The sequence below is a fragment of the Lottia gigantea genome, assembly GCF_000327385.1.
Source record: "Lottia gigantea unplaced genomic scaffold LOTGIsca_22, whole genome shotgun sequence".
Lineage (NCBI taxonomy): Eukaryota > Metazoa > Mollusca > Gastropoda > Lottiidae > Lottia > Lottia gigantea.
Window position 1 is genome coordinate 3020613 of NW_008708555.1, and position 72089 is coordinate 3092701.

Consider the following 72089-nt stretch of genomic DNA (forward strand, 5'->3'; position numbering starts at 1 on the left):
ATGGAAATTCCCCATGGCATTGACAATTCATTTTCTCCCCAAAACAAATAAAGAAGGATATAATCAAGGTTGAATATTTTATAATGCGACTGAAACAGCTCTTAAAGGCTTGAGGCGATAGTGTAGGAATTTTTTTAGACATAGTTTTGCTCGACTACTTTATCATAAAATACAATGGCACGCTATTGGGAAATCGCTAAGAGGTTTGGCTTATGTAAGCAGTTGGTGGTAATAATATGTTCACCAAGTGCAAGGATACTACCATGTTATCAGAATGCAGGGAAACATGGCTTCTTCCTGACGGTTATTTCTATACTTTTCGTTTCTTTTTTTGGTTTTACTATTTTATTTTTATAAAAACATAATTGTGCTTTAATATTATTTGAAATGTTTATGTGAGGATTCTCATGGTATCCGTACATTAATGAAGGGTTATACTTCTTTAAGGACGTTGATTTTGAATTTTAATGATTGTTTCATTGCTCTTTCGCTTAATTTGACGTGAGAGGTGTACATTATTACATGATTTTCATATTATATCGAACATGTGTTTCATAGTTATCTACCTCACAGTAATGTAAAAATTATCCGTCATTGAAAGAGGATACCACATGTAAGCAATGCACTGCCTTTTATTGCAAACGATTTTTTAGTATTTGTTCTTGGGGTGTATTTTGATTGAAATCGTACCAAGGTAGCTAAGTAAAAGTGATATGTGTATTATAGAAGGTGTATAAAGGTTAAATCAATATATGTAATCAACACTATATAGTTTGTATTTATATGATGGTATTTATTTAATATATCATATACAGTGTTATTGACACTTTCATGATTTATACAACACCCTGTTGGTCTGTTGGTATACTGCTCGGGGACGCGTCCGAAACTTTTTAACAGAAACTCTTGTGTACTTCATGAACCTTTTTTCTTTTGGTAATTTCTTGTGTCAGCTCCCCATGGAAATACTCTTCACCCTTATCACGATTTTTTTTCAATTTTCTGATCTTAAACTCAAAATATAAAAATGAAGGCCAATGTCGCAATCCTGTAAATTTTCCCATGGGAATTGCGTTGGACTCTCAGTCGACATTTATAAAGTTTCCATTTGAAATCAACGATCAATTTTTATTTTGGTTGGAATTATTGTATTAAGTTACTTTTGTTGATAATTTTGTTAAAGTAATTTTAGATACCCGCGACTTACATGTGCCGACAATATGAACCGTTTGAATGCAGACAATGTCCTTTTAATGCTTATGGAAGACAATTTGTTTGTATTATTTACATAATGAGAGTCATGCACAATTATACCGTACTTACCTACCATTTTTCAATCGAAATATTGTTTGTTTTTTAAATGAAAACATACCATATGATAAGACAGCTTCTGACAGTACCTTGCACCGATATCTTAAGGAAACTCAATCAGTTTGGTGAAATCGCGTAGAATTCATGTTAATTTTGTCTTATCAATTTTTGTATTCATTTTGACATATTTTACTAAAATACAACTTCGACTTCAAACCCATAAAACTAATGTCATGTATTATGGTCTATGGACATTCAAAGTGGTCAAGGATACAGGTCCACGATCTTAACTGTTACCGTATACTGTAATCACTTGCTCCACCATGACAGGCGGCAGTTAGATTTCCATGTATTTGAACTGCAGGGTGAAGAACTCCTTTAATGAATCATGTATACCACATCTATTTGATCGAACTTTTCATTTGGGTTTCCTTGAAAGAGCATATTTATTTTTAACAGCAGTGATATCTGGTGCCAACGTTTTTCCGTTTTACAAAAAATACTCAAGGTCAAATCTATCGGAAGTCTAGAAAATTACACGAAGGAATCATACTCGTGATCAGGGGGAAGGGGTTGGCAGAGGGTTTGACCTTCGATGACTTGGTTAGATAACTGAAGAGGGGGCTATTAAATCATATATTAAAATTGTAATGAAAATAATGATTGATATGAGGTATGGTTTATGAGATAATAAAGTTGTCAAATTATTCTGAGGACGTGTGAAGAGCGGTACTATAGTTATATGGCATACCTTATATTGACTTTATTTTAGAAATTACATATTTGGGTGAATTTCCAAGGACAAAAAAACCAGAATAGGCCTGGTTTGAATGTCATTCTAAATGAACTAAATATGACATGAAATAGTTATCTCATCGTACGATCAAAGAAACTTAGTCATGTATTTCTACAGTTGGTTAATAATTCCATATGTTCCTAGATCTTCAGAACAGTGATTCCATATCACGTGAAAACATGTTGGTTTTACTAAACATGAACGTGAAAAGCGTCTTTGCGTGCAAAAAGCAATTTTCATATTTTTGCCACAAGATATATTAAAACATTCGACGAAACTCGCAGGTTAAGTACTTATACTTATTTAAATAAACATTTGGTCCCTTTTAAAAGTTTTGCTTGAGATATAATATTAACATCATTAAAAATTCCTAAATTCGCTAAAAAAATTAATAATCGCGCCATATTCGGATGAGATCTTACACGAACTTACGTAGAGGATTTACCTTAAGCATGATTAAAAAGGTATACTTGACTACAATAGGGAAAAATACGTTTCATTTGTTTCGCAGTACATATTTAATTGTTGTTCACGGTCAATGTGCTACTGCTCTGTCTGCCTGATTGGATTTTTAAGCTTCATAAGCATTCAGAAGAATGATTCTTTGGTTTTTCTGATATTAATGTGTAATTGGCCAAATATTGAATAAAGACTTATGTGAAGTCTAGTCCCCTTTTTGCTTTGAAAACTCTACACAGATAATTAATTGACTAAGACAAGTTTGAGGCACGTGCATGCAAACAACCACTCTTTGGGGGCTTATATGAGGTAACTGAACTGTACTTGATTATACCATGTTATGCCACGGTTTTAATAATTTTCCAAAGGCAATGAACAATTTTAATCTTTAGTTTAGAATTATGTGTATAGCAGATTTTATGACATTTTTTTATTCATATTACCTTGTTCACTGTACCTAATAATTCCCTTGTATTCAATGACCTATTTCTTTAAAACCCATTTTACCGTCTAATGTGGGTTTATGTAAGTTTTTATGGGGGATTATGAAATTATTAATTTAACTACGTATGTACTTTGTGAATGCAGCTACTGTGGGGCATGCCTTTTCAATATAATTTTATGGATATTCACATTTCAAGAAGGCCCACAAGCATTTTTATTATACTTAATAGAACACATTAAATATTTAAACATGCTATTCGACTGAGGTTATGCAGAAATGGTGTGATTTCGATTTTGCTTTGCTCTTTAATATAAAGAATCTCTACCAGGCCATAATTGTATCACTTCACTTACATCACAATTTTATGCTTTGTTCATCAAGGAAGACAATTTAGCGCACTCCCATAAACTCCTCACCACGGACCATAAATCACATTTTGTCTGTTGCATCCGACTTCGGTCATTTGTTAACCGATAGGACTAAGTTATAAGCTTTCAATAGTTCAGAAAAGTAACCATACCGACCATAACGTGGTCAATATGGAGATACGGTTGACGATTGTAGCGTCATCGTGTCGCCCTCATTAACCTTATCTAAATTAATATCGACGACAATCAATGGTTTAAAACAATACAGCAGACTACTGACAATTCCTTACCTTGGTAACCATTAGTAACCAGAACTAAAAGAATAGAATAAGACTGTGCTGATCAATTAAATAATGTTTGTCTTTAATTCCTGGAAGTTATAGTGGTCTAATTATACAAACAAGATATTTAAAACTGAACATCAGTTTGCCAACCGGGCTAAGCGTGGACATTATTTAACGTCCAAAGGGCGTTAGAAAGGCTGGTGCCTTCTGTGACTGTCGCGGCCTATAATATTTAGACCACATACAGTGGATCAACCATAGGAACGGGTTAAACTAAGTCCATCTGTACCAGCCCTAAGTGTGCCCCCACTCTCAAAAGAAAAATACAAAATTAAAATATTTCAAAAATGAGTGAAATAGCATTAACCGTAGACTGACAATCTTTAAATATTTCATGAACTGCCATTAAATTGAATTGGAACACAGGGGCAGAGCGGTCTCAGAGTACAGGAGAGCATGTTTTATAAAAAAAAAAAATTACAAGGGGACGGGCCCCTCTAATCTATTTGAACCACTTACCACATTCTTTCAAGGAAACCAGGATAGTGTGACAAAATGAGACGATATGGCAATTCAGACACTCTACCAGCGTGGTAATGAAACATGACAGTATGGCAATAGGGAATATTTACCAGCGTTACATTAAGAAGATGATGGAAGATGACAATATACCATGACGAATAACTGGACCATAATAAAATGTTATAATTTTTACATGCTGGGGTCTGGTGAAGTTAGATGCTCATTGAAGCGATGGAACGATAATTTTGGGATCTCGAAGATAATACGTGTCCCTTTGAAAATGGTACATGTAGTGTAATGAACGTACAGCAACACGATTACCACATAGCGACAAAAGCGTGACAAACGCACAAATCCATCAAAGCATCACATTACCACCAACAGCAAAATATGTGAATAGGGACACTCTGACATTACAACTAATTTACGGGGATTCACAAAAGATTTATGTAGATATCAGAATCTGAATATCTCACGCAATACATGATCATTAAGATTGACATAATATCTTATCTAACACAAAGGTGTTACGAGATAACATATCTTATGTTATTTAATAAACCTTTCAACACCCTCTCATATCAGACCTCATGTAAGGTCATATTACTGCTATATTTCATGGTGTGCACTATTTGTCCGGGAAATAGTTGACAGTTGAAATTTCTCGTTAACTATATGTGTTTAAAAGCACAACATAACAAAAAAAAGTTCTTTATAGTTGCTTTAACGGAAACGAAACCTACTTCATCTTACAATATATACAACACAGGAAATACACATAAATGTTACAAATGCAATCCATTTGAAATATCGTGAAATCGTGAAATGGGCTATAGAAATTATTTGTAACAATAGTGCTGCGTGCATGCTTTCAGAAATTGCTGTATTTTGACTCTTGTTTTTTCATACTCGAAAGGTGGAATTAATGGTCATTTGGATTATCGTTTCATGCTATTTGAAACTTACAAACCCGGAAATATCGATCCATTTAAATCATCAGACTTACAAGGTGAGGTAAAGTAAAGAAAATAACTATATCAAATTCACACCCAATAAATTTTCGATGTCTTCAACAGCGCATATTGGCAACCTTGAGAACAATGTAAATAGAGTCTGATAAGGATATCATTTTTTATTTTTTATCTTGTCAACATAGTGGCTTGTTCAGGGATTTGTAATCGTTTTGAAGTCTTTATACTTGTTGTCGAGTTGCACTGTGCATAATGACTTTTAAAGGAGAGAGCAGTCATATTTAAAGTAAGTTTTCAATTAATTTTGTGGAAATAATCGGTTCTACTTTATATATTTAGCAACCTTGGGGATGCAATACTGTCTGATTAAGATATCATTTTCTAATCTCTTTGTCTTTGTTTTTAATGTCTTTCATCTTGTGGAGTACTTTACGCGTACTAGTGATTCTCACAACATATTTAATAACTTTGAAGATGCAGATATGGCCTTTTAATGATATCATTTTCTGTCAACTTTATCATGTCAGGCTGCTGGAGACTTTATAATCTTTATTACATCTTCAAAATCGCGGTTTGCGTTGTGCATCATGGCTTACAAAAGTACACTGACATTTCAAGGTAGCTTCTGTTATTAATTTTTCAATCTTTAATTGTGTTTTTAGTTATTTATTTATATGTCTAGAGGTAAACACGATTTTTTTTCAGCTGTTGAAGTTGATGTCAGACCTTCATTATTGTGTAAACGTTTGAGTAGGGGCACGTTTTCTTAAAAGGTACATTTTGTTAACTCTAATAACGCTTGGTTATGCCCCATTTTTCTGCTCCCGATAACTTTACGTAACGTACACTGAGGATAATTGGTATTATATCTTTTTTCGATGTTCAAATGTCGAGCAATCTGCCTGTTGTATCATTGTCTCAAAACTGTATAATTGACAAGCCAGGTTGAAAACCGGAATACTGTCTTGACAAATGTATAAGGATTTATAAGGGATATGTTGACGGTGTACTCGATAAGATGTTAATAGTTAGGCGTTGAAACTTTATTACAAATTATAGATAGATTATGTTATGTATCTTCTCAATGTACAACCTATCGGACATCAGCAACAATCAAGTCTCCATTGGCCAAGTCACGTTCAGAACAGTAGACTGTAAATAATGTAGGTTGTGGTCAAGTTATATACGAGTTAAGTAATACATGTATGGTGAAATTGGATTTATTAGTATTTAGTTTGGACATATTAAGATAAAGGACGTCTATCAGTAGCCTTGAAATATAATAATCTAATATGCAATATTTGTTATAGAACGTTAAACGAAAGACAATTAACATGTGACACCTCTCATTTCCTTCACGTGGGGTCCCGACAACTCACGTCTATAATTGTCGTTAGTAGTTTGTACATTGGCCGTGACCTACACGCTTGTCTGGAGTCAGAAAACGTGACAGAATTTGATCATTCATGGGCGGCCAATTCACATTGTTAGCTCTAGCCAGTAAGGGTATAGGGGGCATCTGTCCCTCCAATATGGTTTTCATTCCCATGTGTACCCCACTTTATTTTAAGCAAATTTAAAAATAAGTTTTTGCCACTAAATATGTGTCAGAATGCACCAAATCAATTCAATTTTTTGAAACCCTTCTAAGGCGCCCAATGAGCGGCTTGTGACTGTGTCGTATATGAATATACAAATATACAAAGCCCTACTAATAACCACCAATGTCGCTGAGGAATCAGCATTGATCTGAACTCGGAAGCTGAAATACGAGTATGAGGAATAATGTTTGTTAGAAGTGACAGTTACAAGGAATTATCATATTATTTTATAATAAAATTGATATACATCTAGGATTACAATAGATTAGTTAGGGTACACGTGGCTTAAAGGGATCGAGTCACCTATTAGTGTCATTTCCGAATACATTGTAGTAATGTTCCGTTGAAATACAATATTATAATATTTGCTAGTAAACGACGCGAGTAATATTCTAAACACTCATTTTAGTCATCATATGTGACTACTGTAATTATATGATTACGATACATTTGCTTGAAAGAGACACATCATGAAATTATCGAAACGTCATTAAATTGTATCCAAGTATGTTGATGGCGATTTGTTACAATATAATATGTATATAATTATGTATATAAAAGTTTAGATAATTTGTTCTATTAATTAACGTATATCGTGTGATCATGATACATTGGCCCTATAATGTAAACTTTTGTCGCAACATGTATTTGGTACTAGAGTTATATTACACTTTAATTAGATACAGAACATTGAGATATAAATTTAATTCATTGATCCACATGTATCACCAGGTATGAAAAAGTATGACTCCAAATCCCACTTCAAAGCGATGATGTACAACGAAGTACGACAAAGAGCTCCTTTTTTAACTTAATGTTAATTCATAAATTTTAAATCAAATTTGCTTATAATATATGAAGATTGTAAATTTTGTAAATTATATATTTATCTTCGATGAGGTCAAGTAAAGTACAAAACATAAGGATGTAAAACTCAGTCGTAGACCTCCAGTTCATTTCATGTCTTCGTGCCACTTTAAAGACGTGTATGATAAGTCTATTATAATATTAAAGACGTCGACTTATGTCATATCACCTTATGATTATGTTTATTCTCAGCGTAGGTAACATACTTTAAATATAAGGATTACTTCATGGATAACACAGGTAGGATATTATACGTTTAAATTTCCATTTTTTGTTTGAGATAATCTTGTATTATTTTGATGCGCAAAAGCGTAATATGAAAGACGAGATAATAGTATTGCTGGTATCGAGCAGTACAGTATTGATATCGGATGGATTTTGCTGTCGTGATTTAGACAAAGATAAGTTATGCCTTGCTGAAATTCCAAATATTTGATGTGCTGTGTGAGATATGGTCAAGATTGGCGCAATTCGGAAGTCTCAAGTTAATCTCTCGGTTAGAAACATCTGATATATTCCAATTCGACTACTCCGAATGAAGCACGATATAACCCAGTCATCACGATTAAAAGGTAAGATCAACATCTGACACCGACTGAATAATATACAGTGAAAATGGTTAAAACTTGTTCTTGGTTTTCGTAATTATATCGCAATTTAAATAAGTTGATTTATGATCAAGGATAACACCAGTCGTATGTGTTTCTAGATGGATTTTGTCTCTTTGATGGAGCAATGAACAGTTTCACAATTCAAAAAGAAAAAATACCGTCAGCGATTCAGCGAGTGAAATGGAGCAAAGACATGTATCCCTTGGTGCGTACTGTATGACTTGATTGAAGATTCTTCACGTGAATTGTAATGCGAAAATGAAAGAGAATTGTATATTTTGGATTATCGTAGTTGCCTGAATTGGTCATATTGAAACAAAAACCCAGACAATTTGTTTTCACGTTTCTTAGGTCTCATCACGATTCCATCTTCCTCTATAATATATGAAGTGATATGGGATTCTCTCTCATCCGTAGCCTGTTCCGGCGGGAGGAAGGAGGGGGGGGGGGCATCTTTTCGGCATAGTCACCGCCCTCTTGTCCCTCTGTTGCTAGGGGCCTGTTTATCATTTTTATCCAACCCTTATAGACTTAGGCATAGTTTACTTTTTCAATATCACGTACGCAATCGTTAAAATTTTTTCTAAATTTAGAATTACGCTGTTGTTTAAGTACAGATTTTGTTTTTTTCCTATCTTCAAAATGCAGGATAGCTATGGTAATATTTTATATTTTGAATTATGAATAAATGAATATTTATCGGGTGCTTACCGGCACGTTGTCCGAATCACCGGGATATCAATTTTTGGATAATCTTACCATATATTAACTTACAAATTATATGATAGAAAATCACCAAAGATTTAATTTATTTTATGGACGATCTGCCATTGTTATAAGATATAAGCTGGTTTATTTGGGGATATTCTATTATTAATAATCCTATCTTATTTCGGGAAATAATTAGTGTTAAGGGATAGGTCAGTAATGTGGCGAGTAACTGAGCTATAGATAAGATTACAACTTTACGATTTTGACGAAGATCTCTACACTTTAAGGTGTTTTTAGATAGATTTCAAAAATGTGAAACACATTAAATGACAGTAACGAGACATTTCTAGATTGTAGTCTACTTGGAATACACCCAATTCCTTAAAATTTATTTTCTTGATAACTATGAATGAGTTTTAGGTGGAAAGCTTTACGACACGGGATTTCTGACTGTGGATGAGTTTGATTATATTATTTTGGTGGCCACGAATGTATCAATAATGAGGTATATCTTAATGAATTATTATACTAAACGAGTAGATTATTTAACCTTGATAATATTGACGTAGTAGGTTGATTAATATTGTTAGTGATTGTATAACCAGTGTCTTATTCTGTATTCTTAGATAGTTGGGGTCAAAGTCAAGTATTATTTAACGTGTGAATTTATCCAGTATCTATTATTTATGATATAGTTTGCGTAGAAACCACGTTTAGAACGATTCAAATATACCGACAATTCTAGTAGAATAAACAATGAGTACATTACAATTCATCATCAAAATGAATTATTTCAAGTTCACTCATACTATGCAGAAATGCAAGCGGTATTATAACTGAATCAAATAAATCAAATGTCATTCAATTTTGTCTCATACAGTTTCATTTAAAAAGCTAAACATTAACATAACCTTATGAGTGCATTGCATTATTTTGTCCCCATATAAAATTTGTATAAAGGTTTTATGCCTAGTTTGAGTGCAATATGAACCATGGCCATAATATACGTATTGTTTATTAATCCGATATTGTTATGTAATGGAATAGATTTAATGATTAATATAAGGTCTATTTTTATCAATTTGTGCTATTTATAACATGTTTTGTTGGTACTTCGTATAACAAGATTAAGTGCAAGAACTCTGAAAACAATGGATAACCGACATATTTGTTATTGTTGCGACACTCCTTCATTTGTCCTATACAAAGAATAACATAATAAAACCAACGTAACTGAATCAATGTTATAGATGTAGTATTCTGCATTTTGTACATTCTGCAATCCTGTTAAATTATTCTGATAAAGAATTTTCAAAGAAATTTGTTTCCTCAAAATTTTTCACAACGACTTAATTGTCGTGAAATTGGAAAGTGATAGGTCATTAAAGCAAAAACCTGCTTCCACTGCCAGGAAAGTTTGTCTGAAATCAATCAATAACTTTCGACATATTCTGTACAGTTGCCTCTAATGCACGGCGCTGGTGGAACTTTATTGCTAGTAAAGGGAGAGAGTTAAACCACCATGTTCAGTCTCATCTTGACGTCTGATGACCCTGTTAAGATGACCCGATTAGTCTAAGTTTTAAATATTTATCATTACCTGGAATAATCAGATTGTTTGCCCTAATGTAACAAATAAGTGTCAATTTTATTGATTTAAAAAGTCTGGTTGCGATGTGATACGCGTCTTTCAATGCTAACAAAAGATGCCTATCTGAGATTAACAAAATTGGCCTGAATAAAAATGGATAGTTGGAATTTGTAATATTTTTGATGCTGTCTTGAGATTATTAAAAGCTTTTTGTTCCAGAATATTGTAATACGAAGGGTCCCATAGAATAAATTGATATCTTTTGATTATTTTCAAAAATGTATTAACTGTTTGAGAGAATCAAGGTTTTGGTTCGAACAGAAAATATGGATTTCACTTTAATGGTACATTGTAATATAAATACAGTACGGAATTGGAAAGAAAACAGGTTTTACACAAAGACTCCCTTTAAACTAGAAGTAAATTATGTAAAGTACGTCGTCTATGTCGAGATTTTTAATTGACTGGAAAACTCATTCATTGACATGTACAATGTAATTCAATACATATTTAAATTCTAATAAACCATTGTGCTAAAAGGAAATACCTTTAGGTCTAATCGGTGCATGGTGTTTCTTATTTGACTTTTGACTCAGTCTGGAGAGCCTCGTGTTTTATCACTGAGAGGGGGATAATATGTAGGATAAAGTCATATTTAATACATGAAGGTACCTGAGGCATTGATTGACAAAGGTAAGATTTGTATTTTGGCAGAGTGCGGGGTGGAACAGGGTGGAATCGTCCAGACGCCTTGGAATGCATAGTTTAAAATGCAGATCTCCGGCGAGGTTTTGCTTTTTTATGGATACATGTATTTAATTTAGCGGGTGACCTTAGACACAATGATAAACTTTCTTAAAGTACAATAGACTTCCAAGGGATCAGGGAGGCGTTGGAATTATTCAGACCATGTGAATGGAGCAAATCACAGAGCTGTTTTGATAAGGATAATGATATTTTGCCAGGTCTAAAAGGTTAAAATACATGTACATGTTCTAGAGGTAAGATTACTAAGTCGTTAATTACAATATAATGGACTCATTTTAACCCATTCCCATCTGAAATCTGAGTTTGGTTAAATCAATATAAATACATGTAACAAGGTTACTGTGACACAGAAATCCATGGTGAAAAATGATATATTGAATTTTCAACTTATGTTTAAGGAGCTTTGTTTGATTTTAAGTGTTGCAAATGAATACTTTTTATTAATAATTAAATTTAGAACAGGAATTTGAAAATTTTATCGATTTGATGTATAGGTTGCAGTTGTGACAAATTTCATGCTGATCGATCATAGACCAATTTACACCCGAGCTCACGAAAAGAGACTGGATCCAAAAAAGTTGTTCAAAACGCTAATAAGGGATGATAAAAACTTGCTCCATCAGGCTGGATGAAATTACAAAAATTGAGTTTTACATCATCAGATTAAAGTGTATGGAACAAAACGACCTAGAGTTACTTCATGATAAACATTCATGTATTATTTAAATCTAATATGGAATAATTCGATACGATTTATTGTCTTGATCTGAATTACTTATTTACTTCTCAGTCTCATGGTTATTAAAAGAAAGGGAGTATTACGTTCAATAATTCTGATACTACATTGGCAAGGCGGTGTTTTAGTATGGATAAATTTGATCATAATCGTACACCATCTATCAGTACTTCAACAGAGTAATCCTGTATTTGCGTCGTAGTTGTAACAGAATAATAAAAATGATTTGCAGCCCAATTGTATCCCCACTATATTATAAACTTAAAAATATCATTTTTATACGTCTTTTTTCAAAATATGTGTCAGAATTAACCAAACCAATTCATTGTATCGGAAATATTATGAAACCTCCTCATAGTTGCCGCAGGTGAATTCAGCCTCTACCTAACAACCTTTTCTAATATTTTCATTTTATTTGCATGATTTTGTTTTGCATTGACCAGCTGATATGCTATAACTTTTTTAGTAATTAGAGACCTTTTCCAGCGTTTCTGTAAACATTTAACTGTCAGCATTGTCAACCGAGAGAGAATCAATTTAATTTATTGTCTTGAGAATTAGTGTTAAAAAAACTGTGGCAAATCGAGTGTGTTACAATATTGATATACTGAGTTTATTGCGGTTTCAGTTTGATTGTCGTAAGAGAATGACATCAACAGTTTGTGTATAATCTCATCGGTAATATTCAAGTTGGTTTAATAGACGAGATTACAATAAACTATGACATACGTCAGTTACAAAATAAATTTTTATAACTGGATTAAAGTGGCGTTTTGCTGTTGTAAGAAATATCAGTTATGATTATAATTATGTACCGTTGCTTTGCTTTGCTTTATTTATTTGCTGATTACTTGTGCTTTTCTTTATGTATATGCTGAGTACTTGTGCTTTACCCTGTGTATTTGCTGAGTACTTGTGCTTTACCCTGTGTATTTGCTGAGTACTTGTGCTTTACCCTGTGTATATGCTGAGTACTTGTGCTTTACCCTGTGCATTTGCTAAGTACTTGCGCTTTACTTTGTTTATTTGCTTAGTACAATTGCATTGCTTGTGTATGCTAAGCACTTTGTGTTGTGTATGTGCTACGTACCTTTGCTTTGATTTGCTTAGTTTGTTTGCTAAATTCCATGGCATTGTTGTGCTTTTTGTAATTGCTAAGTACGTTTGCTCTGTTATGTCGCTGTTTAAATGTGACTACTTCTTTTGGTAGACAGTGCGGCATTACCTAATTATTTGGAGCAAGTGTGAGTATATGACAATGGTAACCTCGCATCAAATTATCAACTGACAAAGTGACATGTTCGTAGAATGAGTAGGCACTCTGTCTAGCATAACGACAATCACAAACAGTACTTAGTATGGAGTTAGTTAATGATGGTATAATTACAACATTATCGACTGTATTTGCGGTATAGGGCAATACATGTATATAATGATAAACTAATATTAATAACATAATATAATTGGTAATTTTCTTTTTCCACCTGATCAATTTTTAATTACTACCGCCATCCAGTAGATCCACCCACTACATTAGCTCGAAACGCAATTTCTGAGTGCTCCAAGGGCATGTATGGCAATCTCAAATTACAATTCCACTCTACTTCTTAATAGTAGGCTTGTTGAGTCGGTTGAGGGTGTGCTAATTGTTTGATTGGAATTTGGATGTACGTTCCAATTATTCAAAAAATCATAAAATGGTTGATGCAAATATTCGAATTGTCGAGAATTGTGATCTCTATTAACATCTAAGATACACATTACAAAGAAGGTCCAAATGAATTGAATTGCACCATAATAAAAAATGATTTTCTTGTTCCCTGTTGTAGGGTTTATTTCGGCATATATTTTTTCATGTAAAAAGCTAGTTATAGATGGGTTCCCTTATTTTCATGATATGAGTAGAAAGTAGAGGTGTTCTAATGAATTTGAAAAATACCAGTTTGTCTCACATGTCCATAATTAATTCATAATTAACTAAATTACCAGCAGAATTGCAATGAGTCTGTTTGGTTTATCCCCACTGTACATACATGGATATTTATGAATGGTTAAAACTTTTAATTATATGCAATACATAATGATATGAAACACCAATTAATGAAATAGTTCGCTTAATTTTTGTCACTAAAAAAAGTTTCATTTGTCAATCTGAGTATATTTCTACATATTCTGAAATTATATTTAAAGTTCTATTATGTTTTATACTGGTATAATATCGTTACGTATGAAATCGCTTGAATGAAAAACTTTGTATCTGAAGAAATCATGTGTAAAATTGAAATGTAGACAATGTGTCTCATATTTGATATGCTTTATTAACCTTTGTAGTGGATTAACAGATTTTCTGATTAACACTGATTGAAGTGCGTAGCTTGATCCCATGGTAAGGAATAATCGGATTATCATATTATCTGTGGTACCAGTACAAGGTAATTTTAAATGGGTGACGACAATTTGTTAATGCTATTGTTTATATCTGATTACCCAGTCGCAACTAATGGATGATAATCCGCTTAATCCATTCTAATTTCGATTAACTAGTCATTTAGTATTTAATAGTAAGGCAATTTGTCAGAGATCGGGATTATCCAGTGATGATATAATCCTTTGATTTTTCACCGATTAGTTTATGTCTGGTTAATCTAATACTGTTTGTGTCAGATTTGTTAATCAAATACGTCATACTGTCATCAAGTGGCATATTCGAACATACCGGACTGTCAACATTCGATGATTTGTATGTTTGATAATCTAGCCTATAAGTTTGATTACCCAGTGAGGTGATCGATACAAATTGATTTGTTGTGTTATATACTACTGTATGTTTATATATGTAAAGGAGTGGATCATTCAGTCGTGATAAGTCGTCTGCTCGAGGAATGAAGAACGTCTTCATGCACTGTTTCAATTCGATCGTGGATTAAATAATATTTATCGGGATTTTAACCTTGTAATATGTAAGTTGATATGAAACTTTAATATTTCCTTAATCATTATCTCGTAGAAACTGATCTCTTATTTTTCTTCAAATCTTAAGATTGTATTACCAATTTTAAAATAACGTAAACTTTTTGAGATAATATTATTAGTTGCCATCAGATATAACAAAATGATTCTTATTTTCAACATCAGTGAATTGCTTAAATTGGCGTCACAATCCAACTCGAGTTTCTTAAAGTTGAAGATTTCTGTTGTCTTAGAACTGTGAATTGTGATCTTATTTTTATGTTTTGCAATTGAATTTGACATGTCATTAACTTGGAAAATAAAAAAAAGTTCAATATGTAAAGTAACATTCGGTATTTGACTAAAGTTTAAGTTATACGATTTAAAACTAAAATTGAAGGTTGAAAGTGTCGGAAAACTATTCTGATACATCAATAAGAAAATGGAACTCGACTGGTATGTTGTCTTGAATTAAAGGACGACTTTTTTGCAGGCGTCGCTCGCCTCTGTACCTGTGTGTTTGATTCGACGAATTTTAGTTTTGGGTCCTACATAATATGATGCCTTTTAGAGCTAATGAGATTAAAACCAGATTTGTTTAAGTTTTTGAGTTGCGAGATTGAATTCGTGACAGTCATTTAACTGAAATAAAATGTCTCGAATCCGAAAATCAAAATTTCAAACAATTATTTTACATAGATGTATTTCTTTTTCACCAGAATACAACCTTAACTAAGAATAATCTTGAACTGTCTACTTTCAAATCAAGAACAAAGCTTTTCTTTGGTAAATATTCGAATGCTTTTGGTTCGGTTTTTCCAAAACCCCCCCCCCCCCCCCCCCCCCCAACCCCAAATTAAATCATTTCCTTCTCTCTACAAAAGAGCCAGTGAATAAATTATATGGCATCCCTATTTTCAAAGATTTGTTATTAAAGAGTTTGTTAAGAATGTGGCTTCCGTTTTTTTATATAATTAAATTTTGTACGCACGACGGGGAATCATTAATTATTTTTTGTAGTTTCGATTCGTTCGATTCGATGGGTTTTTTGTCGTTTCAACCATTTGGTACATTTGGATGTTCCGAAATGAGTCTGTTTTTACTGTAAGTTTTTCATCTGATTTTTCTTGTACTGTACATTGGAACATGTTACGATAGTTTAGACTACTATGTATAATTAATAAGTATAATATACAGGCCTCGTCTCCAGAGGTTAATTCCAATATTTGTCAATTTACACCTTATATAACCCGACATATGGCTTTAGAACCACGTATAATATTGATAGATTCTATTATCATCAGGCGAATACATATGTGGTAGTTATTGATGGCACCGACCACCGACAGAAAAGTTTAACATCAAACACATATATTCTGGTATGTTGGAAAATGCTTCAAACTTAAGATTCCCCTTTATTTTGGGAGTTGTATATCCGTTCCTTTTTGATTAAGCAAAAGACGCTTTCTAACGAAACATTGATGCATAAAGTTAGGTTACTCTACCAAACAAACAATATTAGCTATGTGGGCTCTCTGTCTTATCGAGGATTCTGTATATCCTTTCTTTTTTGGTTATGTAAAAGACGCTTTCTAACGAAATACTATTGACACATAAAGTTAGTTTACTCTACCAAACAAACAATATTAGCTATGTGGACCCTCTGTAAATGATTATATGCCACGTACAGAAGCTTTTCGAGTACAAGAGGTTAGGTAAGAGTGGTTGAAACAATATATAATTTAAATTACGAAAGAATAGGCCGAAGTGGACAGTAACAAGTTACTATTCAACAGAAGACTCTGGCACAGGGTTAATTCAGTGTTGTTCACTAATGTCAACATTAACAATTCTAAATTAAATGTATAATGTTTACCAATATTTGACAATATAAAATGAGCCACTGCAACCAATGGTACGACCTCCGGAATGGTATATTGTATAAGTAGTATGTTGTAGGCTTTAGTTTAAGAATAATAAGATTAATACTTGACGTGTGATAAACATGATATAGTCCATTATATCAACACTATACATATAATCACCCATTCAACTCCAATTTCATAATCCTTATACAGACAAATCGTCTGACAGTTATCGATACTTAAAACCTCGGTGTCATACACCAAGTGTGTGCAAAGATCACAATACAAACAATTCAAGTAAAAAATCAAAAATTAAATTTATTTAATTTTTAAAAACTTTTTATGTTTGACAAATAAAATTGACGGCCCCAACTTTCTGGGTCAGTCACCATTTGAGCAATTTCTTCATGGTATGGAAAGAGATGTACTGGCCGTAGCAACGTGTGGAAATTATCAAGATTCAAACAAGTGCGATCAAACTCATTGATCTGCGGATCCGGTCTTTAATTCAACCATAACCATGTATAGCTGTGTAAAAATGTCGAACAAGGGTTTACTAATCATACCTGTACACGAAACATTGGTCGGGATATCTTAGCTAATGGTTCTTCGGTAAATATAATTTTGAAACGACGCTCTAAAAACATCTCCAGGATACCGAAATCTTTAAGGTATCTTCAAAACGTGGCCATTTCACACAACTTGTTTTTTCTCTCTTCCAGGATCAGATAAAGCAGTAATGATGTGAACAGATATCTTTATCATAACTTATACAAGCTGGACATGTCCATAACTAAAAAAGAATCACCACCGAATTCGACCACAAGACCCGCATGCATGCCGAGTAAGAAAGACGACGGGTTTCTCCCGCCAATAAACCTTCGGGCAACACCTAGTAGTGACTCTGATACAGATTACCGGAGAGACCAAAATGGACGCATGCTTTTATCCAATGAAAATTCTTCGTTAACCCCAAGCCCGGTAAAACTTCCCAGTATTGGTCGCTCAATATCCACAAGTGTTTCTAGTCTTACCAGCAATCGAAGGAAAGAAAAAGATAGGCGCGAGTTGTGTCGTTCCCCAAGTTGTCCTTCAAATATCGGTGGAATAATAGATGACCTTGAAAATGGTCCAGATGAAACAGATTCATCCCGGTGCAGTAAAGACGATTCAGACGTGAAGCTTCCAGATATTTTTAAAGACAACAGTAAAGCGAGTTATGCTAGTTATGCGACTCCCAGAACGGAGAGGAAAAACGGAAATAAGAAAAAACCGGAAAGGGAAGACCAGTTGCTCAAGTCACGTGACGCTAGTCCAGAAAAACACATAGCTGAAAAGATTGCTATGGGAATGAAATGCAGCCAATCGGACAGCCCAAGAGGTGACAATCTCGATACTAATCGATCTACCCAATGTGCCCTTCTCTTGCCATTACGGAGAAATTCAATGCGTAAGTCAAAACGAAAGCGGAAGAACTGTGCTCAAAGACAAAACACCCAGATAAGTGTAAAATCGGAAAGTGCCGCTAGTGACGGAAATAGTGCTAGTGATATCATCATACCTAGCTCAAAATCAGAATACGATTATGACCCAATGCGACATGATGTACCTCAGAATCTCAGTGAGTCAGACATTGATCTCAATAGTGACAAAAGTAGTGAAGGCAACCCAGTGCACCCAACCTATCACGTGACCAAACAAATGTCCAATAAACATCAAATAAGAATGAAAGATATGGCCAATGTCAAAGTTTAAATTCATCTGTAAATTATTTTAAGTGCTTTGTTTGTTGAACTTCTATCAAACTACTGTATCTGGAACTCCCTCTCAAAATTATTGGACGTACAGGTATATTGTAAAGTCTAGGTAGGAAGTGGCGATCATATAGTCGCTTGCACAGAATTAGCAAAATGAAATTTGAATTTGCTAGTAAGATTATGGAAGAAAAATCACCAGAGGTTTATATTATTCATACTCGTAGATTTGACTGGATAAAGATTCCATGGTCATTAACTACTAAAGACTACGAATTTGCTTATCCTTTGGAAATCTGTCTGTCTGTCTTGTCTCATCTGTTGTGCTGTATTACGTTGTCTTTCAACTCTTTGTATATAGATTTTGTTAATTTAAATTCCTGTAAATACCATTTTCTATCAACATTTTTGTTATACAGGCGTTTTGAGGTCACATGTGATATTTGTTTTCAGTCAATTCGTACCATTTTAAAGTTATTTAATGTAATTTTGGAGAAATTTTTGTAATATTTCTGGATCAAATCACGATATTTTAATTCGTCAAATTTAAGGTCATTCGAAAATATTTCATTGCTTTACTTTATATATGTTCAACCATTAAATATCATACACGAATTACCTTATGTATAGTAAATGGTAAGGTTGGAAAACTTCCTCTTAACTCAATGATCTAAAGAATAACATTAAAGCTACTTTAAACTGAAAAAAAATATATAAAGGCCAGGCTAGAGAGGGTATAAAAATGTCTCTTTCTAATGAAATTGATTATAATTCTCCCAAAATATATTATTTTTTTCATTTCAAGTAAGTTTTAAATAATTAATTGAAATAATTATCCTGCCGAATAACAGGATCTTCATTTTATAAACAAGCCATTTACTACAACAAATTTCATTTGATCATTAGGAAGTAAATTTCACAACAAAAACCTTTGATATTTTGATATTAAAGATATCTTTGCTAACTGCAGTATTATTGTGTACATAGATCCTTAATATTCATATACCATCCCTTATATTTGTGTTCCCTTTTATCATATTAATTATACAATCCCTGTATTTATATTAAAGAATATTGTTTTATTTCGAAAATCAAAACTGTAAATAAGCTGAATGAATCACTCCACCCGTGTTTCATATTTTAAGATATTATATTAAGATATTAAACTTGTTTACTTCTAAAATAATGCATTATGATACATTTCTACAGAAATGTTTTAAATTGTTTTTCTTGGACTTGCTTCAAGTCGTAATTCTGTATTATTATTATTTCTTATTTCGTTTCGGTTTTTAATATCGCACCAACAAGTGTTTTTGATTCAAATTGCGAAATGTTTAAAAATCATGACACGAATGATAATTATATTTTAAAGGTTTGCAAGACAAATCTTCCTATTAACAAAATCTTTGTTTAAGAAATAAGAAATAAGTTTAAATTAAGCATGACAAAATTATTGTAGAAAGACGATCAAGACTGTTTATTTTTTTTAATGGTTTTTGTTTGCATTTCCTATATGTTAAATCGCGTTTTTGTTGCACAGAGTGAACACCTAGCAAAATATGTTAGACCTAATACTTAGGAGATTGGTTTCAATACAATGAATATATCATACTTTATAATAATTGTTGCACATTTTAACTGCCATTTTACACAATAATAGAACATAAAACTCCATTTTGAATATTCTCGTAATTAAGAGGTCATATCAGATCAACTTATTTTACAATTTCTGTGGTCATTATATTGTGTTTTTTAAAATATTTTAAACCAGGTTAATAGATGGATTTATAAGCAATAATGTATATTCTGATCAAAACTTTTCCTTCCATAACACGTTAAGATTGCGTTTTATCAATTGGATGAATTGATAAAATGATATAGTCATTGTCGACATAAAATCTAATAGTGTCACAAATCAAGACTTTAAATTTCGTTTTGGTCATCGTCTTACTTCCGCATGCAATATCTTAAGTCTGGAAGAAAAAAAAAACAAACGAATAATGCAGTCTGGACTTTGAGAAGATTGTTTTAATTTAGATCATAATAATATTATATTACTTTGTGTTGTGTTATTGATATTGTGATATATTATGAATATTTATGAATTGTAAAATTCTAACCTCATCCAAGATCTGTGATTTTTGTACAAAGAGTGAAAGTTTGAATGTTATAAAGCTAATCCATATCTTATATAAAATGCCACCACATCATAATACTTGATTGACGTGTTATTCAAGATTAAAAATGTTAAAACCAATAACTCGACAAAAAGAGAACACCACTTTTAAAGAAAAGTATCGGTACACAAACATGACAATCGAAACTGATACGGAAGTTGTATATCGATACTGTGAATGGAAGAGAGGATGAATGAATTCAATGTCGTAAACACCAAATATTACACCATTTTATATGCACATTGAAATGAAATGAAATGATATTGTACAATAAAGAACCAAACTATGCCTCATCAATATTCCGTCCAAATGTAGATAATAATGAATTTTTTTTTATTTTGCACGTGCGTTTTTATCCGTCCACAAAGCACATGGGGTGTATATTGTTTAAGCCACAAATCCATTGTTTAAGCCACAAACGCGATCTACATATCTTTTTAACCATTGTCTTAGTGGGTTATTATTATCACCGTCCAAACAATAATTTTTACAGTCTAAGATATATTTTTTGCTTATTTTAATGTTTAATATATAGATACTTATTTATTCCGTCCAATCTTCATCCTGTTCTAGATGGAAAGATGATATCTTTTTTACGAGTTTTATAATCATATATCAATAAATAATCATTGATCAAAGATCTACTTCTATTCACAAACATTCTACTGGGACAACGTTGTGCACATGGTGCTTACGTGGGCCCTAGACTGTTAGCAGAAAATGGGTTTTTTCATTCACTTTTATTATCGTATTGTCTCATCTGGGTATCTTTGAGACATTCGACATAGAATTTGGTTAATGACTTGTGTAATGGTTTAATTATTTTGTACTAGTCTCCGAAATATCACACATTGGGCGTGAGATAAACGATTGACCGTTTTCATCATCTAATGGTGTCAAGGTAACTCTTATCTGATTGGAATTCTCATGCTCTATTTTCTATTACCTGGTATCATGGGGCTATTTTCTTTTATGTTTGAAATTGTAAATAATTTAGATAAGTTTATTAGGTTAGTAGGATGAATTAATTTTAAGATATTCAGAGAGTGTGTTCATAGTTGACTTCATTCTATGCTTTGTGCTTTAAATCAAAAATAAATTCTTTTGAATATGTGAATATTTATTAATGTATTAATATTTTGTATATTCATTTTGTGTATATATTCATATTTGATTTATTATTGTATATTCATTATTTGTACATTTATTATTATCGTATATATGCATTACTTGTATATTTATTATTTGTATATCATGATTGTTGAGTGGAATATATTAAAGATTATTATATTATACAATCGGGTGTATATCAAATAAATCACCATTCTAAACATTATCTAATCCTGAACAGGTTACGCTTGTTCTAATTCTGGTTTCTGGAACCAGATATCACATATTCAGCACAGCTTTAGCTCATTGTGACCCCAGTTTCAAATTGTTTTAACTCGGCAATCGAGTGCCCCTGATAAGAGATGTCTAACTTTTATTCAATGAGCAATACTTGCAACAATTAGAAGGCAATGAAGTACATATTTAATACTAGTAGACGTAAAACGCATGTACAGGAAGCGGTGAAAGCTAGTTCATCGTACAACTGTACTGAGAAGTACTACAACTACGCACATTAAATCTCATGTAAACCTTGTGTCAGAAATCCATAAAGATAGGGAGTTCTGGCTTGACACCACGATTTCCTCTTTAACATAAATTCTGAGTCTCTGTCGGAATAAAATACCGACACGCCTTAATGTTCTTTTCATCTCCATGGTTGCTATATAATACCTCTTGTCGACTTAGCTTTCTTTTTTTTTCATCTCGGTAGCCTGGCATAATACCTCTTGTCGTCTTAGCTTTTTTCTTTATCTCAGTACTTTGGTATATATGTGTCAACTTAGCCTTCTTCTTTATCTTGATAGCATGGCATAATACCCCTTGTCGACTTAGCTTTCTCCTTTATCTCGGTACTTTGGTATATAGTACCTCGTGTCGATTTAGCTTTTTTCTTTATCTCAGTACTTTGGTATATATGTGTCAACTTAGCCTTCTTCTTTATCTTGATAGCATGGCATAATACCCCTTGTCGACTTAGCTTTCTCCTTTATCTCGGTACTTTGGTATAAAGTACCTCGTGTCGATTTAGCTTTTATCTTTATCTCGGTACTTTGGTATATAATACCTCGTGTCGACTTGGCTCTTTTCTTTATCTCGGTACTTTGGTATATATTATCTCGAGTCGACTTAGTTTTTTTCCTTATCTTGGTACTTTGGTACCTTGGTACCTCGTGTCGACTTAGCCTTCTTCTTTATCTCGGCACTTTGGTATATAGTACCTCGTGCCGTCTTAGTTTTTTTCCTTATCTTGGTACTTTGGTATATATTACCTCGTGTCGACTTAGCTTTTTTCTTTATCTCGGTACTTTGGTATATAGTACCTCGTGTCGACTTAGCCTTCTCCTTTATCACGGTACTTTGGTATATATTACCTCGTGCCGTCTTAGTTTTTTTCCTTATCTTGGTACTTTGGTACCTTGGCACCTCGTGTCGACTTAGCCTTCTTCTTTATCTCGGTACTTTAGTATATATTACCTCGTGTCGACACTTTCTTCTTTATATCATTTCATAAAACGCCCAGTTTATGGACATGTAACACCATTTTTTGTAGAATAGGCTTTCCTTCTTATCTTTGTCGCTTGACGTGCGTTTTGTGTGTAAATAATCTTCGAGCTAGACATCAAAATATCGAGTGTCGCCTATCCTACTCTTTCACCTTGGCCTTTTAAACGACTCTTATCGATTTTTCTCTCTGGTATCTTGGTTCCTTGCAAGAGCGTGTGACCCATTTCAACCACCGCATATTTGTAATTAAATACCCGTGCACTTTCTTTCAATACGAGATTAGACCTTTCACGCCTGAAAGAAAGTGTATGAAAAAAATATTCTATTATTTATTCACATCTGTCTAAGGACTTTTTAATCGTATCACAATATCTTCAATCAACACACTGTGTCTTATAGGTCGAGTTCATACAGTGCGCTTGAAGAACCGAAACTCATGTAGCACTCAATAATCTACACAGTTATTATATAATGTTTATGCTTGGCACAATTAAATTGACATAGCTCTTCGGCTGTCGACACGTGCCTCGGATAAAAGATACATAATCGGGTTAAAAGATTTAAAGTTAAATCTGGAACAGCTCATGGGATCGTTAGAATAAGCAATATCTCGATATATGTTAGTTGCAATTAATTCTGCAAATCTCGGTCATTTCCGTAAATCTGAATCTACCCGAGGTAATGAATGAAACGAATGTCAGTATCCCCTGGGCAAGCTCTCTTCGGAAACATAATCAAGCGATAATCTGGAAAATGTACGGTAACACCGCCCATCATAAAACCGTGATATGTTTGTAAGCGCGACAGCTCTATGGTGGACTATACTGAATATTATGCTTATCTATCTGTCTATCTAGCTACCAAAACTCAACTTTGTAGAATCTGTCAGTCGGTTAAAGTGAAGGTAATGAAAAGCCCCGAACGATACTTGACGTCCAAAGCCTGTAGCACAGTATGCCTCGGCGTAATGTCCCATCAGAACAAGAAAAGCGATTTCAATTAAACCCCTCAGATCTGCATCATTAAAAAGGAAAAACAATTCTGATACCCCCAAACAATCGAATCCTACAGAATAGTGTAACGTCCTTTAAAGTCTGCTAAACTGGAAACATAACAAAGGCTCCATTGAACAAGGCGTATAATATTCAATAATACAAACAATGTAAAGCTCAAAGTTCAATGGGTACATTCCTTTCACTGACTGTGTTAATAGAAAAAAAAGTCTGACATTTGGAGCGAAACAGAAATCTTCTATTGAAGAGAGTAACCAGGAAGATGAATAAGTTCTATAAGGTAGTAATGAAGAAGGAATCAGGTGGATCCTAAAGTCCGAATAAATTGGCGTAACAATGAAAATGAAATGGAATTTTAAGCTCTACTTTACTGCACTGCAATGAGCTACTGAAGACGGGCAACGCCATGCTGTGTACAAAGGGAGGGGGGGGGGGGCTAATATTAATTACGACCTTGAATCTAAATAGATATTTAAAAAAATACAGACCTACATCAGTTTTCGTGTAATCTACACCAGTAAATTAACAATGTTCGTCTAAATACCAATCACTAAGAAAAACTTCTGTCCGTCTAATAGCTATCAATTTAAAATATTCATCAGATTTCTTCTTTCTTTTACGAGGGGAATTCTACCCTTGGGATCAACGTTTCTTAATATTTGATGTCCAGAGTAAGGTGCGGCCGATTAATAGCTGTACGAATTGACTGGCTGCTGTTCTAGTGCTGCAATCCGAGCGGCCTTGTTTTACTACTGTAGGTTGAGGGAATTATCACTCCAGAAACACCTACATTAAAACGACGATTCAATTCTGAACATAGGAACATGTAATTAGCGTTCGGTCGTAATAATTTTCCACTTAAATTTTGAATACTATTCATAACATATCAGTTTGATCTTAAAATGATCCCTTAGATCGACCTTGTACATATAATCATATCTATTTACAGAAAAAGTATCATTCACACGAAAATATCTGGTTTGATAAATATTTCGATACACCTGCATACTGCATTATTGTTTAAATAGTAACGTTATACTTCAGTTCGGCGGCTATCATGTGTTCTGTGGTTCTGTGGTTCTTTTGAATTGAACTAAAAAACTAAAAAAATTCGTCACTGATTTTGGAACACATTTCTTTCAAATCTTTGAATTACAAAATCGACATTCTTTCAGTCAATCAAGGAATATCTGTAATATTTTTTATACTCGATCCCACTTCACGGTAACCGGTTTTCATTACTAATAGTCAAAGGGAAAGAACTCTTATTTAACAGTTATAGAATAAGACCACTTCAGATTCTTCGCTTTCACCCGGGATAATAAGCGATCTGCTCATATTATATTATCTTCTCCTGTATTAACATAGAGTGGACAAATGTCGATGTTACTCCGGTGCACAATCAAAGCAATATTTCATTCATTTGGAATTCAATAACTTACTTAACATTTTCAATATACATATTATAATCATATTCAGATGGATGCGCCATTTTCTGGAGTAGGTTTAGGTCTTGAATATATGTAATTAGTCTTCAGAAGTAGTAGTAATGAACGAAAATCGCATAATACCTATATGTCTTTTTCTATATAAGGCATAGTCTCCAGAGAAGATGAGTCGTCTTTTTCAATCTCGGATAATTCTAGACACATATTGATTTGAAGGCTTGAATTGCGCAGGTGAGCTCTGAGCACTATAACTGATTAGCTTAGCCAAAAACAAATCCAGTAGGCCTATCTGAGAATGGTCGAACGAATGGGCCTAAATGTCCCTTTAACTTCAATTTTATTTATCGCGATTGCCCAGTGCAATGTTGTTTACATTCTCATCCATGCAATCTATTGCATTGACCAAGTCTACAAGTACACGACGAATACCTCTTATACTAACACTCTTAAATGGTATACATGTATAGTGATAAATTACAAGAAATCAGACGTTGTTGAGTTGATGTTAGTAAAGGAATTAAGAGAGTATTTGAGGGTAGATTAGCAGACTTGGTAAACACTTTCGGTTAAACCTGTAGGCTTCTGGGGTATAGGCTACAAGAAAGGTAGGTTCTTTTTAGTATTCCCCTACAAGACCGATACACAAAAATAGAAAAATGTGATTTTGCACGGTTTTGCATCACTGATTAAGCTATGCTATTATAAATGATGACTTGGCAACTCCTGACATTGATTGTAAGTGTATGTAGGTCGAAATATAGTGAACATGTTTGTTCGATCGATGGGGACGACACTTACATCCAAAGACATTACAAATGTACTTTGTACGTTATGCCTATATGTTTTATTCATTTCCAGGCTCATTGACCCATGTGAATAGTTTCAATTGGAAGACCAACCTTCGTTCAGTGCTAAAAGGTACTGTGATATGTCAATGAGTTCAAGTAGTTTCATTGTTCAAAGACCAATGAACTTCCGAAAACAATTAGGTCTTATCGGAATTCATTTAATTATAAAATAGCTTTATTGTATTTGATACGAGTTCCTTCTTTATTTCAGACAAATGAAGTTTGATATTTAAAAGAAAATCTCACACTACACCTTTTGGACTATTCCTTGACACTTTTTGGATATCTAATGCTTACGTCTTCTGTCTGTATTTCAAGTCAGTTGTATGCCTCATAAATTGCGAAATTATCACCCATCAAAGTGTAAACTTACTACAGTCACGTCTGGATTACTGAGAGTTCCAAGTCTGCAATAATCTTGGAGGATTTAACATCATTCAAGATGAATTGGGTGGAATTAATGGAAGCAAGTGATAATGGTGTCGCTTTCCTAATATCTAAACTGGATAAAAATGGACATTTTACGTTACCAGAGGCTAAAAGTGACATGGGAACTCATTACAAGCTTCCAATGTTATTTCTCCTTACTGGTCATGGAAAATTAGCCAATCAAGTGTTGGATGACATCAAGGCACGGTTCATGATTGACAACGGTGACTTCGTAACCTTCAAGGAGCCCGATGGGAAAGATTGGAAAACTGCGAATGGGGCTTTGGCTCATTTCTGGTCCTACATGAACGGTTGGGTAGCGATAGCTGCTCAGAGAATCGGCCGATTTGATATCGCTTATCCTGCCTACAAGTATTTGAACACTTTCTACAATCCAGTGCTAAAGAGTGTGAACTGCTCGGAACCATTCTCTGTGGACACTCCAGGACAGGAAATCGAGATTCTAATGTGTTCTCATCTTGGTATTGCTGCTCTTTACTTTGGAAGTAAGTATCCTTGTTCATTGTCTGGAAAATGCATAGATTCGTTCTGGTGGCGCCCTCCAGATTTTATTGTGCAACAGTCAGGTTTTCATGCCGCACCATACTGCCCGATGCCGTGGTTCTCTCTTATTACATATTGTCTGACGCTCCGCCTTTTTTTTTTTATTAGCCCACCTAGGAGCATCAAAGTAGCACGCACCCCAATTATCTAAGCATTTAAGGGGATGCCCCCAGTTTTGCATCAAAATTTCGAATACGGATTATATTGATCAATATTGTGAACCACACACGGCTCTTTTGGGCCCTAATAGGCATCGTAGTTGAAAAAAGCTACGTTGGTCATCCCAGCAGATTATTCTGCATGAAACAATACCTTTTTTCTATTTGTTGGTTGAATGGTATACAAATGAATGGTTTTTCAGATTTGGAACTGGCGGAAACTTTGGGAAATTCGATCGACACTTTCATACAGCGACAACCAGACATAAAATTGGAATTCCTTTGCAGGATGTCAAGTGCCAACAAGGACTTTGTAAAGGAAGGACCAGAGGAGTTACGCCCCTTTTACAGTGTAAAAACGAACGATCCAAATCAGCTGTATTTCTTGCTCGGATATCCAGTTATCTTTTTATTTAAACTTTACCAAGCAACTGGGTGTCGACAACATTTGGACAATTGTTGCAAAATTTTAGACTTTTTGCATGATTGCGATGAAAGCATTTACAGTTTTCACTTCAGTCACAAGGTTTCTTATGCTGCTGCACTTGTTTATAAAGCAACTAGTAACAAAAAGTATCTCAAGATGTGTCAAAAAATCGTTAAATATTTGATTAGCATTCAGAGTCCAGATGGCGATTTTCTGTCCACAGAAGCAGTTTTGGACAATTATGACCAAACAGCTGAAATAGCTCTATGGCTGAGGGAAATTGCTGTTGAACTACGAGGAATGGATTAGCCTATATTCACTGACTGTGTGCCAACTGAGGCACCATATCCTACTCCCTACTACAGGGGGTCGTAGTAGTCATAACAGATATTAGTCTAATATTACACTCAGTGTAGCAACATTTGTATATTTGTACCTGGAAGTCCTGGAGCATTCAAAAATGATCACTGAAGGCGTGCGAAACAGACGCAGTTCTATTAGGCGCCAGCACTGTGGTCCAGCGCTTAATCTCAGGCGATCTAATCATTTCCCTCAATTTTCTTTGAAATCCATTGCTTATTGCACAATTACAATCATTATTAAAGTCTTTTCTTTTCATTGCGCATGTTGTTCAAGTATCATGGAAACCAGAAGAGAGATAATTCACAGAGGAACGATTACACCGTCAAGTTCTCGCTCCAAATTGGCGATTTCCCTTAATTTGAGCATATTCCAAGTTATGAAAGGAGTATATTTAAGATCCAGGCAAACCCTTGTGCCAGCGCCTTTGTTGAATAGTACATTGTTACTTTCAATCACTACAATATGTATACCCCAGGGGATCCCATATAGACCTAACTCTTGAAAGGCAATACCAAGCCGACTTTCATACCCACACCAATCGAGCTCCTCTTTAACAGCTGGAAACCATATCGGATGTGAAGTTATGACATTCGGCTTGCTATCACCATAAAAAGAACAACCATTTGCTTTATTGAACATAACGGTATTTCACAAAGTGTAGAGGAGTCCTCTAAATCCAGTTTGGGTGTCGTTGGTAGGAGTGGCAATTGACAGCAAAGACCCTGAAAAATATCTTGAAAAGTCTAGATCAGATATGAACAACTTGAGATTGGATTAATCATACACATACTTGAAAACGCACATGGTTTTCTAAGTCCGTGCACCCCACTTATCCAACACAGTCTTTAAAAGTAGTGTTACTCAAACATTCCACTCTACGAACACCCCCAAAAACACGCACACGGCAAGGGTGCAACAACTGTTTCTTTCCAATCAAGGTGCTGTCACTTATTTTTCCTAACTTCACTGTTCGAAATAGCATTAACGTCTAAGTAGAGTTGCAAACTTTTCGATCATCGGAATTCTTTCAAATGATAGGACCGTTAATCAATTTTGTTATCAGTCCTTGTTCTCCAATTGTTATTTTACATGGTTTGTTTTGGTGGCAGATGGAACATTGTAATTGTAATGTTAAAGTATTTTTTGAAAATGCTATCCACAACATATTTCTAAATTAAGTCATCCTGCTGTACAAAAAGTTGTAATCAATACTAAAGGAAGAACTTCAAGAGCCTCACAGAAAGAGTAAATGATGTGAACGTGGATGTGATGAACACGCCACACAATGGAGAACAATGGTCCAGAACATGAACAATAACGAGAAACGTGACCTATACGCCATGCAAATAACAAGTGGCTGTCGAGCAAGATACACCCACTTCCCGGATTCATTTTCAGTACACCAACTCAGTCGTCAAACTGTGTCAAATCGTACCAAAAATATAACTTGTCCACAAAATTTCATAAAATTCTTACATGCACTGTCACCTGTCACGAACAAATGTTGACGCTTGTTTCATAACTAAGATCTCCATAGAAATAATCAAAACGAATTTCATTAAAATCAAATGAAAACGCAGATCTCAGCATTATCAATGTTACCACCGAATTTCATTTAAATTGGGTGAAAACTGTGGTTGACGAGTTTTGACGCCTTTATACTAACTTTTTCAACTTGACCCAGATCTCATCATTATCAAGGACACCGTTTCTATCAAATTGAAGTATTCCAATGCTGTAAACCTAGGCCAGTGCTTTTATACCGATTAAAATTGTAGTTTCTACTCTCGATTGAGTCACAACCAAATCATTTTTACTAAGACAAGGGCAAAATTAAACTTTCATCGAAAAAGTGTCAAATTTAAACCTTGACCAAAATCTCGTCGTTCTAGATGATCACACTATCTGTCATTAAAATGTAGTCTCTATAGCGGGGTTGTCCACCTTTTCCCTACGATTACCCTTTTCCCTATCCTTGATCGATTGCATCACACCTACAAAGTTTCATATTTCGTGATGTTTTTCCCTGAAATCTTTTTCATGTTTTATAATTTAGCCTGACTGAATAGATCATAGTTATAATTGACCAACAATTTTATTCTAGACTACAAAGACTAATCATTACAATCCTAAATACTTCTTTGTATAAAATCTTGCTTTATAATGTTTTGACGCGTTTTAACGGAGTCAAAGGCAATAACTCTTATTTTATTCATCGAAAAATCATCAACTACGCACTTGACCACGACCTCGTTGTTATAGATGACAACAACGATCAATTTTCATTAAAATAAAATCTGTAGTCTCTATGGCGGCGGGTTAAAACCCTTTACCAAGTCATGGGCAATAACTTAAAATCCGTCCATCGAAAATTCGTCAAATTCAAACTTGACCAAAATCTCATCAATAAAATTGATCACACCAAATTCCATGGAAATAAGATAAAGACTAGTAGTCTACAGCCAATTGTGGGCGGACGTATCGACGACAATAAAATTTGCAATACGCAAATATTGATCAAGTTAAGTAACAAAACTAATTACAAAATAGCTTACAAAACAATCCAGTTTAACTGTGAAATCTTATCAACGCTCATAGCTCCACAAATCCCGATTTACTTAATATCAATTTTCAGAAATAATTTTACAAAAAAGAAGGATCTTAAAGTCTCTTTTTTACTTAATGATTGGCATTAATACAACACTTTATCAAAATATTGGCCGCACAACACCTGGAATAACTTCAAGTTACTCTCGACTAACTTCCAAATCTATATATAAAGTAAAATAGAGGAATCCTTTTTGTCGTTCATGAGTTTGTCAAAATGGATCAGAATTTAGATGAATTTGGTGACATAACCCTACAGATCACATACGGATCCTTTACATATTTTCTTGGAGGAAGAATTTACATGCAGGAAACTGCATGACATCTATTTTTCATCTATCAAGCAATAAATGGATTCAGATCACATTAATTCTGGCATAGTTTTTGTTCGTTTTTTTTTTTTATCTAATACGATAGTAACGAACATATCAATAATGAAATAATATGTATTGATGACCCTAGCTTTTAGACTCTTTTGTCATAAATAGATTTAATACAGTGTGTGGTTCGAACGGAAAATGAGGTTTCAGCTACCATTGAGATAATTACAATTGGTTAATTACAAGTTGGTGAATTAAAAAAAAAAAGGAATACCTCTTATTACATTTAATTAAATATAACTGGTGCATGCAGGCAGTTATCAACAAGATCAGACAAAAAACGAATGACAACTCCAGCTGCTGTACTGCTGTTTTTGACTGGTTTCGATAAAGTATAGGGAAAGTCTTTTAACATCGTTCATCTTCCAATGTACCACCAAACTGATCTAAACAGCCATTTGTTAAACCAAATTAGCAAAATCCTTGCAATATAATCGCCCACCTGGGGGTAACGACAAAAAAAAAATTCTTTTCCATTTGTCTTCAATTTTAAAGTCCGAAGCCCAATTTCAACAAAATCTAAGAATGATAACTCTAATCCACATTTTCTTTGCGGACCTTCATTTTAAATTTGTCAAGTATGGACCAATTTTTAAAATTTCTCCCTGCTTTTTCAAACGTTCAGACTACATGGTTTTGGTTTCAAATTATTCCACAGTAAATTGGCACATACTGCAACCTTGTATAACTTGAGACTTCTTTTAGGACCATGGATACAGAATCACAATTTTCGGAGGTTGATTACAGCCTTCAATATATGCAAGTAATTTTCGGACGTACCAGAACTGAACAAAAACCGCACAACTTTAAAAGCATTTCTAGAAATTTCAATTTTTCTGGGGTTTTTCTTTCATTATTTTATCCGCTACCTGAAACTGGGTGTCCAAAAGTGTGTCCGGTTAAGAAAGTCTATAATGTGAAATTTCGGCAATTATTTTTTAATTATCCAGTCCAGTTCTGAATAAGATGTCATTGTTTTTTTCCAAAACACGGATAATTTGTGAATACACATGTCTGTGACGGCAAAATCGTCGACAGTAAGCTGTTAACTGATTAGCTCAGCTGAACAATTCCTGTTATCGAGACCAAGATATGATAGACTTTCGAAAAGGCGAATAATTTAAGGGAGGAGTTCGCCATCCGTTTGACCAATTATACCTTAGTCACAGAATCGAATTTTTTTTAGCCAAGCTACTCAGTGTTCACAGCTCGAAATTTAGGCCTTCAAATCCAGGTGTGCAGAATTATCCGCATTAAAAAGTTAAAGACACTATTTTCTCAAAAATTTTAGATTCTTTAACAATCAGATCTTTCATCGAGATACGGAACTAGTTTAGATATATATATTGTGTTTGCAGAATGTGTTAAATCATAGATCTAAAATTGTCTTTATACCAACCATAGCTATCTTCTTAGGTGTTTTGCTGTTAATTGCCACTGCCACCATTTCTTTAAGTTATCTGGAAGTATTTTTAGAGCATGTCATGGGTTAAAACCAGCCACATGTTGTGGCAAAGAAACAATTTTTAGATAAATTTTATTTTTTTAATACAATTGTCATCCAATTCAGTACTGTTCTTAACATATTTTCTTCTTTTTTCTAACAAATTAAGAATATTAAATGCACATTTGAGCAAAAGTTGTCTTTCGAAATTTTGAAGAATATCTAGCCATTTGCAAAATTTACATATGCCAGAAATTTTGTAATTACACAGGTGTCAATCAACCTCATGAAAACAACGACTCCTTTTGCTCAAAATGTGTAAACTTAATGTACAATATAAACACATTTCAGGCAAAGTAAGTCTATTCAAGAAAACATTTCAAAACGTCCAGTTTTAACAACTTTTCAAAATTCACACAAGCCAATAAGAAAGAGTAAAAGTCTATTTCCACAAATGCATCAATGCTCTTTCAAATACTAATCATGTCTGAAGTCGGACACAAAATAATATTTCAAAGCCAATCAGAAAAAAACTTTACTTACGTTTTGAAATGTTTTTTGAATGAAACTTACCTGTCCCAATTACCTCGAACCCTGGACACTGGAACCAGAAGTAGTGCAAATAGAACCAGTGACTTTCCACCCCTTTCAAACCACCTCACTCCACATTGATTTGATACTATACAAAAAAAATACAACATTTGTAAGTTCCAATGTCAAACTTGACTGCGAACTTCAAAGCATATTCCATATACATCTTTCTGAACAATTTAACAAAAAATAATTTTTTCCCTAAACTACATAACAATTCATACAAAACAAAATTAACTGTACATCATTTAAAACCAGTATACATATATATCCTGAATGATTATTTACAAAGTACCAGTACTTTACAGAATAATATTATAAAGTAAACATTTATTTGCCATGTGAAGCTTGGTATATCAGCTGGAACTTCATCTTTCAATCACCATTTTAATTTCACTTCCATTTCAAATGGTACCACAGTTTTCTCATGGTTGACCTACTTTTTTTCAACTGATTGATTACCCATGCAGAAAAACGTCTGGCTAGCGGACCAAGAACTGGGATTCTAATCATGCTTCCAAATCTGAAAGTATGATTTTATGAATCCCTTTTCTTCAATCCTTGCAGACTCAAAAATTGTGAGAGGCACCTTACCGAATTTAATCATGCTTGAAGAATTAATATTCTTCATCTGGCCACATCACAACCAAGGCAACAATTTCAATTTGCTCTATCCCATACTATTTTAACATATCTTCAAAATACATTTAGATTCTCTGCAATTCCTACAATAGAAACTATTCATGACATTAACACTTCATCCCATCAAGCTAGTCTAACATGCCTTCCTGATAAATTAACAATTAAATCTTTCAGAAATTAAAGCTTCACAAAAATTAAATCAATTGCAATTTATCAATCAAAAATAATTTAAATTTTGAAATATTAAAATGCAGACATTAATGCAGACATTAATGCCAAATTACTGTTCAACTTCTACAAATTAAGAAATTGAAAGGAAGGCATGTTAAAGAGGCTTCAAATAGTAAAACCATTGACCCTGCACTTGACCTATGTCCACCACTTGTCTTGATCTTGGTTCGTTCCACACTAGGAAGGCCCTCAAGTCACTTCATCTAGCACTTGCACATTGAAATAACACTTGTACTATTTCACATTTCAAGTCACTTGACACTTTTGGCCATTCTGGAACAATGGGAACAGAGTTCCAAAGATACGGTTTCTTCGTGAACATGAAGGCAAACACCAGCTGATGATTTGGAGTGTGACTCACTGACAGCTTCAGTCTCGTCCATTTTTTGGCTCTTAGAGCCATATGAATGATCCGCATTAAGAGCACGTTTCCTAGAACTACCACTAATTGAAGAAGTTAGACGGACACCCTTCAAATTTTCCATAGTGTTCAGGACTTTGGAAAGTGTGCTCTGATTGGCCAACACACTTTTGAGATATTCGACTTGCTCAGCTAAAGAATCTTTTTCACTATTAAGTTTGACATTTTCTTGTTGAAGTTGAGCATTCGAGTCTTTCACCTGGGCAAGTTCATCTTCAAGGCCGTTGATGTACGCCTTCTTTTTCTCACGATTCACTTTAGCATTGATGGCATTCTTACGATTACGGTCATCAAGAGCTGCAACAACTTGTGTAGCAGTTTCTTCCTCCGAAGCAGCTGGGGCTTTGATCACTTTCAGAACCTTAATCGATTTCAGTCCACTTGGAGATTTATCTTCAAGAACAGTTAAAGAAGAGTCACTTTTTTTCTTTTTAGGGGCATCAGCATTGCATTGTCGAAAAACTACTTTTGGAAATTTGCTGCCTTTTGGGAGCAGCTTTTCCTTTGGAAGCAATCCTGGGGTTGGTCTTGTATTTAATGATTTTATTCTCCTTGTTCAGAACTACAGTCTCTTCAGGAGGATTGTTCTCAACCAATGCTTGAAAAGCAACCAGGTCATCATCACTGCGACCATTATCGTTGGAAAAATAGTCTGCCAAATCACGATCTGCACCATCGAGGCAATTTAAAGGGTCACTATTTGATGACCGGGCTACACTGATTAATTCCTGCAATTCTCGATCCGCTTCTGGCTCACAAAAGGGAGAAAACTCCATTGATTCCACCAATTCATCCAACATTTTTCCACCTCGGGACTGTTCACTGCCAGCAGAGTCAACACTTCCTGGATTGATGAATTCTTCTGACATGTCGCTCAATCCACTGTCAGACTCGTGAAAGGGTGAGGTCTTTGACACCAAGGTTGGTTCCTGCAGGGGGACATCAGAAAATATATTATCCATGTCTAACAAATCAAAGCCATATAGAGTATTACTAGATTCAGCTGTGAAGTCAAATTCACACAAATCAAAGGACTCGGCAGCCATCTTGGATTGTTGTGCAATATTTTTTGACTTCACAAAAGAAATGTTAAAATGAATTTGGACCTTAAATTTTGATCTAAATAAAACAAGTCTTAACAATGAAACTTAGTGTAAAAACAACTTTTAAACAACACTTTTGAATCAATAATATAACGATTTCTTTTTAGAATATTAGAGATATGATTAAGGCTACGCCTAAAATAAAATGGCGAGGTCTTAACTTTCACAAAGACTATACAATTTACTTCCTAGACAGGTATTTTCCTAAAAATCAGTATAAATACCGGTATACCAAAGTGAAAGAGTTTACTTCAAGACGGTTAAGAACCCAATTCAAATTACGTAAAATTGGCAACAAAAAGGATTCGATTAACAGCGATGTACCTGATTAAACACTAACTCCATGAATAACAGCCTTCTATGAACACAGAATATCAGCAAATAATGCTTGTTTAACAAAGTCACCTTATATATTTCAATGTAAAACGTTTTCTCTACGATTTCTTGGAACTTAGAATTTAATTGGTCGAATCGAAGCATGTGACTTGATCAAGTTATTTTTAGGAATTACGAGCGGTAAATATCGCGTGCGTTATGACAACGTTTTAGACTGGAACAAAGATATTTTATGTATTGCCGTCAATGTAAAAAACGATACTGGACAAACTGGACTACACAACGTTACCAAATAGGACATATATAATTTCGGACACCATATTTTGAACAAAACATAATGGTCCATTATAACAATGCATTTCTCTTATCCATGTTAACAATGCCAAGTCAAAAACAATCAAAACAGCCACTGATGGACAAACAATCAAAAATGTGCAAATCACGGAATGGATTGCCAATGCCACTTCTCAAGTTCTCCTGCTGACTGCTATTATGGATCGGCTGCTGAATCCTGAAAAAGTTTCTGAATATTTCCTAAATCCGAACTTTGCCACCAAGTGATGCAACAGGGACGAATATAATAGATTTTATACTGGTATCATAATTGTAAATTTGAAGGATTTGCCACGGTTGTTTCATTTTGTTTTCATTATTTCAAATGATCATGGTGGGCTTTTCACTTAAGAGGGTAATGTGGAGGGTATATGGTTATGTTTGAGTATTATAATTCATTAATATGTTATGATTTATTATCTGAATACATAAATGGATTAAGCAATCTTAACAATAATACTGCTTTAATCAGTCTAATTTACCATTCCCCATGTTAAAAGTTAATTAACTGCACTACCAATATTTTTGCCAAAATGTAATTGTTTTCTATTTTAGGATTCGTTTTGCGGTTCGGATCGTTAACAGACTACTTGGTATATTTATAGTAATGCAAACATCACATATATATCTCAAAATTGATCTTGGATCTACAACTTCTTAAGTAGTTATTGAGAGGAGGAAACTATTTGCTATTTGGGTGGAATTCACTAAAAGTAATATGAAATATGAAACCTCTGATGTGGAAAATGAAAAGGGGGGAAACCACTAATGTAAGAGCTCAAATTATTCAGATCGGTATAGTCCATAGAGTTATAAATCTTATTATATAACTCTATGGTGTAGTCTCCCTTTTGACTTATGTCCAGGATTACGACATCTACATTATTATAGAACATTATGAATTTTTCCATTAGACTATGTGAAGATCTGGGCAAGCAATCAAGAAGGTTTTTAATGGCAAAAAGGGCCTACTCATTTTCAATGCGAAGTAAAATCACTGGAAAAATAGGGAGAAAAACAAGAGTTGTCTCCCATGAACTACTCGGGAGTTCAAAGGTCAAAGTATCAGCAGTTGAAGAGTTGAAGTGTTGTTTGTGGGCTCAGCTTTTTTGTAAAGATTTCCACAGTGGTGTTGCTGCGTGTGTAGAGAAAATGTCGACTCCTAAAAGAATATGCATTGTTGGATCTGGAAATTGGTAAGAATTATTAGAGGATTCAGATAAAAATCCTGCAACAGGCATAGCTTTGTGTTTATTTTTCTGTCTAGCCTACTAACTTGCTTGGACTTGGCACCACTTTCTTGCACTGCTAGTGCTAATGCTATTATTTGGAACAAAACACAACTGTCTTGCCACAATTTGTAAATTTAAAAAATCAAATACTGAAAAACTTGGATTGTCTTCAGATTGATGAAAATGGCAACCAATCCAATGTAATGAGAAATGAAAAAAATTACTATTTGAAGTATTTGGAAGTGGAAGCATGATTTTACACAAAGAGAAGAATTTACAATCCTAAATGTGCCATTTTCTTTCACAGGAAATGTTGTTATTTCAAATGGATTAATTATATCCCAATTTGTCACTTTTGACATTCAATTTTCTACTTTACCATGAAGAGTTTCGGTAGAGCAACCTATGAAATATAGTTACCTATTATCTAGTGTATGGTAACTGTTTGATGGAAGAGTAACCTATTATTTCTATTATTATTTATGCCTTATAAACTGTTTACTTAATTCTAATATCTTGCTGTAGGCCTTCTTAGACTGTTGTAGTTCTTAGCACAAAATAAAGTAAGCTTAGGACTTCAGAAAAAAATTGAAGCCAAATCAAAACCAGCAGCAAAATAACAAGGATCTATGTAAGATTAGTGTAAATTTCACTGAGAGGAGAAAAAGTATAAGCTTTTGAACACTGTCAGAAGATCTGATTATTCGAAATTTTACATAGTTATCAATTTTGTTGCATTTTCTCAAATATTATAGAAATTCTGTAAGCTTATAATATAGGTTATCTGTTCAAAGAATGCACAGCATGAAACTGTTGAGTAACGACATGTTTCAGTTTTTTTTTTTTTCTATTATTGCTCTACAATTAATGTTTTGCAGACTATTTTAACAGTGAAGATATTTTGTTTTGTAATTTTGTTTATGTAGCATTTATATAGAGACACTTTCATAAGTGTCAAAAGTTCTCGATTTCCTACATTAACCATAGCCTAAACCATGAGGTTTAAAGTTTTATTTGCACAGTACCTTATTACCCAAATAACCTTGGCCTAGAAATCTGGTCACAGTACTCTTATTCTCACTAGTTTTCAATTTATATTTAAATACATACTAGCTCGTTAAAACTGAACAATGTTATCCCTGAATTATACTAGACTTATTAATAATGAATTAAACTTGAGTCTTTTGTTATCCTATCCAAGATAAAAAAGTATGTACTGGTACTGATATAGCATACTATGATAAGTCTTCTCTGATAAGTCTTCTCTGGTGTTTTGTAATAAAGCTACAATTTATTAGAATCTGTAGATTTCACATAGTAGAGCTGGTAGCTTAATGTTTTTGGGTTTCATTGTCCATGGCCATCCAAAAATCAGTGCAAGTATGATGAATTTTTTTTTATATCAATCACTTTTTGGTCAATTTTACTGTTTACTGATGGGGCATGTAACTAGCTAACCCAGTTACTATAATATCTTTGAAATTTTGTTAACTGCACTGTGCACATGTTAAAATTCACAGTATGTTTTCATATTTACATAAAATCATTTAGATCTTTACGGTACATAGAGCTAATATCATTAGTAATTGTAATCTTGCTATCTACCAGTCTGAAATTGATATATTGGGACTAATCAAACAAAGTAATATTAAGATCATGTAAGATATGTATATGTTATCTTGCATCGAATATTCAATTTTACATTTATATAAGCTTATGACATTGAGGTTTCAACTTTAAATCATTATGGAGATAAATTGAAATTAAACATTGAGACCTTGTGCCTTTCTTAACACACCCTTATGCAAAATTTTCGACTTTGGACTCTGAACTTTGGTTTTGAATTAATTTGTCGATAAATGTCCACCCATTTGCATGTTTTATTTCTATACATCAAATATAACCCAGGTCCTGTTAGTACTTGTCTTTTGCTATCTATAGTCAAACTGTTTCTATGATAGAGCATGATTGTAAAATCATGTGGATTGTTTCATTTATTATCGAAGCTGTTCTGTCTCTGTTTGTTAACCCTCCTAGGAATATATCGGGTGGGGGACTGATCTGTAAGGATCTATTAAACCTAAAAATGTCTTGACCATGACCTTTAGTTTAGAATTTGTATTAAATGCACAGAATGGTTTTGAAATGGATCTATTTCTCTGTTCACTTCTTATCTGACCTCCCTTCTGACATCCTGCCTGAAAATAAAATTTTAATTGAAATTGAGGTTTATTAGCTTTAACAAAAATATTAAATCCCTATTAGATCAATGGTTAACATAAATAATCAGTCTGATTGAATAAACATGTGTATTATGGTTTTATGCCAATTTATGTCTTGTTCTTAAGATTAATTTCCTTTAATTGCTCATATACTGTTCACCTGATTTTTTTGGCTTTTTTAAAAATTTGATTTAAAAGGCTTGTCATTCTTCAAAACAGAAACCTAATCACAACATTTTAAATTGTGACATGTAATGCTATTTTTAGCTTAACTTAAATTGGAATAACTGTGCCAAAACCTGATACTAGTGTTGAAAAAGAGAATTAGGTGAAGCCAAGTTTGTGCAACTGATATCATCATTACTGACAGTGCAGTTTGGATATTGGATTATCATTAAAGTATAACTTACATTTCTCTTTTACTGATATACTTAATTCTTATACTGGTCTTATTTACATTCTGATCTTTTGATATTTATCAAGTTCTGTATTGAGTAGACATTTTAGAATATTTGAATTTATACTATTAGATTCCTATTCTTGATAAAATCTAAATCTTGTATTTACAAGCGGGTACATCTAAAGATCAGTTATAATTAGACCAAACCTATTTTCAGAATAAGAATGTGACTTCCTGGTATCTTGCAATTAAACAAAAATATAAGCTTACCAATGAAGAAAAGAGTTCCTGCATGATTACTTAAAATGAACTAAGGTTTACGCTGACATGTTATTATAAAGTTATTTAAATTACAAAACAGTTTTATTAAATTACTTATTTTTTGTAATGTATATATACAATATTTATCGTTATATATTTAAGGAGTTTAACAATTAATTAAAGAACTGGAAGTGTCTAGCAATATGTTTTTAAGAAAACATTGTTTATATACAATATTTATCATAATTATATATTTTAGGGGTTCAGCTATTGCTAAGATAATAGGTAACAATGTGGTCACAATGCCTGACAAGTTTCATAAAGAAGTACGAATGTGGGTGTTTGAAGAAACTGTTAATGATAGAAAATTAACAGATATTATCAATAATGATCATGAAAATGTCAAATATCTACCAGGAATCGCATTGCCAGAAAATGTGGTAAGTAGAAAACAATGTGATGGGCAATTTCAAGCCAAAAAATTTCTCAACTTGGGATTTTGTTTGTCCCATCATCAGATATACCACACCCAAAATTTTGTCCACTTCATGCAGATTTTTATATTTTGTGATTTTGCTAAGAGTTATTTCTCCTGAAAGCATGATTTTCAACTGAAAAATTTGATCAGAAATTTATTACAGCAACTTCAGTTTTGATTCGCACATCATAGAAAAGTGGTAGCAATTCTAAGTGTTCCAGTTAAGAAATCATCTTGTTCTTGTCACTGATGTTAATTCATTAAGGTTATAGAGATTGAGAGAACCAATCTGCTGTCTACATGAACTGTCAAAGGTCAAAGGTTACTATTCCTGTAATATTTAGGAATAAATGACTATACTATTGATTAAGCTTATGTGAATAAGTTTACGTGAAACAGATGTCTTTTTGTGTTATCAAAGTAGATTGATTTTATTATACATTGGGTAAATCGCCATGACCTTTTCAATAAATATCTAATAAACATCAATAAATAAGCTCTTTGATTGTAACTAATTGATCAAATATTTTGGTTTTTTGGGGTCTGGGAGCTCCATGTGAGTGCCATCTGTAAACATTTCCCTGTGATAATGGTGCTAAAAGCGTTTCAGGGATAGCATTTAAATTGCGTATGCATAGGTGCTCACAAACCAAAGCGATAACCAGTTGCACTTGAAACTTCAAAACTTATGACCACTATTCTTATTTGCAACCATACACAACTGGTTATCGCTATGTTGAAAGGGCAACTTTCGGCAGTCAAGTAATTTGTGTGTATCTGCTTAACATTGTTTTTCTCTACAGGTTGCCATTCCTGATGTAGCAGATGCTGGAAAAGATGCTGATATTTTTATTTTTGTGCTACCTCATCAATTTGTAAGAAAAGTAGGAAAATCTCTTCAGGGCACCATTAAAAAAGATGCTATAGCTGTCACTCTTATTAAGGTAACTTATTGTTGTCTTTCTAAATCGGTTTCCTCTTGAATTCTTACTACAAGTTTATGAATGAAAGTGATTAAGGCTGTAAATTGTGGTTACTGTGTTGATGTTATTTGCTTTTACTGATCAACACAGCCTCATTACAATTACCAGGATTCTGGGTTGAGATCACTTTTCAATGTTGTTGTCAGTAATGCTGGTTGTAGCTGTCAGGAGCTGACATGAAAAATGTGTCTATTTTTTTTTAGATCGGACAAAAAGCCAAGCACACATCTGCTATCGGCTGTAAAGTGACAGTTGGAAATCAAAAAAAGGAGACTTGAGCTCTTGTCATTTCAAAATTTAGCATAAACAGGTTAAAAAAAATCTGATATTCAACTTCATGTTATTTCAATTCTGCTTTTGCATTTCAAAGCTCAATATTTTCAGGGTTTTGATGTGAAGGAAGGTGGAGGTATATTATTAATATCAGATGTTATTAGGGAGTTATTAAATATACCATGTGCTATATTAATGGGTGCCAATATTGCTAATGAGGTTGCCAAAGAGAATTATTGTGAAGCTACTATTGGTAAGTATGTTGTATATCTGAAGTCATCTTCACAATGTCAAGGTATTATGAACTATGCCTTATGCATTTTGAAGATAATCTGAACCATGAAATAAAATAATGGTCATTCTAGAAGATGAATTAAAAAAAAGTTTATAATTAATGGCATACAGTTGTCCACATCACAACACTACAACTCTGTCAGTTTTGATATTTTATACCAACATCAACGCGGTTAAATGATGCCCCATATCAATAAATAGATGGAACTTAATGAGTCATTTTATACCAATAAGTTCTTATAATGTGGAGATTTTTTACCAATCAAAGCAACCATTTTTACTGTACAAGACGGTTTACCATGCTATACTATTCATATGTTTTGTGTGTGTTCCTATTTTAAAACAAAGTAAAAATTGCTAATGCAAGCATTGTTGATTGGTTTGCAAATCACATGACATCATATATATATGACATATATTATTTTGTAGGTTGTAAAGACCCTGAAATGGGTCCATTATTAAAGGATGTGTTTCAAGCTGATTATTTTAGAATTGTTGTAGTACCAGATGAAACTACTGTTGAAGTTTGTGGAGCTTTAAAGGTATTTATATTATATTATGAATATTTATATATGTACATGTATAAGGTATTAATATTATAAAAGTGCTTAATGTCGCTTTAGGATTGAAATTAAATGCATATGTTTGTTTGTTAGTTGAGTTTTTAATTATTCTTATAACACTATTTTTTGACAGAATATTGTAGCAGTAGGAGCTGGTTTTGCTGATGGTCTAGGATATGGAGATAATACTAAAGCTGCTGTTATTAGATTAGGTTTAATGGAAATGATTAAATTCTGTGAAGTTTTCTACCCTGGTAAGAAATGCAATGCAAATTTTGTTTCTGCCGAATACTGATGGTTAAATATCATATATAAATGAGGACTGCTTACTTGATGATGCTGATACTGATATATTTAATCAAAGTTTTGTTTATCTACATCCTCATAATTATTTTTCATCTACAGGATCAAATGAATCCACATTTTTAGAGAGTTGTGGAGTGGCAGATTTAGTTACCACCTGTTATGGTGGTCGAAATAGGAGAGTTGCAGAAGCCTTTGCCAAAACAGGAAAGGTAGGACAATATTGTTTAATATTCTCTTCAGCTGTGTATTGGCTTGCAGGTAATTTAAAGATGGGTTCCCTTATTTTCATTTATGAACATCAAATTGCTAGAAATGAATAGAAGGTAGAAGTGTTCTAATGACTTGAAGAAATACCAGTTTGTCTCACATGTCCATAATTAATTCATAATTAGCTAATTATCAGCAGAATTCAAATGAATGGCCGATTAAGAAAGGTCAAAAAGTTTTTTTTAGTTTAGGACATTTATGATTGGTTAAAACTCTTAATTATATGCAATAAGAACATAATAATATGATTAATCAAGTAGTTTGTTAAATTTGACACAAAAAACAAGGAAATCCATCTTTAATATCCAGCAGAATTATATAGCATATGATTGTTGCAAGCTTAAAAGGAAGCGTAGTTTTTATTCATTGTCTCTTGGAATAAATATCTGCATCTATATGTAACTCAAACCATTTTGTTTTATAGTCTATAGAAGAATTAGAAACAGAAATGTTAAATGGACAGAAATTACAAGGTCCCCCTACAGCATTTGAGGTCAACTATATGTTAAAAAACAAAAATATGGAAGATAGGTAATTTAACTCAGCATTCATTTTCTCTCGTAAAAAGATAAAGTGGGTATTGTGCATGGATGTTACTTTCATTAGTAGCATACAATGAAATTGGCTTAACATTATGTGTCTTTGTAATGCTGCTCTATGGGCCGCTCCACCAAATAATGTGGCTGGAAGATCTGCCACTAGTGTTGAAAGGATTAAAGCTGTTTAAAGCTTATGTTTCCTAATTTATCAGAAGCATGACATTGCACTGCGCCAAATTTTGAAAATTGGTATTACTAGGGTGTATTGAGATGAGTTTCAATGAAAGCACTGACCTAGATCACAGAGCTCCTTTATGTATAATTTACATTGCAGGTTCCCACTATTCACAGCTATCCATAGAATCTGTAAGAATGAGCTAAAAGTTAATCAATTCATGGACTGTTTGAAGAATCACCCAGAACACATGTAAATGATATTCTCTACTATATGCAAATTCAGACATATTCTCATAATCTTCTTATAATTGCTAGAAAAACATTAAATAGAAATTATTTTAACTTGGTAAGTGTGTGAATGAGATCATTTGCATAAATTTGCATAATTATTAATTAGATAAATCATTGTTTTGTTATGGCTGGGATGTTTTAGTCAAATGTATCTAATATAGACTCTACAGGCATTATTTAAAGTGCTTTGTACCAATCAGATTTAATCCTTCAACTTATTTCAATGCAGTATGAATAAAAACATTTACTGAAGTAAAACTTTTCAAGCTTTTGACTGAATTGACCTGCAAATTGTTTTTTATTTCCTATGTCATAAATATGACAAGAATTATTTTTGTTTGGTTGGAAAGCAAGAAACAGGAAAGTTCTTCACGGCTCATGGCATTTGAAAGGAATCCTTAATTTGTAAAAATTGTATGTACATGTAACTATATCTTCTGGTATACATTAGGTTTATTATATCACAATCCCTTATTGATGTTTGTGTTGAATTTATTTTTTGATTTATTAATCTTTTTATTCTGTTGTTATTGTGATGTTTTTAGGAGTCCTGGAGTTAAACTATAAATAATCTCTCATCATCAGGTGATAATCTAAAACCCTATATTTAATCACAAGGATTGAAGCTTTCAATAGTTTATATAAAAAAAACCTGCTTGATTCTTAATGCTCTTTACAGTTTAGTCATATATGTAAGTTATTGGGTAAAAAAATACAAGTTTTATTCTTAGAACAGAATTTACGAACTTATTGTTTCCAATATATATATATATATTCAAATTCCAACAGTGCTAATAAACCTTAGGCTAGATGCTTCAATCCTACTTTCAATTTCAAGTCACAGGTTTTGTTGTTTTAAGAGCACAATGATTTCAACATGTGTGAGTGTGTTTTAAATTGTTGTTTCTTTATAATTATTTCCTTTACAGGGCTGTTGCATAAAAATTTCAAAGAATGGTTAACTGTTATGTTATCCAGAAATGTACTTATTTTGAAATACAATTTTTAATGTTAAACATAACCAACCGGCAGCAGCTGTGTATTTATGCTCAATTTGATTTACTATTTGAAAAGATTGTTTGTTGAAATTTTAAATATTATATTTTAGAATTCAAATTCTGCCATCTGCTAATACCTTAATATCAAATAAAAATGGTAAAAATAGAAAAAGAAAGAATTTATTTATTATTGAAATCATTTTGTAACTTTCCAAAATTAAGAAAAAGGCCTGAAAAAATGTTAGCTTTTTACTGGGTAAATGAGTCCCAAATCTTTCATTTCTCCCTGACTGGTAATTATTGCCAGTACACAAACAAAAAGTTCTTTGAAAAACTGAAAACAACTGGATGGATAAATATATTAACAACATCATCTGGTTATAATCAAAACTATTTAATTATATTTAGTTGCAAACCAAAGTCCTTTATTAGCTTTAATGACCCATTATGCTACTCATGATATTAAGAATATTTTGATTAAATTCTAACTCATAACTCATGGTTGTCTCGTAAGTTCCAGTATGAGATTGCTGTGAGCTTTATAAATGATAACCAAGAGGTTTTCAAACACTCCTAATTGAGAAATTTACTTGAATTTAATACAATCAAATATTTCATCATATTGTGTAGAGCATGTGGGTCAATATCTTTATTTGCCAGCATTATTTTATGTTTACTTTGAATTATGTAATTGTAAAATCAATATTTTTAATCTACAATGGGGAATCTATTTCCAACCAGCCATATTAGTGACAATTTTACCCCCTAACCATAATTTCAGAGTCTTATACATTCAACTAAAAGAATGAGTTTGAAAAGGGTAGAAGTTTTAATCTTTTAACAAGTCTTATTAAATTTATGTAACAAAAAAAATTTTTAACGTTTCTATTTTCTGTTAATGAACTTTCTTCTTTTTTCAAATAAAAATGTTTTGAATTATTTAATTCTTTTGGTGTTCTCAATTTTACTTAAGATAATTGCTGTGTTATATTACTGTGTTTACTGATGTTGGAACTCCCTGAAATTACCCTTGAGACAGGCAATAGGGTTTTTGAATAAGATGTACTACAATCTGATCAAACATAGACTCGAAAAAATAAAAATGTTGCTGGCCTTGTCAAGTAGGACGGGGAACACACATTTTTGATTTAAGATTAAGAAGAAAATGAAAACAGAATGATTTCAAATTTTATTAAGGAAATATAATAATATCTTATGCTTGCAATTCTGACTGCAGCTACACAGCTATTTGACAGCAATAAATCAAACTGATGAACAATTTAGAGATATACAGAACCTGAGAAACTAACCAGTACAGTAAAGTACACTTGTATTGCTACAGGACAAATTTTACAAAAGGGCAGGTTCCCCATTTACTAGGGTATTTATATATGTCAAGAAAAGTGGACTTGTCATTTTAACAAATCCAAAAGACATCACTATATTATTTTCCATCCATCAATACCATCGTTGTCATGTTGGAGGATGCAAAGAACCCAGCTTTCCATTCCGTGAGGCCAAACATCGTCAAAAATCTAAAAAATTTAAATTAGATCAAAGTGCTAAAAATTCATCGTTTACGATTTATTGCTGTCAAATCACACACCCTATATCATAAAACATATAATAACATCTAAAAATGTTCCCTATATTAGCATAACAAAATGTATATCTTCAACAAATAATATTGCAGCTACGAAGCCAAGGTGAACTTCAGGGTTTTGTTTGGCCGCAGCCCAATTGAACAATAGAAAAAATAATAAAATAAACATTAAACTTACAAAAAGATTCAAAATCTGACATTATTTTACCGTTTTGTAAAACAAACAATAAATATAGATATTAAGGAAATTATTTTCTGTTGTGTATCTAAAACATTTTGAAAGATGAAAATTTGTTTCATTAAGTAAGTTTTAATATCCTTAATTTCAAATGCTAATTTTCAATCACATTATTTGAAAAAAAATTTCTTGTAAAAAATTAGAGAAATGTAACCAATATGCAAAACACTTCTTTACAAAAATCTCCTATCAAAAATGCTTCATATCCCTAAAAATATCCACAGTGTTGTAAAACACAGCACTGTCCTATAGTGTCCTACTAAACCAGTTTGGTAGAATGGTGTAATGAGGCTATTCATCCTCAAAAAGTGAGGAAGTAACCATATGATCTTCACAGCCTACAAATAATGTCCAAATAATTCTGCGACTACATCCTATAATATTCTATTTCACACAGCCTTGAAACACTTGCAGCAGACACAGATAACTAAACCACCTGTCAGCTGGTACTAGGAGCAGATGTGTCCATATCTGAATCTGTTCCATCATCCATATCATCTGAACTGTCATTCTTTTCAGACAATTTACTTTTTATCATCTTTAATTTATTTAATAAAGTCTCATAATCAAATGTACCTCGCTTTTCACCAAATGGATCCTGGTAATAAAATACAATTCATTGAATATTAAAACATACCAATTGTAGCGTATAAAAAAAATTCAAAAGCAAAAGCAAAGCACAGAATCAACTTCAGATAGAAATTTGTTTCTTGTTCACTAAACTAATGCTCATAGCATGGAGAAAGAAGGCAGATAAACCTCGGATGAAAATAAACAGTTTGATCATTAGCAGCTATATCAAAATATGGTGACTCACCTTGAGATCTTTTGTCCTATGTCAACAAAATCCATTCTTAGAGAGAAATTTGTAGATGATTGACATTATAGACAATGGTTTGAGTATTTAAAGGCAAACCAAATAATATGACAATAATAATAGTCTACCAACCTGCATGCTTTGTCCTTGTTTATTTTTACAAGAATGACAAACACCTTCATAATAATCATAATAATTAGGAAAAGATTTCTCCATAACTTCTCTACAAATATATATTTATATACTGAAACTGTATCATCTACTGATCAACATTCTTAGTTCTCTACTAATAATTAGTAAATCTTGCATCACACATGATTAATTTAATCCTTCATTTCAGGAGAACACATTTTTCATTATTTTATAAAAATTTCAGATTAACTTCATGGATATTTTGTACTTTATAAGCCAGCCTAGTACACACAATATACAAAAACAAAAAGTGTTGACCAGGCCAGACAGGCTTCTGTTTTGAAATGAAAATATAATGATTACCTCAGTGCATCAGGGCAATGTATTTTTCCCATCAGCATATCACATACTGCTATACGGATTGTTTCATGACAAATAATATCATTATAGCGTTTAGCATCTCCTGCATTTCGCTCCTAAAAATATCAAGTGGTAAGTATTCAAATAGACTGAACTACATTGTATTACATCAGTGGCAGAACACAGGGGGCGAAATATCTGAGATTGCCCAAATTTCCAACCTACTTATGAGATTTTTGCCCAGAAAAACTGCTCTCTCTGTCCCCCTTTTGGCTACACGACCGATTGCATAGCTTTGAAATCAATGATAAGACAATTTCTATTGCAAAACAGATGGGAAATGAGAGATGAAAGTCATCCAAACAAATTGAAAGACAGAACACACATATTATGTGATATGACAGGTAAAGGGTTAACATACAGTTTCAAAGCCTGGTTCATTATGATAAGGTTTTTCATTCATTAAAGACTGTATAGACATTAATATTGTAGATAAACTTTGAGCAGGAGACCATGCTGGACCTGACCATGTCCTGAAATAGAGAACACTGACTGAATAAGATCATTGAAATATGTACCCACTCAGACCCCTTATAAGGATAAAAGGTATTATAATTGGGGGCCTTGAAAATTTTACAAATTCCAAAATTTGGTTTTAAATAAGGCTTCTTCCTACATACCACTTAAGATGCCACCTGATATATTATATTATATCTTATCTGCAAAGTAAGAACCCTGTTGAATAATCAACATCTACTAACTTCAGTCAATGAAATCATAACTCTTCACAGAATTAACAGAAAAAAAAAATATTAAGGGACAGATGCGCCATTTTGGGGGGTTCATTTTAGTCTTGAATATATATAAAGAGTCTTTAGAAGTACAAAAATGTACAAAAATCGCGTAATTCCTTTAAAAATACTTCAAGCTACGAATTTTACTCATTATTTCACAGAGTATCTTAAATTGATGAGTAGTCCCTTTAACATTCAATCGCGTATAATTCTAGACACGCATGGATTTGAAGGCTCAAATTTCGACGGTGAGCTGTGAACACTATTACAGATTGGATTAGTTGAAAAATTTCCCTTGTCTGAGACTAAGGTATGATTGGTAAAAAAAATGGCGCATCTGTCCCTTTAAGTATCAGTACCTACCCCAATATACTCAAACAAACTTTTCCATTTTTATAAAGGTTAGGATTAAAGCGTACCCTGCCATCCCCAGTTGTCATCAGTTTAACTCTGGGTGGACGGATAGGATAATCTGGTGGACATCGTATCAAGAAGTAGAAAAACCCTCCTTCATATGGTGTATCAAATGGTCCAGTTATCAGACTGTGTATAATGGTTAAATCATCTTTATCTGGTACTATAAACATGCCTGGTGGTGGTTCTTTATATATTGTCATTATGTCTCTAAAACAGAATAAACATTAAACGTGACAAGGCTTAACCTCATGGAAATGAATCAATGATTAATGTGAATACTTACACAGATGTTGTTAGATTTATTACTGTCTAAGTTTAGGCCTACTACTTTTATAATACAGTAGGCAGCTTCTATCAGGTTACAAACTTGATGAAAAATATCAGCTGCAAGCATCTTAGTAAATAAATATGTCGTCAATCACATGTAGCCATTGAAGAAATGAATGTCTGCTTCAATTCAATATTTTCATATGAAACTATATAATAGTGGGCTCCTAGATTCAATAAGCCTACTATCTTTGCATATATGATTGATATACTTCCTTGTGTGAAAAATGCCACCAATTTTCTCTCAATTTGCTGTTTTGGATTTAGGGTTTCATTTTGCGGATTGGATCAATAGTACTTGGTTTATTTATACTAACCTTTTAATTCTCATTATACATTGTGGACTGGCTTTCACTTTGTCCCAATCACCACTCAGGCTTGGATCCCACCCTGGTCCAGTCTGAACAGTCAATTCTACCGTTTCTACTGCGTCAGCAAATGTATTGAACGGCTCCTCTGAGCTTGCTGCTGCCATTTCTATTTTTGACGGTCAATAATTTGTTTAAAATTCGTCGAAATCTCGGAAACTACATCTTCAAAGTTTATTTTGTTTTCTTACTTGTCAATTTACACTACTTCCGGTTTTGCATATCCGCAAGGTGCGCAGAATAATTATAATTGTGATCATAGAATCTTTTTTTGTTAGATATCAGTTACATAAAACAAAAAACTACCTTTTAACTTATAAATGTGTATATATTTTTGTTTAAATTGAAAAATTTCTTCTTTTTTTTTCTCCAAACTAACCATTTTCAAAATACGAAACCATGTTTTATAAAACCTTTTTATTTCGTGTCTTGATGTTCGAATATACGATTGTATGGAAGGCGTTAAATGCTAAAAAAAAATAATTCTTTTCTTTGTAATGGCCGCACATTTATAATACTCTCGAAGGGACACAAAATTTGTTTAAGTAATAAATTCTTTTGTATTCTTCCACACCCAATATCTCATTAAAAATGCAAATCTGGATGTCTGTGATTTTTTTCTGTATTTGTACTGGAAGGTGACTTATTATCCAATACAGGTTTGTTGATGGCCCATGCGGGCTTCCATAATTATAAATAAGTTAAACTAGTCTGGATGAAAGAGTATCTTTGTTATGCAAATCTCGATCAATAAACCTCATGAACCCGTATTTTATCAGTTTAGTTGAATATACCGTAGTTGAAGTAACAAAGCTTTATTAGAGGTCACTTGTGAAAGAACGAAGGACAACGCAGTGAAACTGAAAGTGAAAGTTTGGGGGTGAATTAAATCCGTTTTTGAAAGAAAAGATAATAGAATTGATGGTTATTGAGACGGGATACAGTGTGTGGCAGAGACAGGACTGTGGAATTACGTTACATCAGATTAATTGCGTACTTCGTTCTCCTTCGTTCAAGACTCAGCACGTGTTTATCCATGCCATTGTCAGGAATCCTCTTATAGGCCTACAGTTTTGTTTTGAAATGACTCAGAAATTTGTTGTCTGATAATTGGCATTTATAATTTTGTGATCTGCATATTAAGTTCATAATTGTGATTATAGATTCTATTATTTACAGTACAGATTAGGGTCAAGCACAGGATATATTATATTCAAGGCCAACCAAATATGCATACCACTTAAGCAGAGTATATACCTTAGAGAGCATATTAGTACTTCAATTCAAAATGATTTTTCTATTGGGATGAACTAAATAACCTACGCCATGCAGTCAGTTGCTGTATATGGAAGGTTGGTTGCTAGAGCATTTTTTGCAGGAATTCACTCTGATTTTCAAAATCAGATTAAAGCTCACATGCGGAAATACATAAACAACCGCTCCAGTTTATAACTGGTACTTCAGGGTTTTCCAAATCTCTTCAGGCAGTGAATAGGCCTAAGGCATCTCTTGTCCAAAATTGGGCATTTGGAGATGATGCCTATTTTATTTCAAGGAATAAAATCTCAGATGTGATAGGAATTGCAGATGGAGTAGGTGGCTGGAGACAATATGGAGTGGACCCTTCAAATTTTTCGCGAACGTTAATGGCTACATGTGAAAGAATGGTCCGTGAAGGTCATTGCCGTCCACAAGCACCTGCTAGCATGATCCAAGACTGTTACGAGGAGTTAATGAATCAAAAAATGCCATTGATTGGTAGTAGCACTGTTTGTATTGTGTCTTTACATCGTGATGAGCGAACAATTTATACAGCCAACCTGGGTGATAGTGGCTACTTGCTCATTCGTGATCGCGAAGTAGTCCATCGCTCCCATGAACAACAGCATTATTTTAATACTCCCTACCAACTTTCAGTCGTACCACCTGCACAGGAAGGTCTAGTTATCAGTGACAGTCCGGCCATGGCTGCTAGTAACTCTCATAAAGTAGAGGAAGGTGATATTATTCTATTAGGAACAGATGGTCTGTTTGACAATATGACAGACTCCATGTTAGTAGATTATGTTGCAAAACTTAAAGATATTAAAAGTGAACCTAAAGAAGCTGTTCAGAAAACTGCAACAGACATTGCTGAGAAAGCATTGAACCTATCATTTGACCCTAATTACCTGTCTCCCTTCAGTTTATCAGCAATTGATGCTGGTATCGAACTTACTGGTGGTAAACCTGATGACATCACAGTGGTAGTTGCTAGGGTAACCAATTTACCAGATACCTAGCAACCTGTACACTTTCCGTGTGTGTGGTAGTAGAATGAAAGGGAGGAGAATGGTAGAATGAGGAATTTTGAGTATCATTACTTTTTTAATTTAAGAAAAGAAATTGTATGTTTGGTCTTATTGAAATGATTTTTTTTATTTATAATCACAAGTGCTCTAAATATTATTTTTTATGTATATTATTAAATTAACACTAAGTTCATTTTTACACCAACTCTTTTGTAAATTGTACATTAGATATATAGCTGATATTATACTCTCAGCATTTTGTCAACTCTCAACAATCTTTTCTCTTAATATTGTCTACATGGAAGTGTAGCTTTTAAAAGACACCTTATCATTGATACATCAGCTCTGATAGTAATATTTTAAATGCTTCTACTACGTGGTATACTTCTTATAGATTAGATATTAAAATTAATGACTTCAAAATAGAATTTATAATACGTTTTATATAAAATCTGATTTAGTTACAGTATGCAATATTTAGTATGGAATCTTATATTGATGAATTAAGGTCGTATTTGACAAGCTTTCAATAGTCATTGGTCATTGATCTCTGAAGTTTTACTGTCAAAATATTCTAGGCTTTGATTACAACAAGCATCTGTGTATCTTAGATAAGGTGTTGGTACTTTCAAATATCCAGCAATGGCAGCCAAGATTAGACATTTAGAAGTGTGGTTCTAGATTAATATTAGTTTATATTTGGCTTTCTGGTGAAAAACATCAATGAATTGACATGTTAGGCCATGTCTGATACATCATTAGATATAATTAGATTTGAATTAAATGAAGCTCAGGTCATTAATGTGAAAATTTACATAATCATTGATTTATGACTTTTTTTCATGATGGCTCAGTATGATATATACAGTGAAATCATAAATATGATGAATATCTATCAATAATTTTAATGACCTTTAGCTCTAGAATATGGTCATGAATAAATTTGACCTCTAATGTCCGTAAGAAATAGAAATGTCAGTTATAGAATATTCTTTTTCATTTCCCATCTACTAACATCTGAGTCCAAGTATATGTGGATGATCAATAAAGAGAAACCTTTTGTATTGAGACAAAAAAATTAAGCCAATTTGATATATAGATATTACTTCTATGTCTTAACAACTGATCTGGACAGCTCTGGAATTAAGTCATTCTTGTCCACAAAAAATTATTAGATTTTGAACTTCATTAAATCTGATCTTGTTACATAACAAATTAAATTAAAGAAAAATCATGAGAAGTAACTAAAGTTATTTGGCTATATTTAAATGAGGTGACCACTAGTTTTCCTCCAGCTAACTCATTAGTCTGGTTAGTACAATGGTTTCTCCCTTCTAGCAAGTGTTTTTGCAGAGTTGTTGATATGGTTCTTGTCAAATAACACGATTCCTGCTGAATATCATTGTTTACGTAATTAGCTACCGTGCTGAATTAAAACTAAAGTCTGATTTTTAGGGATTAATATTTCATGATTATTGTTTATCAATTTACCCAAATATCTCCGAAAACAAAATAGTCTCATCTTTTACCCAATACTGTCAAAAGTGTTATCAAGTTATAATAGCTTACTAAAAAGGTAAAGAACTTCAATATGTATGTATATGACCTATTTAAATGACATAGTTTGTAGATCACTCATGTTTTTCATGTTACATCCTTATTGCACAGCATGATACAAAGTCTTGAGACAACAATATATTTACAAGATGACATAAGCTGTATACTAAGACTTGTTTGTTTCAAGTCATGCCTGGCCTCATTTAAAGTCTATTGTTCCCCTTGTTAATGTTTCCTATTGTCTTTAATTTATGTCATTATATATTAAGGCTCGGGTAAACGAACGGTCTACGTCTAGGTCGTCGATTTTTGTCGCCAACTGAAGTCCCGTCAAGTCCCCCCGACTGCGGGCACACGAGGAGACAAAACTCTCCAGTTTGTCGTTTTCCACTATGTCGATAAACACGTGAGGGTCATGAAATTGAAAGAGAATGAATCTGATTGGATGATGACGATAAAATAAAATGCGAGAAATATCAAATTTGTTTGGTGTTTTAACTTCTGTCGGGATAACCTTGTCTTGGGAACGCGGGTACACGCGGGATTTTTCTCAAGATTTGAGTTGGCGACAAAAATTCGCGACCACACCCTTAGCAATACCATTGCAAGACCTTTCAGATTTATTGGACTAGTTGTACTATTTTGCAAGTTCAAAGGTATTGTTTCAATGCGTTCGGCAATCCTCTGCCGTGTCAGTAAAGCTGAATCTGTGCAGAGAACTATCGGAACTTTCACGGTAGACCGTTTGGTTTCAATACTGAGAGTATTCAAGATTAATTTCATTCAGAAACAAATAGTTCAGTGTTACATAAATCGAATTGTAAATAATATTATAATATATTGAGTTTGTTTTGATAACATATATAAGAATGATAGTAGGTATGTGTAGTGGATAATTGTGCTTGCGTTTATTCCTTATTCCCGACACAGGTCATTGGTTTCGACTTTCAAATTCAGTTCCTTTTGAAGATGTGAAATGATGGAATAAGACCTACATAGTTTAGAATATGGAACTAGCCCTAGCATGATTAAAAGATTGTGTGATTCCTATCTATTGATTATTGAGTAATGAATTAGTAATATCAATTGTGTGAGTAGAATAGAAAGAGTGATTTCATGTAGACGACGAGTTATAGCAGTTAAATATTAGAGGCATACTCCCTCTCAGAATTGTCATAAAATTGGTCAATAAGAGTATATATTCATCAGTTGAACTTGGCAGATGCCAAGCATGACTAAAGAATAGAATCTCTGAATAGCACCATAAATTAAACCAAGTAGTTATTTAAAAAAAAACGCTTCTAAGCGTGTTTCAAAATTTACTTGTTTAATGGATTATAGCAGGTTAAAACTTTGGTTATTAAATGTTTTGGTCATATTAAGAGGTAGCATTCCTTTAAATGCAGACAAAAAAGTGGACCAAATCACCCTGGCCAGTTTCTCAAAACCTTGCTAGGACATTAATTTACTGAACAACCAAATCTAAATTGAACTGTCCAACAAAGCAGTTTACTGGATTTCTTAAATTGGGATCACTTTTTTAGCTTGAGAGAGACTGGCCCTGTTTATTACTTAACTGCCAACGATTTGATGTCTTGCCGAAGTGACTTGAAAAGACGAAAGATTTTTTTTTTTGACGAACTTTGTAGATTATTATGCAGAAACCTTTCAATGGTGTATCAAAGACTACGCGAAAAATTCTACATTTCTAAGCAGCCAAAACCAACACATTTGCAATATACATTTATTTGTTTATCTACGCTTTTAAGAAAGTTTACTGACCAACGTGGAATCTGTTAACATTTTCACTAATTACATTTCTTGAAATATTGGAACATGTAAAGTTATGATAATTCTGGTAACTCTTCTCTTGTCCTTAGTAGTAGGATTTGATATGTGGTTTGTATACGAGTGTGTAAATTTACCAATTAAAACATTTTTACCGTATTCAGCCATACTTAAAATTAGTATATTTTCAGAACAAACAATCGCATGCGGAGATCCCCGAAATATAAGAGTGATGCTGCTGTTCGCAAAACGACCCCATTGCAGATTTCCACGGCTTTCTCTACTCGCCAAATAAGAAGAATAAACACAGGACGTGAACCCTTATTTCAATGGAGATCGAACTACCTATAGTTAAAAGAACATTGCAAGACATAACAGTTTACTTCCTGAAAACCTTAGCCTTGAACTTTCCTAATCCACGCTATTTGTGGAACATGTTAGATTATTTGGTAGTATAAAATGGATTATCTTGTAATAGTCTGGCAATGTTTTTCATAAATATTATAGTTCTTAAATAGTATTATCCCTGAGATTATCCCATTGTGGATTTATATCCATTACGTAAAGCTATATCCAGCTTGACCTGTTCTATACCAAATAAAAGTTTGCTATTTTAAATCCATTCCCAAAACACCATGTTGTTTTCCTTTGTTTCAGCTTTAATTTTGAAGTATTTAATGTCATTATACATTGTAATGTATAACCACATGAAAATGAAATGAAATGAATAGAGGTGTACATCCTACTTAAACCACATGAAGTAGTAAACTGAAGTCAAGTCCAGCAGCTAAGCCGACTTAGCCATTGGAGTTTCAGTCAAGTTGGTCAGCTATCAAAGGACTTGCTTACAGGTGTATAACTTGCTGTAGATTGTGTTGGCAGCTCAAAAGATAGTATGGTTATAGAAGATAATCCCGGGGTATATTGGTTATAATATACAAGATCGAGAATAGATTTTCCTTATTGATCACTTTGTACTATCAACACATTTCATACTATAACCAAAAAATCCAATGTAGTCTTAATTAATTTATCTTAAATATAGTTACTTCCCCTCCACTTCACATCAGCTTTGATTATCATAGGCGTATTATTACTGTCCTTTTTTTGCAGGGAGATCTGAATGTCAAAATATATTATCAATATGGTAAAATTATTTCAGGAGAGTTCTGCCTTTGTATAGGAGCAAAAAAATGAATTATTATGAGGTTTCAAAAGGAGCTTAAATGACATTAGCACACTGTTGACTTGCAACATCGATAGGATTTTAAAAATGGCAGCTTACCAGATATCGCATACGTTCACAGGAGCAATAAGTCTAAATTATTATTCAGTTAATGACCGTGAATTCCAATTTGATTCGTTTTAGTTAGATAAAAGGAGGTCATTCAACCAAACTCAAACAAGTATCAAGCTCTTCCAAGATATTGATGATATATTGTTGATATATTATTCTAAACAGAAAAAAAAACGTCACACTTTTAATGGGATATAATGCTGGCCCGGCGTTTGCCATTCAAAGTGACTTAACACATAAAAAAAAGCAGTGGATAACAAGCAGCGTTTCTGCTTCTGTTGACCTTTTGGTCGACTGCATACAGGCATACATTTTACGATCTTGATTTATTATAATAATTATTATTATCGCTGCCGTCTTAGCATATATTCCAAATTAAGAAATCTTACATCGGACATCTCGGACATATCAATATAGAATGCATACACTATATTTGTATTTTAAGTTTGAGAATGAACCAGGGAATGGGTGGAAGCAGGTGGTGTGGTTCTTCAGATTCCACTTTGATGAGTGGACGGCTGGGTGCGAACTGTAACACTCCTACAATTTGTAGTAGCCTAATGGTTATGACGCTAAATATGTCATCAATGTATGCACGATGCAAACCGATTAGTAATGACGATATATTAGAACAGTCGTTCGTATTATCATTTTGTGCAATTGTGTATCGTAGTTATGGAGACCGAATGAATATGACGACCTTCTAATTCAATCGTTAAAATCATTATCATTTGACTTAAGGGCTCAATCACCAAACTGTTCAACATAATCGACACAGATTACAGAAACTTTTAATAACTAGCTCGCACCTGTACTATGAAGCATGTGACATTTTTGCACTAAAGCTAAAACGTTTGTATTTCCGCGTGAATTTAGATAAGCACATCTTGACTTTATCATCTGTAGTAGACACACTATCTCTATCAAAATATTGGGATTACAGTATAACCCCTAAAATTGACCCCGACTTTTCTGCACTAAAGTTGGTCGTGTTCATCGTATATGGCATGAATGCGAGTCATCATCCCTCAAGCCCTACTTCACACCTCTTAGTTAGAGAAATAACACTCTGAAAACAGATCAAGGTGTACAAAACGTGTTGTGCACTGAGGTTGTAGTGTTCTTCAACTTTACATTGTTTAAAACTAAACTGCCGGAATACATTCTTCTTTAGAGCCTTTTAATGAGTAATCTGCTATTGAGGTGAGTTTTTCTTTCTGAAATATTATAATTCATCCTGGTTTTGTATGAATCACCATTGTAAAGGCATGGGATATATTATTTACGCATATTGCCAGGATTTAATCTGCAAAGAAAGTATCAAGGTCATGTACATAATGATCATCTTCAATTGATCTGATATATCGGAAACTTTGTCTGAAATCGTAAACGTAAGATTTTTGTAAACGCCATTTGCGATAAAGTCAGCACTTACAACCTACGATTGATCGTAAGATGTTTTGAGAAACGGGGCCCAGGTCCAGACTCGTGTTTCTTAAAACATTGACTTGTAAAGCTCGGACCATAAGCGTCCACTGCAGTAATCGACCAATTGGAAGCAAATTTTAGTGCTTGTTTAATATTGATTGTATTTGATATATTGTTCTTGTGGTTGGGACTGATTAATATATGCCAGATGCCTTATTGAGCAAATAAGCATGAACGGACTATGAAAAATCATTATTATGATGTTCAATAAATTGACGACTTCGTAATTCATGCTCCTCATGAGCCCCATCCACCCGCCTCATCCATAATAAAGGAAACTGCGCTTTAAATCCAGTATAAACTTGACCCTCTTTCTGTTCTTTATATTATTCAATTTTCTACAAGACAAACTGCGTATACAAATCCGACATCTGATCGGCTTCCTTCTTTTGTCGAAAAATAAACACTATAATCGAACTTTTACTAAAAATAGAAACACAAAAACTGTAGACATGTTTATTTTTGTTTGAAAACAAGTAAACAAGACAACATCAAACATCGAACTTATCGACTGAAACATATTTAAAGGGATAGGTCCGACTTTTATACCGATCGTACCTTAATCTCAGAACCAGAATATTTTTAGCTAAGCTAATCAGTAATATTGTTCACAGCTCACCGTCGAAATTTGAGCCATCGCCAATTATAGATAAGACATAATATAGAAAAAAAGAAAGTTAAATTCCTAGTTTAAGATTATTTGAAAAGATTATGCGATTTCCGAAGATTTATAGTACTTCTGAAGACTACTTACATAATTTATATTCAAGACTCAAATCAACCTCCTAATTGGCGAGTCTGTTCCTTTTAAAAGCTGAGATACGATAACAAAACTCATCAGATGAGTTCAGTAATGATGTACATCATAGGTTTAGATGTGGTAATTAACATATTTATGATTGCAAGTTTGAGCTAATAGTACAAAAATGAAATGAATGGAGTGTTACTTCTACTTTTCTGCACCATATGGGCTAATGAAGATGGGCAACGCCAAGCAGAGTGCAATGACGGCAATTTTGCCAGGTCAGCGGCATTTGCATTAGGTCATACAGCAATAACGCCCATCAGACGAGAACACAAGTGGTATAATTATATCAAATATATAATTTTGATGAAATAAATTGGTTTGTTATACTCGTGGATCTGGTTTTATCATATGATGTTGACTTATGTAGTTGTGAAGCGCGAAGCAGAGCATGCTTACTCTTGTCGAAACACCTGATGGTACTTTTCTTTGGAGGAGTCCACGACTTAACAATTTTTACTCTCAATTTTGCAATGCTTTTGGCGAGATATCGATTAACGGAGTTGTCTTGCTTGTACGGATTTGTTTTCAATATTTAAGTATTCTGAAACACGCCCGTTCTATTAAGAGCATCGTAAAGGCTTTTATAGAAAACCATTCACATTCAACATCCTTTGGTACTAATCTTAGCTATCTCCTGTGTCTGTTTTGGCTTTGTTTACTGGTCTGCATGTTCCAAAATAGAACCACCGACTTGTGAATGAATAGTACAGCTTCATTTATATTTATGGTTATGTTTAGGAGTGGGCGGATTATTTGACGAAATTAGATCACCATCCCAAGAAAAACATACAACATTCATGACAAAATTTTTTTTTGGTTATTATTTATTTGTTTGATACTGGATAAATCCACTGGAATCGTTGAATACCATTCATGATCAGATATCGTAACATTTGTACGATATTATTACTTAGTTGTAATCAAACGGGAACCATTCAAAACTTTAAAAATATTTTCCACTTTATTGTACCTCGCCAGATTTAGGAAATGAAATGAAATGAATGGAGTTTTACGTCCTACTTTTCTGCACCATGTGGGCTAATTAAGACGGGGCCAGATTTAGGTAAGAGTCAAACTAGTTCTTGAAAATTATCAAAAGTTATTTAAACTGGTAGCAGTCCAGTGAGGTTTCTACGTGGGTGTTATTTTTCATGTACATAGTTAAAGAATTGCCCGTTCCCCCCTGGAAAATTTTGTGGCCCCTGTTTTCTAGAAATGACAAGTCATACATCCTATAGAAATAGCTTCAATTAATGGAGATCGAGTATATCTCAGGAAAAATTACCATTACCTTCAGCTATAATCTCATCTGATACCATAATTGATATAATCTTCATTTAATGTGGATTTACGTGACCCATTTACTTTGCATATTTTGAAGTATTTACATCACTTTCCTCTTTTCATTTCTCAGAACACCTGGATTTCTCGTAAACTTTATACAAAAAAAACTAGTCATAGATCATCGTGTCCAAACCACACCCACATTTGTCATACTTCCTCGGGAGTTAATAAGACTTGTCAAACACCCGTATTCGGGATATGAAGCTCAATGTTATGGCTTTCAATTCTTTACATTTTCTCTATATATAGATCTTCCACTGTTCTTTTCTCTTAGATTATCGATTTTTATTTGCAATGTTGTTACCCGGCCATGCTCGTTTGCTATTGCTATATATTTATTCAAAATATCTAATGTAAATCCTTTTCAGGTAACTATTTCATAATCTTAACCTTTAAATGATACTCGGGATATTATTTTACTGTATAGAAGTATTTATGCTGACAAAAGTTTCTATTTGATGGTAGTTTGAAGAATTCATTTCTTCAGCATTTGCCTCTACCACCCAAGTTCTCATTCCATATGGAGATAGAACTATTATATTGTATTAGTAGTTTAGTCGAGAGTAGGATGTGTTGACATTTGACATGTAATATTATTCTTCAGTTTCATCACATATTCTTGATAATACCTTTTTGAATTCCTTGAAGAGCAGTTAGCTTCCACGAACCACGTTTCTTTGTGAGTACATCATTAACCGTGCTGAACCCACACTCCATCAAATATGAAACGGCAGAAGTACATTCCTCTCCATTTCCGCCCTGTGGCAATAATTACCCCCATCCCTTGGGGAGAAGCACTGTAAGAGAGTCATATTGCAACTACAAATCTGTTAATGAAAGATTTAAGATTATTAGTTTAATTTATATCATAAATAATGATTACAAGACTTTAGTTTCTTAAGTGGGGTCCAATTTACTAGGGGCCTAGGTGTAATAGTTTACTGGCGACCATAAACAACGTAGTTACAAGAAAAGTTCTGACTGTAACAATGCAAATACATTTATTTATGTTAAAGAAAACATTACTTTCATCATCATTGTGTAAAAGTACAAATATTTCCCCAGTGTTTATTTGATACCAGCCGGTAAATATAAAATGTGGACCATCAGCTTCGATCGGAGATTATCGGCCATATTGGATGTTTAAAGAATTTCAAGGTTTTTCCTGGCAAACTGAAGTAACATTTGTTGACAGAAGTTGGACAACAAGACCCAGTCGACATTGATCATTGTATCGTTTTCTGTGCTCTTGTTCAGTTGATTTAATAATATACCGTGTAAGGTAGGCCCTAAACATGTCATATTTTTACCGATGTGGCTGCATGCTAGAGAAGTCAGACCAACACAGTAGGTATGCTTTCAAGTCAGAGATGCGAAGGAGAAGAGGACGCATTAAAGTATGGTAATTTCCAATTTTCAAAGGTGTTTTACAGGTAAACGATTTGATGAATATTTTTTTTCTTTTAACATTCAATTGAAACAAAAAATTGGAGTAAAAACGATAAAGCGAACACATCTTTTACAAACAACATCTATATGTTTCACTTAATCTCACCATGTGCATTTATTCCAAACCATCAATTAGAATGGTTGGCGTAAGTTAACATTATCACTGTACCTTTGAGTAACGGTCGCAGTTATTCGAATGAGAACAATCTATGAGATTAACGACCTGGTTTTCACTACCGTGTTGATTTCGGTGTCTTATCTTCTTGCATCTGAACCAGGACATGATTACTCATTAATCGAGGGTCGTATCCTAAAATGCACGATGGCAATCTCAGCAATAAAAACTCCAGTCACATGTTCTTAATTCAAAAACAATCCTTATTTTGTAGTTGCTTGTAAAAGGATTGTGTAACACGATAGCCTTTAAGTGGACAGTATGTTAGGTCTATTTTTTGTTGTATATTTATGAATGCAATGCTATAATGCAATCTGTATTGTTGCTATATATGATATATGATATATGATTATGGCAAAAGATATGGTGCAATATCCTTTTTGCAATTAATTATATTTTTGAACATGGATTCTACAGTCACAAATCAAGAATGAAGGAAGTACATGGTAATGTTACATTGGGCTAGACAAGAGAAACATAGTCGTTAGTGCACATTTACCAATACACATATTACATGTATTTAAACATGACTGCACACATTTCACTGATGTAGTATCTCGTCGTTATTCATTAACATTAGAATTTGTCACTCATGCGTAATTTCCTTAAATGCATTATTACAGACACGCTACACTATAATGTTTAAAGGAGAAGTTCTTGCTATCTTACGACCTAAATCGTCGGGTTCGTCGATAAAACCTTTACCTGATATGAGCAAATATTCTCTTTAATATAAAATTATGAATAATCCATAAGAAAAGTTTACTTCTTGAAATTTCATTTCATTTTTCTTTTATAGTTCGAAGGTTAAAGTTCATAAGAAAGTTGCTCAATAAGATCAATCAATCAATCCACAACATAAGAACACATTACATGTATACATGACAGTATACGTAAACAATATGATTACGACATCTTTAGGTTGACCTTGTTCCGCGGTAAAAGAATACACTGGTAATGAAATTTGTTATGACATCAGATTATTTCTAATTGTGTTTCTTGACATTCTGTGTATGTGATTGGTTTGACCGTATAGCTTCAAATAGAATATGTCAACGCTTACAGCTTTTCTCATGCCATATTCAGATATATCTTAAAGCGATATTTACATATGACGTATTAGTAATAAATACAGGTTCTGTATTAGGAAATTAGGAAAATGCTTAGAGAAATATATATGAACATAGTAATGTCTACTCAAAATTGTAAGAATTTCATGTCACTGTCTACTACGTGAGCTGTGCGGATTACTACATATCAATATACAGTGTATGAAATACTCGTGCATGTGTGTCTTTGGTGGTGATACTCAGATCTAAAAAAAAAGATGTTGATATTAACACATTGAGTGTAAGACTGTCCTTGTTGAATTCATGTCAGATTGTTTCTCCTTCAGTTTAGTGATCGTCTATTGTTAGAATCCTCAAGAGTTACGTCCCTTACTTATTTTAGTTTGTGATCTCTTGGTTGTCTATTTAAGTAAGTCATGTGAACTTGCACCGAGCTCACACCCATGTTGTCTTGAGTTTTTTCATCTATAATGTGATTTACTGATTTATGCTTTGTTTAATTTGGGATATGATGACACTGACATTTATTTGCTTTCTACGAAAAGTTGAAAATAGAAAGGTTACCTGCACCAAAATGTCATTTCTGCCCGGGACAATAAACACAATTCGGCAGCAAATAAAATAACGTGCTTATATTGATTAAAGGAATCGTTCACACCTTGGTTACACTATTTACCGATTACACCCGCTTCAACCAAAATAACTGTGTTTGTTTTTTAAAAGATCTGTGTGTATTTGTCACAAGACTTCGTTTTTTTTCACAAGGAAACATTGATGAAGTTAATGCAGTTAGACACTGACCTTGGTATTTGAAAAAAAATCCCACATATTCCAATTAACTATTCAAATATTCACGTAAATTAAAAAAACCTGAACCGTTAATCAAAAGTGAAGTTAGATGTCTGACCTGCAAAGATTCTATTTCAGTCCCCTAACCTGCATTATTGAATTTATTTACAAACATCTCCAAATAAAATCTAAACGACTTAAGTATTTGATAGTCGTAAATAGTGCAAGGTATTTGCATGGACCCTATACACAAGACGTACTTGTAGCGGTTATTGTCCAGGGCGCGACTTCGGTTCAATCTGATAGTGTCTTTCAGATATGCCGAACATACACAATCAGCACATTCGTCTTTTGACAGATTCTGTCGACTTTCTTTAAAGAAAGAAACATTTGCAATAATTTCATTAATTAGTTTCATTCGAATATCGAGTTGGACCACGGGATCATGCAATGACAATCTAGAACCCAATTTGATTAAGAAGGTTGTATTCAAATTAAAATCTTTATTTTCACATCATGATCATTAATGTACAACATGTCACAAGATCACAAGATAGATAGCTGTTAAAGCACATGAACATAAAGCATTCAAAAAAAAAAAAAAAACAAGCAGCAATTAATAAGACAACATATGATCTCACCATTATTCATTTTCATATTTTAATATTCGATTGGTTTAGTTTTTGTTGAAATGGGATCATCCAGAGCTTTATCGGATACATCGAAGTGAAATAAAATGAAATGAATGAGGTTTACATCCTACTTTTCTGCCCCATGTGGACTAATGAAGACGGGCAACGCCATGCAGGGTGCAATGAGGGAAATTTTGCCAGGACTGCTCTTTTTCGATTTCAACTGTCGAGGGATCTTTTACTTGCACAGCCTCGGTTTATTGTCCTGTCCGAACGACTAGACGCTTTTTCCATGTCAGCCTCTCTTATCTGCATGACTGAAAGGGGGAAATCGGGTTAAAAAATCCGAAGGTATTATCAAGATACAATCAAGAACAGGGACTACATGTCTTAAGTTTTCGGACATGATCGGTGTACTTTATTTATACAGTAAAGGCAGTTTGGTTCATGTTTAGTGCATCAGGTCTATTCATTTCCAAACTGATGTGAGGATGGAATTTTTTCAGTTCATAACGTTTTGAAATTTGAAACGTTTTGAAAAATATTTAAACTCTGGTGGTTTAGGTTGAAGTATATTAAATGTAGAAAATATTCTTGATAAGTATTATCACAGGTCACACAAGTTAAAAAACTAGCCATGAAAACAGCAAATCTCTCAGATTGCTCACTTCGTTTATTCTGTGTTTTGATTAATATTTGGTATTTAAATTTTCCATTGCTTGTCTCGAAGACTCAGATTTTGCAATCTATTGTTAGGGATAAGTAGACATGTTTTTTTAAAAAAAAGTATATGAAGAACAATTCATCCTGGTCAATCTGGTCACCGCTCACAAACTACCAAACCCTTCTACTTGCAGCATGGTATGGCTTTGTTTTGTTTAGTATTAAGGGTATAAAGTGTCGTGAACGTTAGCAAACAAAGATCTGGGCACTGCTCACCAAGTACAAAAACCTACCTATATGTTTGGGGCGTGAACTGTGAACATTGCTTACAGCTTAGTGTGGCTAAGTGTTGTCTATTAAGGTGGGCCTACTAGGAGTCAAGGAGGTTTCGAAACAAGACTCTCTACTGTTGCATTTAACCTTGTGAAATAGGAGAAAAAAATCCATCTCTGAAGCATTGGGAGATTTGCTTGAAAAATGATATTGTCTGGAAAACGATTCAGTAGAACAAATGTTACGATTTATGTAGGCTACCTGTCATTTTGAAAAAAGTAAGTATATTTCAAAAATTGTGAAAATGCGTTTAAAGACCATAATTTTCCGGTCATAAATCACCACACCTCAAATCAGCGGGTTTGGTCACTCCTGCGTCAGTAATTGCGTGGCGGGTTTTCTTAGAAGTGGTAAAATAAAATCAGATTCCATGGAGTGCAAACTTTTAATTAATTGACTGAACCTATGTTACTATGTTTAGAGGCTGCTGTTATAATTAACAGCATTTAAAAATATGATTAACACAAGACATAAATCATCGTCGTACACTGTCTCATTGTATCATATAGATGTGTGTGTTGCTTTTCTTTGCTTAATTGGGACGAAGGAGACGAACAATGCCATTTTATATGGTCAGCAGTCGGTTGACTCAATATTCAATTTTCACGCATTTTACCATATTAACTTACTACAGTGAATACTGCTTTAGTTCTTTCACACTCTCCAGTGACTTCTGTTGCATGGTATCTTCCAACCAAAAGTTTGATAATGGCCAGTAGGAGAATCAGTTTCTATCCTCTAGTAAGATACTTATTTGTACATCACCATGTCACATGATGATAACAGATACGAGTTAAGTTTATAAGATATTAGTTTAATCTATCTGTATTATTGGCACAATATGGCACTGTTAAACTACAAAGTTTGTAAGTTTACTAGATGCTTGAAAGTATAAAGAGAAATAGCCATTAAATCTCCTGTTGGTGCGCAATGAGCTCTTAGAAGACTTAAATGTGTAACCTTTTACCTAAGGATCTCCTGCATTAGTTCTTGCCCTTGATGTGTTTTATCACTGTGTTTTTGGTGATAATAATGTAGATCTCGACTGCCTGTGTTGCTTCTCTGGTGGAGCAATAAACCGATATTCAACATATATGTACTATTTTTTAAACTGTCAAACAATCTATCCTTGTCCTTCAAGGAGTGTATTGATACTATACCAAGATGGATGACCTACCTTTGCATCACCAGAATGTGTACCTTTCACATTGCACGTTTAAGAAAATCGAAAAGAATAGTCTATTACGGTTTTCCACACATTATAGTAGGTTTGTTGTCAGTCTTTTTGAATTCAACAATAATGGATTAAAAGAGGACTCCTTTTATTCATCAACAAGTCACGACTCAGATAAGTTGACATAGTTTCTTTTGACCTAATTTAATTAAGGTTAATAGATCCACTGTAATATGTAAATGGTACAGGTCGGTACATGTTACATACTTATTTGAACTGTCAAACGATGTAACCTGAAATGACCTTTAACTTGTTTTGTGACAGTATACCATGATGAATGACCTGAAATTGCATCACATTAGCTCGTTTAGATAATAATTTTAGTAATGAGAGTCCACGATAATCATGAGCTGAATAAATAATGATATTAAGACAATGCCAAGATCATTCTATTATTAAACAGGCATTTCGTATGCCTCCCCGATTAGTCCCAGAGCGTAATGCTATGTTTACATTTTTTAACCATGTCCATGGTAGTTCAATTTTCCGCAAAAGCACCGTTGGGTCATGTTTAAATTTTTCTCTGTACGCATGTTTTTGCTGTCTGTTGTATCATGTGGCTTGTGACAAGCCGCAGGGTGAAATTGCCTGGACGCTTGACTTACATTATGTTCCAGGTGTACAAGAGAATACACTTTTAATCAGTGATTGACGAAACGGGATGAATGGTGAGATGATGTGCGTGAAAAAGCCATGCCTTCGATGGACATCGTGGGTGTCTATTTAATGTGAAAGCCGGAATGTCTGTTGTCTGTTTTAAACTGTCAACAAATTTGCCATGCCTTCATTCTGGTGTTCCGCATGCCAGTACATAATAATGAATGGATGCCAAAACGTTACGATTAGTGGAATCATGTAAGCACCATTAGTAGGATTTTGTTTCTTGTCATGTTACTCTGTATACATTCGATCATTACACTAATCCTGTACCCTTTAAGATATCATTCTTCGTATCATTCTAACCAATAAATAACGAGTCAAATGTTACTTGATCTTGACCAAATCTGTCAAAATTACTGCTTTGATCTCAACTGAGGTTTTAGTTTGACGAAATGTCACCAGTGGGGATCCTGTTTTGTTTTGAAGACAATAAAACGACGACAAGCAAGGTCAAATATTGGTAGGATTGTTTTATGGACCCTAGATCAAGGACACTCATACTTTGCTAGAACATAGAAGAAGAAATTAAAAAAAAAGGTCATAGGCTTCTTTTCATTGATATATTAGCTGATTTGACGCAATATTAAACGGTAATAAATTAAATGGATTGTAAAGAGGTTTTCTTCATTTTTTATGTGTATCTGGGACACTGAAGGCATCAATTTGCACCATTCCAATTTTCAATCAGACGTCTGTGGTTCTTGCAATTCCACTAAAACTAGATGTTTGATGACCTTGGGTCTTATGTGGTAAAGCATATTTTGCAATTATAAACTTCTTTACAAATCCTTCAACAGTGTAAGGTTTGTGAACTACTCAAAAAGAAACCCAATCTCAGTCCCGTAATGTCATCGGGCTTCCAGATGGGTGAATGCAGTGATTGGTTGGATGGTAGATGACAAGTTAACGACAGCAGAAGCTGATATCACAGACAAGGTAGTTGTTGGTAATCTATAGCATTGGATAGCATTGGTAGTGTTTGTTTGTTGGTTGAGAATACCTGAAGATCCTACATTATAAAATATAAAGATTAGAATTGTCCCATTTCATAAGAACCAAACCGAATGGCATCTGTTGTAAAATGATACGTGATCAATTTTATGCAAGTGTAAACCAATTGTGTTATGACCGACGATAAGATTAAGTTTATTCAGTACAATGACGCAACGTTGTCAGCTTCTGACCAATGAAAATGGAACGTTCCATACCCAGGATGTATCTCACGTAGACTTTCCCAAGACAATAAAAACTTTCTTATTGCTTTATGGCCACTTGACGCCTACTCGCAGGTACAATTTAACATGACTCATATTGAGGTGACTACAACAGGTAAATTCGCTACTTTCAAATCCTTGACAGAAAACCTTCCTATTTACCTTATTTTATGTAGCTAGAAACAAATGGCTAGTCGAATTCTTGATTCTTATGCCAAAATTAATATACAGATAAATGATATGAATGTATCAGATGGGCATTATAGGTAGAAAACGTGGATATTCCATCAAGGATGTCAAGTAGGACAAACATCATTCTCAAAATGGCATCAGATGTTCCACATTATCTTGTTTGAAAACCAGTTCGTGTGAAGTATACAATTCATTGAAGAATATTGTCTTCTAGTAGGGTGTTACAAGTTTAAATCTTAAACAGTTTATGAAAAACGTATCAGAAAGGAATACCAGTGTCGCTGTATTGGATATTTTTGACCCTGTACATATTGTATTAATAAATGTTATTAGCCCTATAAGTTTCATTCCGTTTCAAGACTCTATTATTATAGATTTATGGTCTTGACTAACCAACGTTTTGTCAACCTAAATGATCTCAGGGCCCCATTAGAGTTTGGTAGTATGTGCGGGATAATATTTATTTAAAAATATATGACATGATCATTGCTGATATACCCCACAAAGTTTATTGTTTCACATTCTTGATATAATAAATTAACCATGTCAATGGGAAATGCAATGTGGTGTCTTTGAGGGGGTCCCCGATCTCAAATATTGCTGATACGAGTAGAAAATTTAGCAATATTGCATCGTGGGATATTTCAAAAATGTTATCTGCTTGATTGTAAATCTTTGAAAACCCCCCATTATGGATTTTAAGAGTTGTCAAATGTGACGTTAACTTTCTGTTCAATGGTGACCCTGTTTTTGAAGTTAAATTCTATAATTATCTTATATATGTATAGTAGCACTTTAGTTATAAATGGCTGAGAGACGTCGAAACTATCCATAAACATTGTTCTGTTAGTAACTTGCAAAAATGTGGATGAACAAGATACAAACAACCGAACCTATGTGTAATATTGGGCCGATGGTGTTTTTTCAGAAATTACCATGCAAATATCCAGCGTTCGCAAGAAATGTTTCAAGATCGAAGTCAATAACAGTAAAATACAGTCTTATCTTTGTTTGAAACCCCAAAGTTAACCCAAGCCATCGTGTTTGTGGTAAATCACGTAGCCCCAGTCTCATGCATTCAGTCATTGCCCAAACACAAATAACTCATTGATTAAATACTTGGCTATTAAAGTTATAATATTGAAAACCACGATAGTTTGAAAACATACAATAAAAACATTATAGGCCATGTGGTTGTATTATCGAAAAAAACAATCGCAAAGTCTCATTATACCTTTCGATGGTATACGTTCTACCTTATCGTATGATTGCCTTGAACAACTTTTTCCCTGCTTTATTCTATACTCTCTATCTATTCCCCGTTTTGCATTGTGTTTTTCAGCCTACAGTCTGCTCTGTGTTATTGTGCTTTCCTGCCTAAAGTCTTCTCTTTGTTATTGTGTTTTCCAACATACTGCCTGCTTTCTGTTATAGTGTTTTCCAATCTACTCTCTGTTATTGTGTTCTCTGTTACAGTGTTTTCTAGCCCACTCTTTGTTATTGTGTTTCCAACCTACTTCCTGCTCTCTGTCATTGTGATTTCCAACCTTCTCTCCGCTTTAGTGTTTCACTACACTCTGTTATTGTGTTTCCGACCTATTGTCTGCTCTCTGTTATTGTATTTTCCAACCTTTAGTATCTGCTTTAGTGTTTCCTAACCGATTCTCTGATATAGTGTTTTCCAACTAACTACCTGCTCTGTGTTATAGTGTTTTCCAGCGTAATTTCTACATTGTAAATTTGTGTTTCCCAACGTACTTTCTATTCCGTATTATTGTGTTTTCCAAACTACTGCCTGCTATTGTGTTATTGTGTTTTCCAAACTACTACCTGCTATTGTGTTATTGCGTTTTACAGCTTAATCTCTGTTACTATGTTTCAACCCACCGTGTTATTGTGTCATCCAACTCCTCTCTTTCTATGCTGTTGTGTTTTGAAATCTACTGTCTATTCTTTGTTATTTTCCTACTACTGCTTGTGTCATTCAAATGTTATGCGCCTTTGTTCATCTTCTTTCTTATCAGA

General features: G+C 33.5%; 6 protein-coding genes across 6 annotated transcripts; 4 read left to right on the top strand and 2 right to left on the bottom strand.

The window, feature by feature from the left end:
* Positions 1 to 17638: 17638 nt before the first annotated feature.
* On the top strand, positions 17639 to 18610 carry LOTGIDRAFT_159966 (hypothetical protein; the record flags this gene model as incomplete). The annotated part of the gene is made up of 1 exon (XM_009054654.1): positions 17639 to 18610. One exon carries the CDS (start codon positions 17639 to 17641, stop codon positions 18608 to 18610), a length of 972 nt encoding a protein of 323 aa, XP_009052902.1.
* Positions 18611 to 26302: 7692 nt separating this feature from the next.
* LOTGIDRAFT_159967 (hypothetical protein) lies at positions 26303 to 28906 on the top strand. The gene is made up of 3 exons (XM_009054655.1): positions 26303 to 26468; positions 27029 to 27646; positions 28066 to 28906. The coding sequence occupies exons 2-3, from the start codon at positions 27154 to 27156 to the stop codon at positions 28596 to 28598; spliced, it is 1026 nt and encodes a 341-aa protein (XP_009052903.1). The 5' UTR covers positions 26303 to 26468; positions 27029 to 27153; the 3' UTR covers positions 28599 to 28906.
* A 5892-nt stretch (positions 28907 to 34798) lies between these two features.
* Positions 34799 to 35230, bottom strand: LOTGIDRAFT_115634 (hypothetical protein; the record flags this gene model as incomplete). Its single annotated transcript, XM_009054656.1, has 1 exon — positions 34799 to 35230. A coding segment is annotated over one exon (432 nt), but the record flags the coding sequence as incomplete, so codon positions are not given.
* A 2562-nt stretch (positions 35231 to 37792) lies between these two features.
* On the top strand, positions 37793 to 46966 carry LOTGIDRAFT_231803 (hypothetical protein). Its single transcript, XM_009054657.1, has 9 exons — positions 37793 to 37936; positions 41115 to 41295; positions 42137 to 42277; positions 42701 to 42842; positions 43313 to 43425; positions 43580 to 43700; positions 43852 to 43961; positions 44444 to 44550; positions 44893 to 46966. The coding sequence occupies exons 1-9, from the start codon at positions 37893 to 37895 to the stop codon at positions 44987 to 44989; spliced, it is 1056 nt and encodes a 351-aa protein (XP_009052905.1). The 5' UTR covers positions 37793 to 37892; the 3' UTR covers positions 44990 to 46966.
* A 1338-nt stretch (positions 46967 to 48304) lies between these two features.
* On the bottom strand, positions 48305 to 51187 carry LOTGIDRAFT_115921 (hypothetical protein; the record flags this gene model as incomplete). The annotated part of the gene is made up of 6 exons (XM_009054658.1): positions 48305 to 48463; positions 48815 to 48905; positions 49178 to 49290; positions 49596 to 49707; positions 50332 to 50592; positions 51030 to 51187. 6 exons carry the CDS (start codon positions 51185 to 51187, stop codon positions 48305 to 48307), a joined length of 894 nt encoding a protein of 297 aa, XP_009052906.1.
* Positions 51188 to 51861: 674 nt separating this feature from the next.
* Positions 51862 to 53571, top strand: LOTGIDRAFT_231806 (hypothetical protein). The gene is made up of 2 exons (XM_009054659.1): positions 51862 to 52524; positions 52569 to 53571. Exons 1-2 carry the CDS (start codon positions 52407 to 52409, stop codon positions 53360 to 53362), a joined length of 912 nt encoding a protein of 303 aa, XP_009052907.1. The 5' UTR covers positions 51862 to 52406; the 3' UTR covers positions 53363 to 53571.
* The last annotated feature ends 18518 nt before the right edge of the window (positions 53572 to 72089 follow it).

Excerpts from the sequence above, each read along its gene's own strand:
- LOTGIDRAFT_159967 (XM_009054655.1), top strand. The coding sequence starts at position 27,154 with ATGAATTGGGTGGAATTAATGGAAGCAAGTGATAATGGTGTCGCTTTC. Across the intron at positions 27,647-28,065 it reads TGCTGCTCTTTACTTTGGAA|ATTTGGAACTGGCGGAAACT; the intron begins GTAAGTATCCTT and ends ATGGTTTTTCAG.
- LOTGIDRAFT_231803 (XM_009054657.1), top strand. The coding sequence starts at position 37,893 with ATGTCGACTCCTAAAAGAATATGCATTGTTGGATCTGGAAATTG. Across the intron at positions 42,278-42,700 it reads TAGCTGTCACTCTTATTAAG|GGTTTTGATGTGAAGGAAGG; the intron begins GTAACTTATTGT and ends CAATATTTTCAG. Across the intron at positions 43,426-43,579 it reads AAGTTTGTGGAGCTTTAAAG|AATATTGTAGCAGTAGGAGC; the intron begins GTATTTATATTA and ends ATTTTTTGACAG.
- LOTGIDRAFT_231806 (XM_009054659.1), top strand. The coding sequence starts at position 52,407 with ATGCAGTCAGTTGCTGTATATGGAAGGTTGGTTGCTAGAGCATTTTTT. Across the intron at positions 52,525-52,568 it reads ATACATAAACAACCGCTCCA|TGAATAGGCCTAAGGCATCT; the intron begins GTTTATAACTGG and ends CTCTTCAGGCAG.